The following is a 53978-nucleotide window of genomic DNA, read 5'->3' on the forward strand; positions in this document are numbered from 1 at the left end:
AGTCAAAAAGTATTTTTCACCTTTATAGCCCACAATATTGTGCGGACCGTTTAGATCGGTGTGTATTATTTCGTTTATCGCTGTTGTTTTTGCGCGGTGATTTTCGAAAGGTAAATTTGCCATTTTACTTTCAATACATGTCGCGCATTTCATTTCTTGTTTTTCAAGATGGTCTGGTAGTCCATCAAGTAACTTATCTTTTACTATTTTTTCTAGATATCTAAAGTTTACATGGCCTAACGCACGATGCCACTTTTCCTTTTTTGTTAATCTCGTTGTATTTGTGAAGGCTTCATTTGGATAATCATTGTATGTACTAATCTTGCTTGAATCTTTAGGATTTTTTACACAGCTAGTCATGTAGTATAAATCATTTATTTTATTAGCCACTGCTATAAGGTTTCTGGTTTTTTTATCAAAGATTTTGGCGTTTGAATCGCGCGCTACTATTGTGCAATTTTGTGTTATTTTTTAAAAACTTAACAGATTTTTCTTTAAACCTTCTACTAAATAGACGTTTTTTAGTTCTACTGGCTCAACATTGTTATGGTTTTTAAAGTAACTTACAATATTTCCCACTTTTGTTGCTCGCAACTTTTTTCCGTCGGGTAGGTTTACGTCGATTGGCTCTTTAAGCTCAACGCAACTTGAATAGAACTTATCGCTTTTCACTAGGTGATCTGTGCACCCGCTATCGAGTAGCCACTTTATTTCACTCTCACTTGTTTCTTCACTGTTTGCACTGAGTTTATGATGATTAACTTGAAGAGCCCACGTCTTCAAGTTTTGTTGTTGTTGCTGCTGCTCGATGCCTCTGCCTCGGCTGCCGCCTCGCTGGTATCTGGTGCCTCTGCCTCTGTGATATGCAAATTTCTCGTAATTGTTTTTGTTCGTCGGCTGTTGTGATGTATTGCCGCTGTTTCTGGTGCTGGGCCCATATCCCTGCTGTAGATTGTCGGTTTGATTTGCGAACCAACACTGTTGCTGCTTGTGTCCTTGCTTATTACATATATAGCACAGGCCTTTTGTTTTTGTTTTCGTATTGAACGTGCTGACATTCGTCTTTTGTGGATTTTCCGTGTTTGTTAGGCTTTTTTCCTTGATTTTCGATTTGACATATTCCATTGTTTGTTTTTCCGTCGGAACTATGTCAATGAAATCACCTATCGCACTATAGCTTAACGGTAGTGCCTTTATTAAATATCTTATCTGCTCTTCTTGTTGAAGAGTACCACCTGCATTTACATATTCATTGCAGGTTTTCTGGAAGTCTAAGAAGAAATCATCGACTGTTGCATAGTTTTTCATTTTAATTTCCTCGATTTTTGACCTGCAGATTATCTGCATCGGCGTTGATTTCGTTGAGTGTATTTCATCTAGTTTTTTCAGCATTGTCAATGTCGTGTCGCAGTTCTTGATAAATTCTAATTGGCTATCGGAAACTGCACTAATTAGAATGGTTTTGGCTTTTAAATCTAGTTTTTTCCATTCCGCATATTTTTCTGTTGTTTCCATTGTTCGGATTGCTGGCGCTTGACACTCGTTGTATTCTAGAATGTTCAGCAACCTGTATTTCCAGCTGTTGTAATTCCTTCCTTCGAAGATTGGTATATTTACCTCTGTGATCTTCGTTAGATTTGCCATTTTCGTAATAATAATTTTATTTATTATTTATTTATTTTTCTTTTTTTATTGAATTATTTTGCAGCCTTACGCCGCCACTGCGTTTCACTTAATTAAGCGGTCGGTTTTCTGATCCGCTGTGATCGCACTTTTATTATTGTTACCGGGAACCCGCGGTACAATTTACGGAGCACTGGTTTTACGTTTTAAACCACGTTGCACTTGTTTTATTTTTCAACCACGTTGCACTAGTTTTATATTTCAACCACGTTGCACTAGTTTTATATTTCAACCACGTTCTGCTTCCATGTTGGGAATAATGGATCGTTTAGAGGATGTTAAATTATGAACATGGTTTTCTTCATATGATTAACTTTATTATTATCATCATCATGAATAATAATGTCCAGAGTAATAGATTACATTGATTATGCGACCGTTATAATAGACCTTCGTTTATACACTAACGTCACGCCAGACACTCAAGTGAACATTTAACTGTAATTAGTATTAATTAGTATTTAGCATTGGCGGACAGCCAGTGCCGTAGTTAAACGTATTAATAATATTCTTATATTATTACTTATAATATTTAGTTATGTTTTTATATTAGACGGCTATATATCAACAATTATATTCTATATTTTGTTAGTAATGTATTGTTACAACATATTTCTTAGATATTGAAGTCATGGAAGGATCATAAAAAATACTGTATGAAGATTGAGGTGGCATTTTGGCGTAGCCTAGGGGCAGCCTTCTGTCTAGAGACGCCACTGCTGACACTACAACAGGTCATGAGGCTTGAATACAGAAGTGTGGTCAGAAATAGAAGCGAAACAATCACAAACACCCAGGCATTAAAACCACATAAATAATATTGTGACCTCACTTGGAAACGAACTCAGCGTTCTCGGATCAAAAATTAAATAGCAACATTCCAGATAAAAGATTAGTACTGAGCTACGAAGGCTGCCGAGTTGTTTCTCTCGAAACGGAATGGTCTGTTTGTGGATGTTTTAAAAATTAGATTCAAAACTTAATCAATGAACAATGATTAGGAAACAGTTTATTTAATATCGCATTTTTAAGCGTAAAGCCGCGTATTCATTTGCGAGCCGAAACTGTAACTGTTTATATCAGATATTGAAACCATCTCTAGATGCGAACTAATTATTTGTCGTCCATAGGTACTGGTTACTGTATCCTCGTCGGTCACAGTCACGACTCGTAAATTGGTACACGGCGTAAGATGTTTAAATCAGTTTGTAGCCAAATATTTTTTTTTAATTATGAAAATCAATTAATACAGTAAAAACAAATTACATACTATAATACTTAGTCACTAATGAAATTTCAAGAAAATTAAAATTATGCCACATACAGGTTTAAGGCTTTATCATAACTTATTATTAAATAATTACAAGATAAAAAGAAATTTTTATATACAACGTTTTTAAATTTTCTGTTGAATTATTATACTCAATATGTTCAAACTTGTACTTGATATGAAGAAAATAAAAAGCAAACAAACAAAATATAGAATACTGAAATGTTATTTTGATTTCCATAGTAACGCACGTATATATTAATAATTTAGTTTCTAGGACACACCAATAATAGTCTTTTACTTACGGATTTTTCTTAAATAACTTTCCATACAAAACAGAATTAACTGAAAATGAATTCAATTCAGCTTAAAGATGGCTAAAAGTATTAAAAAAATGCATTGGCATGTTCTGATATATTCTAAAAGTTTCAAATGTCTATCTAGTCGGGAAGTTAGTTAAAATCGATTGCATAATTTGTACTGGACAAACAACCACCGGACAAACAAGAAATAAAAACGTTGTAATATCAGAGTAGTAGTATAAGATTATTATAAAATATCATTAAAATTAACGCAAGGGTGGCTAAGTTGTTTCTAGTTGCGATATTTATTCGATGTTAGAAATTAATGGCAAACTAGATTCCTTGTATGTATATCTCAATTTATGTATTTTGAGAAAACACACCACATTTTTAAAAACACACCACATTGGTGTCGTTTTTACCTATTTTGTCAATTCATGTTTTTAAATAACCAATTTGCAGATATTTTTTAAAACGCAACATCGCATTGTTGTTGATAACCAGTACGAGTCATTTTATGCATTTTAAGATTACAACTTCATGTGATTTTTTTAAAATACACATCGCATTGATGTGGTCTTTCACCAGTATGTGTCATTTTATGTTTCTTCAGTTTACCGATTTCTAGAATTTTTTTAGAACACACATCGCATTAGTGTCATTTTTCACCAGTGTGTGTCATTCTATGTATTTTGATATGACTGATTTGTTTGAACGATTTAAAACAGACCGCATTTATGTGGTTTTTAGCCAGTGTGTATCATTCTATGTTTTTTGAGTTGAGCATTTGCTACGAACTTTTTAAAACACACATCGCATTGATGAGGTTTTTCAGCACCATGTGTTATTTCGTGTCTTTTGAGATGAGCATTTGACTGAAATTTTTTGAAACATACTTTGCATTGATGTGGTTTTTGAGCGTTGTGTTTCATTTTATGTCTTTTGAGATTACCAATTTCTAGAAATCTTTTAGAACACACATCGCACTGATGTGGTTTTTCCCCGGTATGTGTCATTTTATGTCTTTTGAGGTGAGTAATTTGCAGAAAGTTTTTTAAACACACATCGCATTGATGTGGTTTTTCACCAGTATGTGTCATTTTATGTTTTTTGAGATCACTATTTTTGATGAACTTTTTAAAACACACATCGCATTGATGTGGTTTTTCACCAGTATGTGTCATTTTATGATATTTGAGAACACTAATAAGCAGAAATTTTTTAAAACACACATCGCATTGATGTGGTTTTTCACCAGTATGTGTGATTTTATGTTTCTTCAGTTTACCGATTTCTAGAAATTTTTTAGAACACACATCGCATTGGTGTGGTTTTTCACCAGTATGTATCATTCTATGTTTTTTGAGATGAGCATTTGTTGTGAACTTTTTAAAACACAAATCGCATTGATGAGGTTTTTCAGTACCATGTGTTATTTCGTGTCTTTTTAAATAACCAATTAACTGAAATTTTTTGAAACATAATTTGCATTGATGTGGTTTTTGAGCAGTGTGTTTCATTTTATGTCTTTTGAGATTACCAATTTCTAGAAATTTTTTGGAACACATATCGCATTGATGTGGTTTTTCCCCGGTATGTGTCATTTTATGTTTCTTCAGTTTACCGATTTCTAGAAATTTTTTAGAACACACTTCGCATTGGTGTGGTTTTTCACCAGTATGTATCATTCTATGTATTTTGATATGACTGATTTGTCTGAATGATTTAAAACAGACATCGCATTTATGTGGTTTTTCGCCAGTGTGTATCATTTTATGTTTTTTGAGATGAGCATTTGCTATGAACTTTTTAAAACACACATCGCATTGATGAGGTTTTTCAGCACCATGTGTTATTTCGTGTCTTTTGAAATGACCAATTGACTGAAATTTTTTGAAACATACTTTGCATTGATGTGGTTTTTGAGCAGTGTGTTTCATTTTATGTCTTTTTAGATTCCCAATTTCTAAAAAATTTTTAGAACACATATCGCACTGATGTGGTTTTTTCCCGGTGTGTGTCATTTTATGTCTTTTGAGATTAGTAATTTGCAGAAATTTTTTAAAACACACATCGCATTGATGTGGTTTTTCACCAGTATGTGTCATTTTATGTATTTTGAGATCATTATTTTTGATGAACTTTTTCAAACACACATCGCATTGATGTGGTTTTTCATCAGTATGCGTAGTTTTATGTCGTTTGAGACTTCCAATCAGCTGAAATTTTTTAAAACACACATCGCATTGATGTGGTTTTTCACCAGTATGTGTCATTTTATGTATTTTGAGATCATTATTTTTGATGAATTTTTTCAAACACACATCGCATTGATGTGGTTTTTCATCAGTATGCGTAGTTTTATGTCGTTTGAGACTTCCAATCAGCTGAAATTTTTTAAAACACACATCGCACTTATGTGGTTTTTCACCAATAAATACCTTGGTTCTACCACGCTGGGAGATTTTATTCGAGCGAACATTACATTCGTATTGTTTTTCACCAGTATGTGTCTTGTATGACTGAATATGCTGAGACTTTTTGCATGAAACATAGTGACTATTCAGATGATTTACAGATTCAAACACTCCACAACAATCATTGCAAATAAAGTTACGTGGAAAATATGTAACTCTTCTCAACACAATTCGAACCTCCTTTGGCAAGCATAGTTTCTGAACTTCCTGTTTAATATTTTGTTTATTTATAGTTATCTCTGAATGCTGTATCATATTTTCCATTTTGTTGGTTGCATCTGCTATGTTGTGATTGGCCAGGCTATTGTCAACTACTGTCTCTTTTTTAAATATGTCCAGTGGTTTATAAGTGAAACATTGCCGAGAAGAAATCTACAAACAGAATAAGGTGGCATATTCAATTCAACGATATTGTACTCAGTCAAAAACAAATGCCGCCAATTCGACGCTTTTATTCTGACGGTGCTGCTTTACGATAGCGAATCATGGCACCTTATGAAGGTTCAAAGCGACCGTATACTGAGCTTCTAAAACAGTTGTTAGTAACTGATACTGGGTGTGCGGTGGGTATGACTTTAGGAGCAACGAGGAGATAAGAGGCTCTCATCATACTGAGAGTGAAGAGGCGAAATTGGACCTGGCTTGGCTACGTGTGGCGGACGCCAGAAGAAAATTTCAACCTGCTTGCCTGTTCTTAAAGCCAACTGGATTTGGCGTCTCGGAAGGCTGCTAAATACTATCTGTAGAGTCTATACGGCGAAGCTACGGGATACTGGTTTGATATGGAATGATGCAAGAAGACTGACGAGCGACAGGAATCCTTGGAGGCGCTTCGTGTTATCTATATGCTTTAACTAAGGGGCGGATATGGCCGAAGAAGTGGACGCTCGGTAATACAGCATCTATAAAATCAACCAATCCGCCACAGACCACACTCGATCTAAATCGAGCGTATCACGATGGCCTACGTTTGGTATGACGCATCAGTAGTTTTCCGCATTGGTAATGTATCTGTAGTAGATATCCAAGACCACGGTCGCCACGCTTTCAAGTGATCTTTGGCTAATTTTAATAATTTTACTCAAATACAAAGTGCTTCGGTAGAGAAAGGCACGGATAATTAAAAAAAAAGAAAAAGAATTTATAAACATATATACCAATAAATGAAGCTAATCAATACGGATAGCAAAATTTATGTGAAGAGATCTTCACGTCCGCAATTTCTTTTTTAAATTAAATATAATTGGCCTTTGTTGCGACCAGGTCAGACGGCCCGATGTTCCCAACGTTAGATCAACGTAAGCATATCTTCCCTCTAGGAGCACATCCTCGACATTTTGAGAGGATGTAGTTTGCATCCTGTAGTTCTCCGCCATATGAACAAGTCCAATCAGAGGATATAGTTTGCATCTGTAGTTCTCCGCCACCTGAACAAGTCCAAGCTCAAAGAGCTTGGCAATGAATCTACCATGGCCTATCAAAACTCACTGGTGTAGTGGTCCGAAGTCAATTTGGCTATCTCCAATCGTCATCGTATATTCGGAAAGAAGAAAGATGTGTGCCTGCCCTTGATCGAAGCATCCCACTTTCACTGCCAGGTCTTCGATGCCGCATGTGATTTGACAGTTAAATATTACAAAGATTCAGTGTTTATTTCTTAGATAGATAGAACTTACGAAAGGGTTAACTGTTAAACCGATCTGTAACACTGCGCTGACTTTTAGACATTTTCATAGTATAGTTTGGCAAAGTAACAGGTCACATAATATATCGTATTTCATACGTCATATGACATAATCAATAACAATCGTCGATTCGTGAAAGTTAAAATTGCATTATAACGCGAAATTGCGTTTACCGATTTGGCTCATGTTTGCTTATCAGGTATGCCAGTATGGAAAATTGCCGCATATGGTGTGAGACCAATATTGACGAGGCCCTAGACTTCATTACATCCACAAAATAGCACCCTTTGGTTCGGTTTACATGTTGGTGGCATCATCGGTCAATATTTCTTCAAAAATGAGGCTGGAGCTCGCGTTAGCGAATCATGTTCAATAATTTTTATTTGAAAATTTGGGTGACATTCATCCGGACGACATGATGATTTAAACAGGATGGCGCTTGTACTATCAATTTACAAGATGATTTCTTTAGATGAACCTATCAAATAATGGCCTCCAAGGTCAAGCAATATATTATAATAAGCATATTTATATATCTTTCAAATAAAAAATATCTAGAGTTAACATGTGTTATTTTATACAATTTAATGTTTCATCGGTCTTAAAAAAAACAGCCTTTATAATATTAATACTATCGACTAAAGGTACTTGATGGAATTTGAATTTAAATTCTAATGGATTCAAGCTCTGTACTATTCCATTTAAGTCGTTTTTTTGCGAACCGGGTTTCGCCTTTCGGCATCTTTAGGCGCCGTGTACACTCACCAAAGGCAAACACACACTGACAACGAACTCTCTTTACTCTAGCTTATATAATAAATCAATACAATAAAGTAGGTAAAAACTCCATTACCTACCTATCAAGTCACAGGTTACAAAAAATACAATAAACAACTTATGAATAGTTGAAGTGTCAGTAAAAAAACCTAAGTAGTAAAAACCCTATCTTATTATGGATGATGATTTAGGTATGTATAAGTGTATATTAGGTGAGTTTATATATATTATATTAGGCGAGTTTATATGTATTTTTTCAAAATATGTTATAAAAAAAAGAAGGTACCATATAAGAGTATTATTAAAGACTAATATCTCATTGGTTAGCCCCATTAATTATTTTTCTTAGAATTGACGTTTTACACCTCTTGAATGTGGTATTTTTATTGTTCAAAAGAATAATGATATATTATTATGTTTTGACGATTTATTATAATATGCTATATTATTAATAATATGCGGTATTATTATTAATAAGATAGGGTTTTTGATAGGTAGGTAATGGAGTTTTTACCCACTTTATTGTATTGATTTATTATATAAGCTAGAGTAAAGAGAGTTCGTTGTCAGTGTGTGTTTGCCTTTGGTGAGTGTACACGGCGCCTGAAGATGCCGAAAGGTGAAACCCGGGTCGCAAAAAACTAGTTAAATGGAATATTACAGAGCTTGAATCCATTAGAATTTAAAACAGCCTTTGTTATTAAACGTACCTGGTCTAATGGCTTGTATTGTAGATTAGAGCAGCCAGGTTGAGTTAATTCATCATTAATTTGGTGGATTGCATTCTCAACAAATTCTTCTTTGATAAGAACTCCCTCATCATTATTCTCATACTTAATATTGATCAGAACGTTTTCACTCTCCTGAAAATAAAATCATTATTAATAGTATCACCATTATGATCAGCAAGAGCCGAGCCAACTGCTGGAAAAGGCCCACCAAAGCTTTTTCTTCTGCAACAGTGGCAGCCAATGAATGACTGCATTCAGCAAGTGATTTCATACTATCGTAATAGATTTTTGGGTTTCCATCACGTGTTTTTCTTCATTCTTTCCTCGACAGTTCGGGCTCGTTTCAGAGGCCATTATCGAGAGAAAATCTATCTTTGAGAACTACCAAAATGTCGAGGAGAGAAGGAAGAATACGCAGTGGAAACCAAAAATCTGGTTAATACACAGATTGTCGCGACACCAATGGTTATACGGGTTCAAACCCTTGAGTTTCGTATTTTGTTTATGATTTTTTCTATCGGGTATAATATAAATCTAAGGTGTTTTCATGTAATGTATGTTCAATATATGGAATGTTACATTCTCAAAATATTGTGAATTGAGGCGTCTAATTCCAAAAAGCGATAAGTCCACATTTGGTCTTAATCGAGAAAAAAATACGCACGTATTCTTTGTATAATTTTACATAATATGTATTGATCTGAAAATTCCAAAACGCGACATAAACCTACGAAAAAAAAATTAAGTCTCGATTTAAAAAAGCCTGTGTTTCATATTATTTAAAGCTTGGTTGATTTCGCGCGTGTTTAAGTCAACTAATAAGGGAACGTTCAATATTGAAAAGGGCGTATCCCATGCTTATATCTTATTCGTTGATAAAAAAATAATACTAAAATGAGTAAGGACAATCTTTTGATTTATTTACGAATTCCATAAGTTCGCGGAATCGTGGTGAAAGTAGCAAGTATTGGGCTTTTTATTGTGCTATTGTTAGGTCACCCGCTCACGTGAATACTCAAAAAAGACGAGACTGAAACTCCAGTATCTAGATAATGTAGGTATTTCAATGGAGGCTCGCTAACGGAAAGACTGGAATCTCTCAGTTTTAAAACGTTCGCGACCGAAGTCGAAGAGACGCGATAAATGCTAGTCTCAGTCTCTGTTTCCAGTCACCAATATCAGTGGATTCGATGACAAAATATATCTTCTTACCAAAATTGGTGGTACTGAACTGAACTAAACAAGAAATAACAAGCCTAGACGTCAAAAGTTAAGACTATACTTCAGCTGGGGCACGGTCTAAAACGATCGTGACCGCGCGACGCGAAGATTGTGCAAACGACGCGTGCAGAACAAAACATAGTTTGTCATAAAAACACAACATGCGTCCATTTAGTGTTATGTTTGTTGTTCTATTTGTGATAATAATAATATATTCATTGACATGTTTTCTTTTTCAAGTAAATGGGTAACGTTTTTTAGTCATCTTTACACGATTTAAGAATTAATTCCCCCGACGCCATCACATGTTGACAGCTCGACTTTCGCTCTCCGATTGGCAGCCAGTCCGAAATTTCGTCGCACTTATAGTTGAAAATTATTTGCCGTTTCACTGGAGTATGCTCTTAAAGATGGGCGAACCGATTTTTAATTAAAAATATATGGCAGATGTTGAGAAATACTTCTTCTTCTTTTTCTTTCACGGCGCTACATCCTGGGGTGGGATTTGGCCTCCTCCACTTACTCCGGTCTCTCGCCACACTTCTCCAGTTACCGGTTCTTCCTATATGAAGCCAGTCCACTTCTACGGCGTCAGCCCATCTCCTTCTTGGACGGCCTCTGGGTCTCTTCCGTTGGGGTAGCCACTTTGTCATTATCCTTGGCGCTCTAACTTCAGACATTCTCTCCACATGTCCTGCCCATCGTAGTCTTTGGGACTTACAGTATCTTATGATTGTTTGCCTGTATAACTACAGCCTGTCAGAATATTCCCGTAAAGATATTACGGAAAAACTAAGAATGAAGTAGGTAAGACAATGGGTTTGAAAGTTTGAATCTAGGGGCGGCATGGTATATGAAAGTATGGTGAAAAAGTATGGTGAAACAGGTTGGTAATCAATTTTCGGCAAAATTTCCACGTTAACATTATATTATATGGGTACGTTAAAATGACCAAAGTAAATCCTCCGTGATGGCCTGCATTTTTTTTTTATCGCGTCGCCATTTATCATGAGTTATCGGCTGTGGTAGGCATGCTTCATTCAGTTGTATGAGGAAGCCAAATCGTTGCCTATCTTTACTTTTAATACATCTATGGTTTGTATTTATGAGATAATTAGGTTCCGGTATCGCCGTGTGCGAAGCATGTCACTGGCCAGTTTATGAGTCTTCACCAACCAGTTTGTCAGATTTTAGTTAGTGCGTGAGCGGATGGCTTTTTTATGTAGGTATACTTGTGCAATGTCAACTAGATTGTTCTATTAAATCGCTTCCAATCTTCATTCTATGATAATTATTTAAAAAAAAATGTCACATATTGAGCTCCGTGCAGTAATTAAATTCTTTATAAAATAGGGAAAAAGTGTGGAAAGTAGGTAGCCAGAATGAAATGAAATTGGTTTATTGCACTATGTTGTGGTAAAACCATGATTTACAAATGGTCACGTTTATTTAAAGAAGGTTGAGTGTCATTAGAAGTTGAATCCTGAGACTGGTACATGTCATATTGTTTTTCAATTTGTAGGTCGTAGGTCAGGAAAGGCACCCTCAAATTACAATTATTGAATTCACGAGTGCACGAATTGTACCAAGGCATACCGCGTAGAGATCAGATTTTCACGCCCTATTATTCAGTTACTCTTTATGTCTCATTTTTGCTCTATTCTTTACCCAGGACTGAGTTTAGTCGTTTGTAAAGGTGGGTGTGGGTAGTACTTTATTACAAACTTGCGGGGTAAAGGCAAGTGAGTGTATACTTTTGACTATTACTTTTACTATTATTTCATCACATTACATTATACCCAGTTTATCTTACAATTGTGCAAACGACGCGTGCAGAACAAAACATAATTTGTCATCAAAATCCATTTCTCCTAAAAAACAAAATCTGTTAATACAAACCTCTAGTGGAGACCCATATGATCCTATTAGGATCGGACATGGTATCTAGGAAAGAAGTTGATGACCGCTGTGGAAGGTCAAGTGACGTCACTACACATGAAATGGTACTAAAAAACGACGTGGTTTTTCAGTTCCAACACAAAACAGAACAGTGACAAATCAGAATATGACAAAACAGAACATGACATGACACCTCTCCATACCGCATTGTGCTACTCTAAGTTTCTGAATCTCTCTTTTACTTAGGCATCATGCTTCACACGCATATGTGATTACGGGAAGCACACACTGGTTGAACACTTTGCGCTTTAGGCACAGTGGAAGGTCACTTTTGAAGACATTATTCAGGCGGCCAACAGCACTGCAGCCTAGCTTTACTCTGCGAACAATTTCATCAAATATACATCCATCTATAAACACTTGTTGTCCCAGATAGATGTAGGTTCTCACCTGTTCGAGCTGAATGTTATTGAATATAACATTAGTAATTGTTGTTCATTTTGAAAAATAGTCGTGCTTACTTCCGTTTAGAATTCGACTTTGCATTTGTCAACAACCTAAAGAAATTATAAAGAATCTACTTAGGTACCTCTTTGAAGTGGATAATATTGCTGTAATCCTCGATATTTTCCTGTTTGACTGCCACGTCAAATCGACCTTCGCTCTTGAAGTGATTTGGGTCAATCCTTTGACATGTGCTATCGCTGATTACCTCCGCCTTTTCTTCAGGCAAAATTTCATCGATCGTTTCGGTTTTTACTTCCATTTTATGCGACATTTTACATCAAAATCTGTCACTACCTTCACAACACCGTCGCATGTCACTGGCTATGCCATAGACTAATAAACTATTGCAGTCTACCATAGACATTAAGAATTGGACAAAGTTTTGCCATTTTTTATAACCACGCAGTCTAAATAAATTATAGAATTCCTGTAAATATTATTATAGCAGCTATCAATGACATTATTAACGGACAACGCACTCAGTACAGTAGCTAGCAGGTAAGTTCGCGCATAGCGACATTCGCACATGTATAGCTAGACGTCACGCAATTTCCATTATGCGATATTACGCATCGGGAATTTATAGCTACCTATATCACCTTTATTGTAATGGCGTTAGAACAGTGTTTCTAGTGTCAATGTTCATTTGAGTGAACCCGTTCGAACCGAACCATTCGGCAGACCGACAAAAAGCAATGGGAATTTATAGCAATATAACCTTTATTGTTAATGGTGTTAGAACAGATTATGCCATTCGGCAGACACGACAAAAAAGTAAGTTTCATTTTTTTCCAGATGCTTCGTCCATATTAATGTCATTGGCAGCTATGCATTAAAAATTAATACATGTAGATGGGTTCTTTTTGCTATTTTAAAGTCGACAATTGCTCACGACGATCGTCGAATCTGGTTGGGACTTCGAATCTGCTGGTGTCATCAGCCGGAGTCAATCCACTGCTGGATGAAGGCCTCCCCAAGTGTCTCGGTCACTCTCGCTCCTGTGTCGTTCGCAGCCACGTATTTCCGCCGAACTTTATCAGTTCGTTAATCCAGCGGCTTTTAGGGCGACCGTGTGGCCTTTGGACATCTCTTGTGTTGAGGGTCCACGTCTCGCAGCCATACGTGAGCACGGGCAGCACACATTGGTTGAACAATTTGGTATTATTAACAATAAAGTATGTCAATAATATTATAGGTATTGATTGAGATATTTTATTTTACCGGATTAAAAGTATTATAACCAAAGAGATTGAATCTCTACATCTCTACAATCTCTTTGATTATAACGAAATAGGATTTTAATTTTCGATGATGGTATTATTGGATTCGTCTTTTATTATCTATGGTCGCAAACAGCTGGAGCAGTGTTGCTAACTGTACTATAATTAAAGTACAATAATATAATTTTGATTCGGCGAAAAATGTAAAATACTATAATTTTACGCCAAATATGCCAAAATACTATAATTTCAAGGGATTAAATCTAGGGGTGCAGGTTATATGAAAGTATGGTGAAAAAGTATGGTTAGGCGGGCTGGTAATCAATTTGTGGCAAAATTTCCACGTTATCATTATATTATATGGGTACGTTATAATGACCAAAGTAAATCCTCCGTGATGCCCTGCATTTTTTTTTATCGCGTCGCTATTTCTCGTAAGTTGTCAGCTATTGTTGGTCTGTTTCATTAACTTGTATGAGAAAGCTGATTTCTTGCCCCTGGTTTTATTTAATACCTCTATGGAGTCAATCGAAAAATGTTCCTGTCTATAATTATTGTTATCAGAAAAACTATAATTTTTACGCCTTTATACACTAAAATCAGCATCGAAAAAGATGGCAGCACTGAGCTGGAGAATAATAATATTATTATTATCACGCCAGCTGTCATTCTGACATCTCGTACACGTATGTTTACAGCTTTTAAAAGAAAAATGGATATAAAACGCGAGCCGGAAAATGACGATTCTAATGTAGACAGAAAACCAAGTCCCGTTTGGTTTGATGTACCATTAAAGGTGTCAAACAGCCCAGATCACCATGCTCATATAAAAGAAGAATTAGCTGATGATACACTTGTGGAGGTAAGTCATATTATAACAATAATTAGTTATATAGTTGAGAATTTACCGATAAAATGTAAAGTACAGTCGAACTCGGTTATTACGATCACGCATATAGCGAGATCTCGGATGTAACTAGGAGACATTCGTTGACATTTTAGTTTATGATTTTCACCACACAATTATTCACTTTTATAACGAGCTACTTATCGGTTATACCGAACTAAAATGTGGTCAAACTTTTCCTAAAACTGTTCATGTGTCAATCGTTTAAAAATACTTCGACCCAAAGCAATAAAACCCACCGGAATCGGATTACGTTTATGACACTAGTTAAGTGTCTAAGTACCTAACTAATTGGCGGTTTTCGCCGACAATATTGAAAAAGTATACACGCATATAGTTGAAATTGCATGTTAAAAATCCAAGGTTTGTGAAGTCACTAGGTACCTACCAGCGTTCATTACAATAAACAACTTATTTTGAAGTTTAAGAATGCCATGCTTGTTTCGGAGAAAAATTCTATTTGTGTATTTTTGTTTGAATTATGACCTTTTGTGTTATGTGACCGCTCATTTAAAAATACCTATATTCTGATATTACGAGTAACGGTTATAACGAGCAAATTCAGTCGGTCCATTGCCCACTGAAGAAGGAAGCCGATACATTACACTACTGGTCCTTCATTTCGCCACTCCCGTTGACAAGTAATGTCCTGTCATTGTCTATAGAGTGCTCATACTGACGCGTCTGTTCATTTGTCGGAGTATTCTTAGTTTTAGATTATTTTAACGTATCTTGGAAACCTTGGAGTTCATCTGATTTAGTTGTTCTGTGTTATTAATAATTGGAAGTGACGATCAAACTACATAAACTTCTTCTGTGTATAATAATTTATCATAATACACTAGGACGTTTGTCAATGTGACAGTCGATTCTAAACGATAATAACTTATAACTTGTTTATACTCTTCAGTCATTATAGAATACCAAACTCTGCTTGCAAGTACGTTATAAATAAATAGTATGGCAGTGGACCACTCGTTGCTTGTGCAAAAAGTTATGCTCAGGCTTTATTAATCTAAAGATAGTGGTGGGTATACCAAACGCGCATGTGGGAATCAGTCAGCTGTATACAAACGCAAGGTACCCAGCATAACATGTGGTTATTTTTAAAATCCATATTGAAGCAATTCATGTATTAATTTTATTCGTATTTATTAATTGTCAATAATTATCTATATACTCATATATATATTATTAAGTATTGAAGTTATACTTCTTTTAAAGCGTTTGGTAGAGAGTGAAATTGAGAGCTGCGCGTGCACACCGACTCCGACCCATCTAACAAAAATTTCCAATCTTGGGACCCACCTCTTAGCTGTCTTCCCTAGTGGCGAGTCGTGGAACTATTTAATGCTGTCTTATTAATTTGTTCTAATTGATTGTTACCAATATGAATGAAAAACTGTTGAAATAAGAAACACAACTTAAATAAAAAAAATATATTACTTAAATACCTACACCTGCAAGGTTTTTTTACAAAGTTATTTCAATGGGAAAGGATGTATTTGTTTCTTATTTTCTTCATTACAGTTTTAGCATCAACTTCAACTTTAGTTACTTTTAATCGCAGTGAGTTTGATATATCCAATTTATTTCGGTATTTGTTTTAATGTTAACCATAGCCGAAAATCCGACCTCACATAGATATGTGGTAGTAAAGAGGAGGAGGACTTTCATAGCTTCATCGAACAGGCAAGGATAATTATCAGCAACTGAGAGCCAGAATTTCGTTAACTGTTTACGAATGAAACTATTTTTCAGTGACGTATCTTCTGATAAATCAATGAGTTCTTCACTTGCTTTTGTTGACATACTAGTTGGTAAGTCGTCTTGAAATGGGTTACAAATCCAACGCAACGAATCAAACTTTTTCATCTCTTCCCTAAAATAGTCGTCAAAGTTATTTATAAACAGTGATAAATGACTGGAAATTTCAGACAGTGCGTTCATCTTAGGCTGCACTTGGTTTTCAATAATAAAAGTATTAATTTTTATATTTCATGTATACAGTGGCGAGGGCCCACTCAATATTTGCTCGCGACCCATAGTTTGGGAAACCATGCATTAGTCGGTTCCACAATACATAATTGTCGGGCGGAGAGTAAAGGTTAGGTAGGTAATTTTAAGTGACGTGTAAGTAAAATCAAAGCCATTGAAAGTCGACATGCGCATCAATTCTATACACAAGACTGCTTTCGGCCGCTAGTGCAGCTATCTAGGGCAGGCTTGTATCGAACCATTAGCACTTATTGTAACAATTACTATACGTTAGCCGTCTAAACTGTCTATCTCGCTCTAAAATTTACCACATCCAAAAGAGGTGCTGTTGAAACATAGCACTTATTGTAACAATAAATTATTACAACTAATTTATTGTAATTGTTACAATGATACGCTAGATTTAGAATAACCCTGCTGAATTTTTGAAATGCGTGTCCGGAAAGATGTACGTATGCAGCTCACCGTATCACACTTAATCGTGAAATGCCCTATCGGAAATATTATATGGCCGTATATTAAAAACCGTCCAACCTCTTTGGGTTGTATAGTACTGAGATAAAATTCCTGTCTAAATAAAACACGGTTCTTGTCGGTTTGCACTTTACAGGAAGCCAGCAGCAAACAAATTTTGAATATTGCCGATATACTGGATTATTACAACGTTTTTATAAGCTCGTGTTCTTATTTGTCCGGTGGTTGTTTATCCAGTACAAATCTTGCAATCGATTTTTAACTAATTTCCCGACCAGCTAGACCTTTGAAACTTTTAGAATATATCAGAACACGATGCCAATGCATTCTTTTAATACTTTTAGCCATCTTTAAGTAGAATTGAATTCATTTTCAGTTAATTCTGTTTTGTATAAAAAGTTATTTCGGAAGAAATCCGTAATCCAATCCACTATTATTGGTTTCTAAGTGGGTGGTCCTAGCAACTGAATTATTAATATATACGTGCGTTAGGTACTATGGAAATCAAAATGACATGGCAGTATTCTATATTTGTTTGTTTGTTTTTTATTTACTTCATATCAAGTACAAGTTTAGGCATATTGAGCATAATAATTGAACAGAAAATTTAAAAACGTTGTTTATAAAAAGTTATTTTTATCTTGTAATTATTTGTTAGTTAGATTAGGTTTTTATTCTTGAATTCGTGAATTATGCCAAAATTAGCGATGAAAATTGAATTAATGTTCATATTGAATCTAATAAAATTATAGACCGTATAGTGTACGGTCGTCTCTTTCCGATAAGAATGCTCATGGCGAACTGTGCAACGGTGAAATGTTTCACGTAAAATTTACATTTAACTGTTGAAATGTACTTCGTTACTTAACATACATAATTTTGAAAAACACTTTCTTAGAAAATATATTATAACCAATAGAAAAAATCCTTTAGAAAAAGTAAGTCACCCCGGCAGGGAATCGAACCCTGCATCTCCCGGGTTTACGTCCCATACGCGCATTACCTATATGCTACGCAGTGACATACTAATTGCGACAAATTTTAACTATTGGCCATTTTTATTACCCACTCATCAGCTCTCTTCTAAATCAAGCTACTTTGGCAATCGGTTTTTGTTTTATTAAAATCAAAGTAGATACCTATTACTTCAATTACTAACCGACGTCGTGGATTTCTCCAATATTTTTTATCATGTAACTTATTTGAACTTGCTAATAATTTATAATTAACTATTTCTTTTATTCAACGAATAATTCACAAGATTTAATGAGGCATAGTCTAAAAAGATCGTAGCTAGGCGATACGCAGAATGTGGGTCGCGGGTGCAAATGAGGAAGCCAAACGAAATATAATTTGTCATAAAAGTTCAACATGCGTCCTTTTTATGTTATGTTTATTATAATATTCGTAATAATAGTAGTATTTTCATTGCCATGTTTTCTTTTTAAGTACATATGTAAAGTTTTTTAGTCATGTTTACACGATTTCGGAATATTTTCATCCAACGCCATGAAAAAACGAATCGACGTGCAGACGCCTCGACTATCGCTCTCCGAATGACAACGCGGCCGTAATTTCCTTCTACATACAGTATTTACAATAATTTTGAAAAACACTTTCTGAAAAAATATATTATAACCATTAGAAAAAATCTTTTTGAAAACAGTAAGCCACCCCGGCAGGGAATCGAACCCTGCATCTCCCGGGTTTACGTCCCATCCGTGCATATTACCTATATGCTACGCAGTGACATACTAATCGCGACAAATTTTAACTATTGGCCACTTTTAATACCCACTCATCAGCGCTTTTCTAACATTATTGTCGGTGTAATTTTGCATGACGATAATATGAGGCGTCTAATTCCAAAAAGCGATAAGTCCACATTTTAAAAAATACGCACGTATTTTTTAATTTTATAATTTTACACAATATGTGTAATTATCTATAAATTCCAAAACGCGACAAAACCCTACGAAAAAATATATTTTAAGTCTCGATTTATTACAAAAAGCGCCAAGTCCGTGTTTCATATTATTTAAAGCTTGGTTGATTTCACGCGTGTTTAAGTCAGCCAATAAGGGAACGTTCAATATTGGAAATGGCGTCTCCCATGCTGTAGCATCCGGTAAACTCATGACAGTGCCATGGAAATATGTGCCTTATGAAGGATAAATTGAAAAGTGAGGTTCAAGTAGCGCTACGTCCAATTTATTTTCCCTTTACTTATGACATTCAAGAGTGTATCAACAAATTGCCATTTGGTTCTAATTTCGATATAGAATACAACGTAAAAAAATAATCTCATGTTATAACAAATAATTGAAGCTTGAAACATTAAAACGTTGTTTCCCGCAAATATCGAATTGTGGACTTGTCGTTTTTTGTAATTAGACGCCTCATATGTTATAAAATGTTCCAATATTATAATATATTTTATAGTTAGGCAATCAAATACCCATTTCACTAAATAAAGCCACTTCTAACATTGGGTACCTAATTTATATTTTCTTACAGAATAGCACGTTAGATATCTCAAAAATAAAAACTGAATGGAACTCAAATAGAAATGTTCCTGAAGATGGCATGCTTCCATTTAAATATGAGGAACCTATAGCTGGATGTTCCTATTCTCAATGTGGGCCAGGGCCAGTCAGTGAGGTAAATATTTTATTTCTTATCTCTATTATCTTCACATTTTATTTTGTTTCCTATAAAAAACATTCATGTCTACCTTTTTTGTGTTCATTCTATACATTTATAAGTATTCTACGTTATCAAGGAATATGCTTTCACCAATAATAGATATTAGATCATTAGAAAAAAATAGCATGTAAGAATATTTGTTTAACTTATTTTTTTAAAGATTGACATTTACCATTTTTTTCGAATATGTCCGATTCTAATAAGATCATATTGGACTCCACAGAGTAGAAGTTTGTATTGATTTTGTTTTTACAAGAAATGGATGTCAGCCACTTGCTCAACCTATTAGGTCAATCATGGCCCCCATAAGGGAAGGGCTGACAAGGCTCTAGCCTAGGGGCCCGGGCTCAGGCTCATAATCATCATCAGCATCAAGCTCAGCAAGGCACAGTGGTGAACCCGACGTTTCACGCAACCTTCTGACCAAGCAGTTGTGACATCACGTCGGGGTCAACACTGTACCTTGCTGAACTTGCCGGTAGAAGATTGCGGCAGAGGTCACGACTGTGGTGTTGGATGGGTGGGTTATCACTTTGGGAGTCGTCGATGTGTCGTTGGTTATGGTGTTGAGGATAATGATGAAGAAGTCGAAGATGTATGCAAGAGCGAGTTTTATTAGGCATAACGGTTGGTACAATAGTATGTTACAGCAGTTATGTTACAATACTAAACTTATGATAGGTACGGATCCGAGGTCCGCATCTCGGTGCAATCAGATGTTGGGCGAAACGATATAGAGACTGCGATGGTAACAGACCAGAAACGTATATTCGAGTGACATTTTGATAAATCATTATTCGTAATTTATAAAGTCAAAAGTAATACCTAAACATTTTATTCTAGTACATAATTATATTGAACGAGTCAGCGGTTTAAATACGAGTAGCTGTGAATTTTATTTATTATTACAGTCATAATATATTATGATACTATGGGAATGGATATTAGACTAATTTTCCATTGCGATACCGTATTTAATATCGCCAATCAATCTGATGACACAAGTAATGAGTTGTTTACCGGAATATGAGTTGCTCGGAATTTATTATTGCGGTCGAATAATTTGATACATTCAAAATAGATATTCGATCGATAATATACTGACAGTTACAAATCTAATCTAATGGAGGCCTCTCCAAGCTGATTCCACTTCTCTTATTCCTGTGAATTGCGTTGACACGTACTACCGCAGAACTTTATCATTTCATCGTTCTAGCGGCCTTTAGGTCTACCTTGCGTGCGCTTTGTACCTCATGGATACCACTAAACGACTAAATTTGTCCCACGATTGTCTGTTCTTCGAGCTATTGTGTCCAGCTCATTTCTATTTGAGATTTTTAGCAAACTCTAATAAATCGCAAACATTTCTCTGTTTCGTTATCCAACATATCATATTAAATCTAAATGTTTTTCTTAAAAATATTTTTTTGTCTTTATTTAGCTATGTTCCAGAGTTCATCTAAACATTCAAGATATTCCTCTGACTTGCACGGATTCCAGTAATGTTAGTGATGAAGAACATCCATTAAAAGACGTACAATTGTCAACAGATGAATTCGTCGGCTCCAAGATAAAGAATTTAGATATAATCATACACGAAAAAGACATCAAACAAGAAATAGTTTTATTTAATTCACCAAAGGTGGTTAAAATTGTTTTAACAAAAGTAAGAAGCTTTCCACGTAATTTTATTTGTAATATTTGTGATAAAGTGTTTGGTTCTATCTATGCTCAAAAGCGTCATAAAAATATTCATAATCGCTTCGTCGCTGATAGCAGTCAATGTCAATCGATCAAAGACATGAAACAATCAAATATAATTGGAATTGGAAAAAATCGTTATAAATGCGACATATGTTCATATAAATGTTCACAAATCGGTCGTCTAAAAACGCATATGATGACACATACAGGTGAAAAACCATACAGTTGCGACGTGTGTTCATATAGATGTTCGCATTCTAGTAATCTCAAAAAACATAAAATGAAACACACTGGTGAAAGGCCATATAAATGTGACGTATGTGCATATACGTGTAGGACATTGAAAGATTTAAATGATCATAAAATGACACATACTGGTGAAAAACCGTTTAAATGCAGTATTTGTTCATTTACATCTATAACAGCTCAGTATCTGAAAAAGCATCAAAGAAAACACACTGGTGAAAAACCATATAAATGCGACTTGTGTTCATTTACATTTTCGCAGATCAGTAATCTTAGAATTCATAAGATGAGACATATTGGTTTAAAACCATACGCATGCGATGTTTGTTCGTATAGTTGCACAACGTTGAATGACTTAAAAAAACATAAAATGATACACGGTGGCGAGAAACCATACAATTGCGACATTTGTTCTTATAAATGCTCGCAACGGGGGAATCTGAAACTTCATAAAATGAAACATCTGGTGAAAAACCGTATAGTTGCGACGTATGTTCATTTAAATGCTCGCAGTCCAGTGGTCTCAAAATTCACAAAATGAGACATACCGGCGAAAAACCATACAATTGTCATATATGCGCTTATGCGTGTGTAAGCTTGAAAGAATTGAATGATCATAAAATGACTCATACCGGTGAACGTCCATTTAAATGCGACATTTGTCAATATACATCTATAACAGCTCAAAATTTGAAAACACATAAAATGAATCATATTGATGAAAAACCTTTTAAATGCGAGCTTTGCTCATATAAATGCACGTCACTTGGTAATCTGAAACTGCATACAATGAGACATACTGGTGAAAAACCAAATAAATGCGACTTGTGCGATTATTCATGCATAAGATCAAAAGATTTAAAAGAACATAGAATGATACACACTGGCGAAAGACCATTTGCATGCGATGTATTTTCATTCACATCGATAACGGCAAAGCACTTAAAGAAGCACAAAATGAAACATAATGGAGAAAAACCGTTCAAATGCGATGATTGTGCTTATTCGTGCATAATGTTGAATGATCTAAAAAAACATAAAAATAAACATACTGGCGAACCAGCTTATAAATGCGATGTATGTAATTTTACGTTCATAAAGTTGAAAGATTTTAAAGAACATAAAAATACACATTCTGGTGACCATTTTAAGTTGATGATTGACACACATAACGCATAATATAAAATTATACATGTTAGATAATCAGAATAGATAAATCTATATATCTAATCTATAGATGAAATCTTAACCTAGGTCTGAGACTGCGTATGGTACGTTGTTATGTTCTCTCAATTCTTTTGTATGGTATGGAAGTATGGACGCTAAACCACGAGATGTCACCGAGACTTAAAGCTTTCGAGATGTGGCTGTATAGACGCATCCTCAAAATTCCTTGGACTGACCGGGTGACAAAATAATGTTGAAGTTCTCAATCGAACGGGGAAGGACCGAGAAGTTCTACGGAGTATCAAAACCAGGAAACTACAGTACCTCGGCCACATTATAAGAGAACAAAAATACAGCATTCCCCAACATCGCCTTGATGGTGGCCGACCTCCGCTAGGAGATGGCACAATAAGAAGAAGATGGATACATATTAATTTTTAAATTAAATTCTACACATAGGTGAATTATAAGTAAACAACTATATAGTTTGTGAGACAATATTGTTAAAAACGTTAAGATTATTTTTACCACTACAGAAGACCGTAGACGCTCAATGGCACTAGTGTATTAGTAGATGTAAAACTATCACATAAACATACAGGCTTTAAGAAAATCACATAGATGTATTGTAACCTCACCAGCAATCGATCTCTGACCCTTGGATGAGGAAAGGCAACTGCCATACGTACCTAATACTCTTTGTCTCTAGGTATATTCAACTCACATTTTTTCTAGTACTTACATAATATAATATCAGCGCATCTATTCTATATACAAGACTGCTTTCGGCGGCTATCGCTCGGAATGTATCTAAGTATTAGCACATACTTTTAACAATTAAGATAATAAGTTAGTTGTAATTGTTACAATAAGTGATATGTTTTAACAGCACCTCTCTTGGCTGTGGTAAACTTTAGAGTGAGCTAAACAGTTTTGACAGTTCAGACGGCTAACTTACCGTAATTGTTACAATAAGTGCTAATGTTTCGATACTATACCCCCTAGATAGCTGCCGTAGCGGCCGAAAGCAGTTTTATATATAGAATAGATGCGCTGAGGTGTTACCTATCAATGTTGTAGATAGGTAATATACCTATTCAATATTATAAAGTGTTACATTCTCAAATCTTGTGATTTTTTTTGTTGAATACGAAAAATCGTTTAAGTATAAAATTATTATAACTAATATAAGTATATTATAGCAGATATTTCACTCTATAGCGGAAGGTTTTTTTTACATTCACTCGCACGTGTAGGTACTACGCGTTTAAATCGCTTTAGATATATTACTCACGTCGCATAGCGACTATACCTATAGTTTATTCACTGCAATTTAGTACCTACCTAATCTGTTCATTTATATTTTCTTTGAGATTATGAATGAATAAATGTAATTAAAACAGATACCCACTGTCTTTTTTATTCAGGACAAGTTGGTATTTAAACAAATTCCTTTTCATGAAATCCTGCAGCTAAACACCATGATTCGTACTAGAACCTTAGATTATCATAACATACCTAGAGGGATTAGATGCTATACACTGAATCAAATGAGGAGTGGGACAACTGGGCGCCGTACTGTCGAATAAAATAAATTTACGTTCTCTACGATTTTATACAGAAAGTAGACGGGGAATTTGAATCAGTTTCTATCTAATAGGTAACTAGTTTTAATTCATTTTGCCCTTCACATGTTTTTTATTGCGGATTGAGGCATTATATAAAAATAAAAGAACTCTCATCTCGTTGGAACATAAATATATGCACAATTAAATCATTTACAAAGTATTAAATATTAATATAATAATATATAATAAGAACGTCTATATCCAGGGCTCAAAATGGACCGGAACGCACCGGAGCGCCGTTCCGGTTCGTGCAATCTGTAAAGTTATCGCTCCGTCTCACCTACAAAATAATTTTACCGTCTGAGGTAGATATGCCATACATATAACAAAAAATCTGACATACATACACATAAAATTTGATAAGCTTGTTAATATCCTTGGAAAATTTTCGAGTGCTCCGGTTCGTAAACTTTTCTATTTCGAGCGCTGCCATATCCACAAGGTAGGGGGGGGGTCTGACAAGACTCTAGCCTGGGGGCCCAGGCTCAGGAGAGGCCCGCCGAGGCAAGTCCACCAGATAATTTAGATGAGCACACATGGAGCGCCTAGTTTCAAAAGCCCCTAAAATGATTTTAGGTAGTTCTGAGAAAAATGGGGAAAACGATTTTAGGTAGTTTTGAGAAAAATGACAAAAATTCATATCTATTAAATCTAAACTTATGTATTTATTTTTTAATTCGTTACATTCTGAAGAGTATTTTGGCTTTACATTTAAGGGGTGTTTGAGAAGCACACCCAACCATTTTAGCGGATTTTGAAATTTACCCTAATTTTTGAGCATACGTATTGACGGTTTTTGCCGTTTTTTTAAAGTCAATCTTTGGCCATCATATAGGTAGGTAACAACATATCAATCTGAATACATTTCTTCTTCTTCTTCTTCCACGGCGCTACATCACAAATTTGCTTTAATAGTAAAAAAAATCGTCTGCTTCCTTCAATAATGTTATTATTTAAAATTATGTGGTGGAACGATAAAGATTTAAAGTTGTCTATCGATACTAGACAACTCCATGATTCAAATGGATGTATTAAAATATGAAAAAAAAACACTCAATATACCTACACATTAATTTTACCGCGTACACCATTTGGAAAACGCTATGTAGAGCGTCACACTGTCTTTGTCCTTAGTGATAGGTAGGGCGGCCCACCAAAGATCCTAGCCTAGGGGCCCGGTTCAGGATGTAGGGGCCTTGAGAACGTCTATTTATTTTAGAATTTCATTCGATTGCGTGCGGTCAGTTGTCTCGGCGCCGAATCGTCTTGGACTTGAATTCAAGAATTTAATTGACTTCAATTTATATTCAATATTTAAACACGTGTAAATGATAAAACCAAGTTTATAATATAATAATATGTGTATACAGCAAAAGTACCCTCTATAATAATTATAGTCGCCATTCTCTTGCTTTCAATTTATTTATTTTTTCACATATTGTGGACATTACAAATTATAAGTTTAAGACGTTTACAACATGACATTTAGAAACAACGAAATATAAAACAGTATTACATAAAAAAGATATACCTAGATCAGTATATCAGAGATAGATAGTATGTTATTAAACAGTAGAAATGTGTACATACATATAAATTAGATAGGTACAAGGAAGTACACCGGATGAGTTAAGCAGACCCTATTTTAAGAATTTATATAACCTATACTCATTCTCACGTAGGTGGAATATATCATCACCCGAAGCAATTTCGTTGAGCATAGTTATCGCCATCCCAATTGGCATTACCAGTGGCAGGTTGGTTCTGCACCTTGGGAGAATAAACAACTGATAGTCTCTATTTCAAAGATAGTTATCAGGGACACACAGGTCAACACTGCCCAGAATGGCAGAGTTCTTATTTATACCTCGTATAAGTCGAAAAAAATACGTAGCCAAATAAAGATTTTTTTCTAAATTGCAGACTGCAGTATGTAAGCATGCCTATGATAAAGTCAGTTGGATAAAGCCACGGATAGTATCCATTTAACCTTTATATAAGTACGGCCGTCAGGACTTCTTGAACGATTAAATGGACACATCAACCCAAACAAGATTTGGCGAATTTATCTCTAAATGAATGCTGACTTCATTAGGTTCTTGTTTTTTAGATACATTATTATAACGTTTTTAATCGTGTGGCACGGCAAAGAAACGAATCGCAATGCAACGATGCAACGTCCATAGACACAAATTATTTTATTTTTCAGTGCTGCCATCTTTTCATGGTAAGCAATCCAAGAAAATAACAGACAAAAAAAATTGTTCAAAAGAGGTAAAGATGCCCTTGACTTTGATTTAATTAAAATTAAATATCGTAAATTAGCTGTTTTTGGTCATTTTTGGTCGAAAGCCGTAACTAGGTACCTAAATAAAAAAGTGACTCAAAATTTTCTGTATTTTAAATTAACTATCTATTTCTTTTGTTCAACGAATAATTCATAAAATTAAAGAATTCATAATTCTAATTATTGAACATACCTACATAATTTTTGAAAAATACTTTACAAGATACACATTTTTTTTTATTATTATAACCAATAGAATGGTACTGTTCGGTTATTAGGAATACAGCGGAAAACACATTTTGAAAATAGCCAATAAACTGGATTATTTGTTAGGTTAACCTAACCAAACCTAACCTAACCTAACCTAATCCAACCTAACCTAAACTAGCCCAAACCAACAAATAATCCAGTATAATATCGGATATTTTTAAAATGTGTTTTCCGCTGCCTTCTTTTTAATCTCTTTAAAAAGGTAAGACACCGGGTCCTGTCGGATATGTATTTCCTCATAAGTGTTTTCAAAATTATGTATTTTCCGTATTTTTGTTTTGTTTATCTGTATTACAAAAAACCTTTGCATTTTTATTCGAAGACAATGCGTAGCTGTACCATATATTTTTTGTCAATATACTATAATATTATGGCTTCAAATTGTTTGGGTAAGTATATAATATGAATTAACAGCAAGTATTTTAATAAAAAATCTAGCAAGTATTTTATTAAAAAGGTGGGAATTATTTAATATGAACAGCAAGTAAAAAATGATTATTGGTAAGTATTAAAATAATTACAATGGAAGTATTTAAATTAAATTAGGAAATTATTTAAATAATTAATGGTAAGTATAAATATCAATTTGTCAGAAGAAAATCTATTTTGGACAGATTTTTTTTTTTATAAAAATAACTTATTTAGTAGCTTCCTTATTATGTTAAATTTAGTATGATAGTATTGTTCTTTCTATCTGGCTCTCCATGCTTCTAAGATACTATTTCATTTTAACTATCAGCTGTAACTTAACTGCACATTCCGAACCATCAGATGTAGGTAGCTGTTAGGCATACACTCTTGATCTAAGCGCACTTCAAATATATATATTATGTAACCTTACCTTGTGAGATTCAAACCCTAATCTCTACTTCATTGAGGAGTTCGCAGCAATTTCAAAGCATTCGGACTTGTATAGTGTTTATTACATATTATTTTCAATATCAGAATTAAATAATAAGACAGACTTCAGTTGTTTACAATAAATATATTTCTTATGTTCATAAATTCACAATAATAATCAATGGTAACAAACATATGACAGAATAAGACGTTTCCTTCAATTACATACAACCTATTACTAAAAACGACCGATGTCGACCAATGTGAATGATTGAAAATGATAATCTAGGATACACAATATCCCTCGAATAAACAATGGGAAACAAAAATTGAAAGGAGTGTGTAGGACAAGAACGGTTAGCTAGTAAACAAACGACCAGTGTGGCCAGGCTATTGAAAATTGAAATATAAAAAAATATTTCATCAAACGCAAATGGCGTGAACAGAATACCAATCGTTGATCAATGAATTCAAAATGTTTGAATGAATCTCACATTTTCCTTGGAATGACGAAGGTAGGGAAGTAAATTACACTTCATTTCACATAACTTACCTACCTATCTTTGTAGTAAAATCTTTTATTAAATTATTAAATCCTTGACCGTGGTTCGTTCATGGTTTAATAATATCATTGAAAATGAATCCACAATATTTATGAAAATAGTTACCTATAATTAGGTAGGTACATATAAATAAAATAATAATATTATAATAAATAGAAATATTAATTCCTCTGTTTATTTTTTAATATCGCTTATTTTGAAACGCTCGTGGGGGGATTACTATATTATTTTTTAAAAGATGTAAGATCTTATACCGGCGCTCCATTGGCACGCTAGTCAACATTCTTATCAATTAATTTGTTAATCCAAGCATTAGAAAATGAGAGATTTATCAATTATTTTATATATTTGTATTTATGAAATTCATAAAAGAAAACATAAAATTTGTGTTGTTTTTATTGTTATATTATTTTATGCAAGTCTACATAAAAATAAAACAAAATTTTAGGATTGCGGAAGACATTCCAATAATCGCAACTTTTGACTTTTGACAGCTCGACTTTTTTATTCGTTCGTTGATCAGTATCAGAGCATCGAAAAATCAGACGACTTATTGTCCTCGGACTTTTGGCTCGCCAATGGAGCGCTGGCAATAAGTTTCATGGTCTTGTTTACATTACATACTATAATAAATTGACAATATTAAATTATTATCTGATTCGGCATTTACACTAATAGTAAAAATAGTCATATACCTACATATATAAATAATTAATATACTTACCTACCTACTTAAATTAGTAATTTTAAAAGACGTTGAAAAAAACCTTTTGTGTAGTGATGAGTCCAAAACATGTGAAATCATAAAAAATCCACGAACCCTAACTAATTAATTTAGCATACAATTTTAATTGAGATAAATTTAATATCATACTATTAATTATTGTTGTACCCAAACTGAAATTCATTTTTTTTTATAAAACTAGACAATAATAGGTACCTAATAAAATGTACTTAGTTTAAAAAAAATATTAATATGATTTCTGTAATATTTGTAGTAGGTACCTACCTAGATTACCTATATTTTTGATCAATTATTAATTTAATTTTTGAGGTTTTCGCACTTCTTGTGAGAAATGTCCATCTAGCTCTTTTTTCTGCACCTGTGCGACTTCTTTGCTCAATTTAGTTGATATTCTTTTAATAATAATGTAATCATAAATAGTTTGTTCTTACCGATATTCATGAATGCATAGATTAATATACTTTATATGCGATAATGGTGACCGCGCATGAACGATTTACTATCGTACGGTCAACAATCGAGGAGTTGTAACCATCGTATTGCAATGCAACCCCGCGCATGGACGATCGAGCGAACGGCCGAGTTGAAAATCTGTGTTCAGACACAAAATTTTACACCGATTCGAACCGGCCGAGGCCTCATTGGCAATGCTTTTAAATGAGAGCCCGCGCATGACAAGTCATAGCCGGCCGAGAGTGCACTCACACAAGCATGCACAAGTGACGCGGTCGTATGGAGCGCACGCATACATCGAGCCGTTACGAGATCCACATTTGACAGTTCATCGAAGCGTACCTATTGGCTTTGCATGCGCGTACCAGTCCCATTATTTCAGTTTCTTTCTTTATAAATTAATAATATATACACCCACGTTTTAAAGCAGTTTGATAGTCTATACAAAATCTCTATATATAATATAAGCTCTACAAAATCCATTTTGACGTTTCTTATCATATCGCGCCATTTTTCGGTGCAGACGCATATCTTCAGTGCGCGCGCATTGCCTCCGATGTATATCACGCCATGCGCGCTCAAACATACTGGCCGGTAATAAATTCGATCATGCGCGAGCAAACCAACGATTGTCCGTATGCTACCGGCCAGTTATGTAATCATCCATGCGCGGTAGGCCTAAAATGCCGTGCGCCCCATTGAATGTTTTTTACTTTTCATACTATCAAAATAATAATGGATATTGGTTTTATCTATGGGCAATGTCATTTAAATAATGATTATTTATTTTTACTACTGATTTTTGAATATTATTTCTTGCTGTACCAATATTTTACCATTAAAACTGGGGGGTTTATACCGATACTTTGAAATAAATACTTACCATTCATTTAAAATTCTGACAGTTGTTATTTAAAAACTTTTCAAAATTGTCTATTAATACTTGCTTAAAAATGCACGCCTTTTTAATGTATCTGTAAGCTACTCGCCATATCGACCATTGAAGTAGAGATAGCATTTCAATTAGATTTAATGGTATATTATATTTTGTTAGTAATGTATACACCACCTTTCTCAGGGTTGGTATTGAAGTCATGAAATGATGATAAAACATACTGTATAAAAAATGGGGAGGTATTTTGGATAGGAATGTCACTGAAATCGACACTCTTGTTGGACTCTGACCAATAATAACAACTGCTATAACATAAGCGCCACGTTGGCCGAGTGGTAATGTATCCGCTTGGTAAGTCGAGGGTCTAGGGTTCAAACCCGAGGTCTGGTAAAATTTACATGTTGTATTTCATGTCTGTCTTAATACAGAGCATGGACCAAATGGGTTGAGCAAGTGGTTTACATCCATTTCTCGTAAAAAGTAATGTTATGATACCTGTTCGTGGGGCGGGCAAGATCCACAAAGGATTGTGGAGATAATTAATAATTACAATATAATATTCAATCTTATTAATAATAAAGTGTTATGTGATTATGTTATAATATTACAGTGGATTTTAATAAAAGAATAATATTATATAGTTTAACCTATTTTACTATCCAAATTTCATAATATACAGGGCTTTCAACTACATTTACAATTTTTTTTTTCAATATTGAAGATAGGTACATGAAAACATCAAAAACAAACCCGTCGCTATAATAACTCATGAGTTCTCCGCTTCTTGAGCTTCTCCGCAGCGATGCTACAAGAGATCTACGTGCTGCTTTTTTCACATGTCGCGAGACGTAGCGATGGACCTAGGTATATCGTACGACCATTGGCGGCCCTAAGCTTGAACACTTAGGGGGTCATTTTTCAATAAGTAATAATATTATTTGAACTTGGCTTTTCGTTGTATACTTAAAAAAACGTATTGCAAATTGGGTAAAAGAAGTGCTAGAAATTGTTATAGATAGGTACTTACTTACCCTTAAAAAAATGTCCATTTCACATCAAACAATCAAACACATTTAATAAAAACACCGTAGCTTTTTAGCTTCATTTTTCATATAACTGTCACTGTCAGAAAAAGTGTTGTGTACTGTTATGGAATGGCGGGATCATTTATATATATAAAACACTTTTTATATTTTTACTGATTTTATTAGAAGGTAAATTTTATGATAAATATAGCAGATGACATTTTAATCAATAATTTGTATACAATGGTTTAACACAATGAATGCAGTCAATGCGTATTACTCTTAGGTTAGATTTAAACTAAACTGCATACAAACATTGAAATTGCATATGAAAATTTCAAACAATAGGAAGCGATAACAAATAAATATAAAAAGGTTTACCAAAACAAAACACGCTCGCTCATTTTATACCTGTTTCATTTTAACACATTGAAAATTTACATCTCTTTCATTTCTGGCAATGACCTAAATGACGCCTAATACGGCGACAAAATAATATGAAGAAAAAGAAAAAGGCTGTGTGCTTCTCTTCGTCTGACATAGGAAAAATGAGAGATAAAGAGAAATATTTATAAATATTTTATCCCGACAGATTCTGAAAAGGCCCAAAGTATACACTATACAGCAACCGATCGTGATTCCTTCTGTTTAAATTTTATACACGGGGTTAGCGTGCATCCCGAGTTGACGAGTTAGCCGATAATTATAAGACATTGTACCTACATCTTAGATTATAACCTACATAGATTGTAAGATATTTATTTTTTGAGAGTCAATGACCAATTGACCTAAGGGAGCAGCCGCCAATGCGTACGACCTTGTTCTTACACAATGCCCCAACACTGGATAATCAATGTTTTTATCATTTTTTTTCAATCTCAAAATTTTATCATTTTTCTTATTAAAATTCTAAATAAAATGATGGAACATAAAACTAAAATAAACATAATCTATCTTGCAGCGTATTGTTTTAGTGGGGAATTATGAAAATATACATGCATGAACCGATAAACTGGTGTTGGTTAATTTTCAACTCCAAATCATTTAAAAACAACAATTCAGGTTTATAATATAAACATACATTTTTCTATTCTCCATATTATGTTCGATAGTTTTACCGGAAATGTAGTTTTAATTTATTCCGGTAACCGGAAATACAACAAAATAACAATATAAAAGCACTTCACAGTATGAATCTTGTCATTTATTCAAGCATAGGATATATATATATATATATACATAGCATTCATAATATGGAATTACGAATACATATTATCATATTCGATGGCCGCGGCATAAGCGTCGATCTATAGCTTCGTGGGTCCCAGGTTCGAATCCTAGTGACATCAGTTTCTCGTAAAAACTATTTCTGTTAATACAACCTCCACTCTATGGAGGCCCATATGATTTTACTAGAATCGGACATGGTCAAGAAAAATATTGCATTCAAAAAAATATTCACTAACATATTGTGTTCATTACATGTCTTTTAAGACCAATAAGTCGTGAGCAGATGCAGATATAGAAATTCATTGCATTTATAAGGTTTGTCACCAGAATGTGTAATTTTACGTACTTTAAGATGAGCAAGGTGCGATCAACTTTAAAAGCATACATTGCTTTTACAAGGTTTTTGACCGGTTTGTGTCCTTTTATTGGCTCTGCGCGAAAAAAACATTGTATTAACATTGATCAGCAATTACGCCCATGTGAAACATTATGCAAATTAAATTACGAGATATATACTCATCTTCTCAAATAACTAGATGGGCATTTCTTGCAGAGAAAAGGTCTTCAACAGAATACTTTATTGTGTGTGTTTTAAGTGAAGTCCTAAGCATCTCTATGGGCATACGGTAAATTTATAAAATTATTTACTAGTATGTGTTATTTCATGTCATTTAAGATTATTAATTTTTTAAATTTAATTTGCATTTATGAGGTTTTTCACCTGTGTGTCATTTCATGGTTTTTAAGATGACTTAGTTGAGAACATCTATATGGGCATACCTTGCATTTGTAAGGTTTTTCACCTGTGTGTGTCATTCTATGTCTTTTAAGATGACTAAGTCGCGAGCATCTATATGGGCATACCTTGCATTTGTAAGGTTTTTCACGTGTGTGTGTCATTTCATGGTTTTTAAGATGACTAAGATGCGAGCATCTATATGGGCATACTTTACATTTATGAGGTTTTTCACCTGTGTGTGTCATTTCATGGTTTTTAAGACTACTAAGTTGCGAGCATCTATATGGGCATACCTTGCATTTATGAGGTTTTTCACCTGTGTGTGTCATTAGATGTCTTTTAAGAGAACTAAGTCGCGAGCATCTATATGGGCATACTTTGCATTTATGAGGTTTTTCACCTGTGTGTGTCATTTCATGGTTTTTAAGACTACTAAGTCGCGAGCATCTATATGGGCATACTTTGCATTTGTGACGTTTTTCACCTGTGTGTGTCATTTCATGTCTTTTAAGATCACTCAGTTGCAGGTATCTATATGGGCATACCTTGCATTTGTGAGGTTTTTCACCTGGGTGTGTCATTTCATGGTTTTTAAGACTACTAAGTTGCGAGCATCTATATGGGCATTCCTTGCATTTATGAGGTTTTTCACCTGTGTGTGTCATTTTATGGTTTTTAAGATGACTTAGTTGAGAACATCTATATGGGCATACCTTGCATTTGTAAGGTTTTTCACCTGTGTGTTTCATTAGATGTCTTTTAAGAGAACTGAGTCGCGAGCATCTATATGGGCATACCTTGCATTTATGAGGTTTTACACCTGTGTCACCAACAATCCCGAACGTGTGAACCATTTTGTGACGTTGTAGAGCACTTCCACATCCAAAAACTGCGTTACAAAAGCTGCAAATCAAATTACGTGAGAAATGTACTACTCTTCTTAGAATAAGTCGAAGTTCCTTGGGAGTCTCTTGTTCTAAGATTTCTCCTTTAATGTTTTGTTCATCTATCGTCACTTCTGAATACTGTATGATTCTATCTTTGATTCCATCAGGCGAGGATTGTTGACGCCTGTCTATGTCGTAATGCTTTGTGAAAAAGCCTTTGGTAGAAACCTAGAAAAAACAAAAATAGTCGAAGTCGATATTATTTTTAATTAGATTTTAAACTGTTCCATTTTAGTTATTTTTTTCTAAGCTTATGCCTTTCAGCATCATCAGACATTATAAGTGTAGTGAGAATGAAAATTACGTTAAGAAATGGTAATAGTACCGACATAGATATTAAATACAAACAATGTTACGGAATTATCCGTAAATAGTTTTAAAAAAATTTACCTACATTTGATATTTAAAAAAAATGCACCAAACAGACTATGACACAATCGTGGTGCTACTCTTGGTGATATGTATAAATCTATTCTAGTTTCTAATGCAAAATTTTAGATTGCTGTGAATAAGATAGTTTCACTTTACTTTGTATATTTCTAATATTTCTTGATACAATAATTTAAGATCACCAGAATAACATACATACTATGAGGCAGTTTTGCACTCTGTCCGATAAAAAAAACATTGTAAGCTTCGTGTAGTAATTAGTAATTTCTGTGTCAGTTAGTTATTTGAGAGTGTGCATAGTGTAAGTGTGTTTTTGGAAAGTGTGCATAGAGTCGGAAGATGTTGAAAGGCGAAACCAATGTCACAAACAAAATTCAAATTGAGAGAGTTTGTATTCAAATTTCAATGAGCGACTTCGATCAACCGTTAAAACAATATTTTATTATACCATACTTGTGAATTCGTGAGGACACGCATACTAAGCGTCGGATAGGGACGGCGGTTATCCAAAGAGCGACACTCTCGAGAAGGAATGACTCGGTTTACATAATTTACACATATAAAATGTTATAGCATAAATATTTTTCGAATTAATAAAGTTTACCGGTTGAGCACATTTAAATTATGATCTGAGCAAAACAGCAAGTCGTATTATAGCTAAACAACTTAAAACCGGACCTGCGCAGAAGTACACTTACTTTTGTGCGCATATGGTAGGTGTACAAACGCTGTGTCCTTGTGTGAAAAGTCTATTTTACACGATACAATAGTATATTCACAGCTTACAATGATTATTTATATTATATATTATAGTTAAATTACCCAGTATTAATAATTAACCTATCATACTAATTAAGAAGTTAAAACTTTAACTAATGGCATAACAATACTCTCGGAAGCGCTTTCCAAATTCAGTTACCATAGGCAATCGGCTTTTGTATTTTATACTAAAGTAGGTAGGTATTGATTACTATAATTACTTTTTTCAATACGACTGGCTAGGAATAGTACGGAGATTTATTGAAATTTTAAACGTCAACCTTCGATAAAAATCGGCGAAAGATAAGCAAATGTTACAATATATAAAATTGAATATAGGTACCCCATGTCCTGGTGTGTAATCTGAGTGCGAACATCCAGGTTGAGGATCTTCATGAGAAAATGGTGGCATTTTATCTTCAGTGAATTCGCGCTTTATGTCAGTCTCAGCTTTGATACCAGTGACACCCGTCGCAGCGAACTGAAATAAACAACGTTTCATATAATTTGTTGTCAATATTTACATCTAACAAATTAAAATGTTTTAATCTAGGTGGAAGTAGACTGTTAAAATCCCATATAAATAATGCACACTAAACATAATCAGGCATATTATATTATATTGAGGGCTCGAAATGGATCGGAACTCCGTTCCGTCTCGCGGAAAAAATAATTTTACCGTTTGAGCTCTCATGGCCATATAACAAAAAATCAAACGAACCCATTTTTATAAAACACTTAAAATTAGATAACTGTGCTGCTTATATTTTGTTTTCAATAAAATAGATTTCAAAAAATCAAACGAACCCATTTTTATAAAACACATAAAATTAGATAACTGTGCTGCTTATATTTTGTTTTCAATAAAATAGATTTCAAAAATTTATTGAACTCTGCCTAAACTAAACCATATTATCGCTCTTAATAATAGGGGCTTTCCAAATTACTATTACTATTGCCAATCGGCTTTTTTATTTTAAATCAAAGTAGGCATTGATAACTTTAATTAAGTACTTTTTTTCCAAAAAAAGATTTCTTTCGTTTGTTATATATTTGATCAGAAGTGTTTTCAAAATTAATGAATTAAATATGTTCAATATATAAAATACCATAAAAATGTTAATATTTTATAAAGGAACGTCTCTCGACAATATGTCTGAGACGAATTCTAGTTTTTTTTTTACATATTATTCGTAACGGAGCTGATACTCTGGAGAGACTGGTAGTTTTGGGTAGCCTCCAAGGCAGATGAAGCAGAGGAAGAGCTGACTGAGGGCAGCCTTCACTCTGTCCTGATAGAAGCAGAGGATTGAGAGTTGTGGAAATTCTTGGTCGCTCAAAAGATGTTAACATTACAAGGTGGTCACTATCCTGAAGGAACATGAGGGAACGACAAAGAACTAATGGGAAACATTGAAAATGTACAGATGTATTGTGCTTTCATTTAGTGATAATAACCGTTTACACGTAAAAGTGCTGACTGTCGCCAATCTCATACAAATAGAAAGCGAGACGCGATGTTGTCGTTTTATGCTACTTTTTGACATGTCGTCAAAATCGGTTAACCTCAAAATGAGACTGCGCGGTGTATTTGTTTTTTTTCCAGCAGGTTTGCCACTGTCGCTCTACTACGCAGGCGAAGATATCAAACAAATCGCAACTGTCACGTGAAAATTCAGAAGCGAACTTTATTCATGCAAGGAATCTTGCATCTTGCACGATAATACATGTTTACATGTGCATTTTTTTTATGGCCGCGATAATACGTACTGTCAGCAATAAATCAATGTACGTGTAAACGGGGTATAAAGCTATTGTTATTAATAGTAAAAAAAACTTACCTCGAAATTGCAAATGGGATCGTCACTATTCTCTTGTTTTACACAAGTGCGGGCGTCAGGATTATTTGGATGCTTAATCATCGGTGCGTCAATCCAAGGTTTATCCTCTGCATTATACTGGTCTCCATCACAATATTCTCGCTTTACATCCATTTTTGCGAGGAAACATACGACGTACACCTTCGTATCAACGTTTTCCAAACCATAGATACTTTCGCGCAATGTTGCCACCTTCGTCTCACCGAAATTTATTTAGCGGTCTAAAAAATTTTAGTATTTCGGTAATTATTTTTATAGTGCGCGTTGCCATCTATGTTAAAAATGTACAAATGGGTTTTTTTGTTTCTCGCACAAAAAAACTGAGCTTTTGAAAAATTCCGAAGGCATTAATTTAATCCTCCACATTAAAACTGGCGTCCTTATTCTGACACTTCGAAATAAATACTTACCAATGATTAAAAATTCTGACACTTGGAATTTAAAAACTTTTAAAAATTGATTTACTTCAAAAATACACTCCTAATATTATTGGGACCGCATAATATTATAATTCCATGACAAAAAGATGGCAGCACTAACTAGCTCGATGTCCTCTAATGTCTACAGTGTTGCCAACCGTACTATAATTATAGTATTTGTACTATAATTTTGGTCCGCGTACTATGTACGATATAAAATAGGTATAGTACTCCCAAAATACTATAATTCTGAATATCGTACTATAATTTAATATAAAAGTACTATAATTTCGCATTTGCCATTTCGCAATCGAGTCAAATCGACCAATTTGGAAATCTGCGGCCCGCGGCGAAATATTTTCCCTTAGAAAAACGAGCCGACCATGAAAAATCGGGAATCTGCGGCCCGCGACGAAATATTTTCCCTAAAAAAAACGAGCCGGCCATGAAAAATCGGGAACCTGCGGCCCGCGGTGAAATATTTACACTTTCTACTAAATTCTCCGTTCTTTTTTTTCTGAGAAACAAAAATCCTATACATTTTCAACAGATGACAACGCGTACTATATTTTTTCCCCAAATACTATAATTTTGGAGGCTCTGTACTATAATTCCACTTTCAAAATATGGCAACACTGAATGTCTATGGTATATAGCCGTATTAGTCTATGGCCAGTACTGAAACACGACGCCATTGAGAAGCTTATTAAAGATTTTCGCATCTAATACACCACAAAATGGACGTAAAAACCGAGACAATCAATGAAATATTGCCTGACGAAACGGAGGAGGTGATCGGGGACGTTTCATACCAAAGGGACTTAACTCACTTCGAAGGCAAAGGTCGATTTGACGTGGCAGTCAAACAGGAAATTATTGATGACGACAGCAATATTATCCACTTCAAAGAGGTAAGTCACCGCCATCTTTACATTAATAAAGCCTGAGCATAACTTTTTGCACATGCAACTAGTGGTCCACTTCCATACTATTTATTGATAAAAAAACTTGCAAGCAGAGTTTGGTATTCTATAATGACTCAAGAGTATAAATAAGTTATTAGTTATTGTCGTTTAGAATCGACTGTCACATTGACAAACGTCCTAGTGTAGGTACCAATTATGATCAATGACATTATTAATGGACAACGCACTCAATACAGTAGCTAGCAAGTAAATTCGCACATACGACATTCGCACGTGTATAGGTAGACGTCACGCAATTTCCATAATGCGATATCACGCATCGGGAATTTACAGCAATATCACCTTTATTGTAACGGCGTTAGAACAGTGTTTCTAGTGTCAATGTTCATTTGAGTGAATCCGTTCGAACCGAACCATTCGGCAGACCGACAAAAAGCATCGGGAATTTATAGGAATATCACCTTTATTGTAATGGCGTTAGAACAGTGTTTCTAGTGTCAATGTTCATTTGAGTGAATCCGTTCGAACCGAACCATTCGGCAGACCGACAAAAAGCATCGGGAATTTATAGGAATATCACCTTTATTGTAATGGCGTTAGAACAGTGTTTCTAGTGTCAATGTTCATTTGAGTGAATCCGTTCGAACCGAACCATTCGGCAGACCGACAAAAAGCATCGGGAATTTATAGGAATATCACCTTTATTGTAATGGCGTTAGAACAGATTATGCCATTCGGCAGACCCGACAAAAAAGTGAGTGTCATTTTTCCCCAAATGCTTCGTCCATATTAATGTCATTGGTTATGATATTATTATACACAGAAGAAGTTTACTTAATTTGATCGTCACTTCCAATTATTATTAATAACACATAACCACGAAATCAGATGAACTCCAAGGTCTCCAAGATACGTTAAAATAATCTGAAACAAAAAATACTCCGACAAGTGAACACGACAGACGTGTGAGTTTGAGCACTCTCTAAACAATGACAGGTCATCCATAGAGAACGGGAGGGACGGAAAGGTAGGACCAGTCGTGAAATGTATCGGCTTTCCTCTTCAGTCGCCAATGGGTAAGTAGATCCCTTATTTGTGTAGGGTATTCATAATTTTGTTGTAAACGGAAATAAGCACGACCATTCTTCAAAATTAACAACAATATTACCTAATATTGTTATTAGTACCTATTAGCGAATACTCAATAGTATTGTTGATGATAATTTTTGTTTATCATGTCAGGTTAAAACAGTTTATTAGTAATAATTTCAAAAACTCAATACGCTTTCACCTGTTTTACACATACCGGCGCTTGTGACTGGTCGTCCGCCGTCTTTGGCTGTCAATCGCCATTGTTGAATTCAGCTATCTTTTTGTCATCGAATTATAGTACGCGGTCCAAGAAATGATAGTATTTCGGCAAAAATTATAGGACGTGTTGAAAATATAAAAATATGCTAACCGGCGAATTCCAGTAATTCCATTTTTCCAATAGACCCAGGGAACTCAGAAATAATGGGAACTGAAATACTTAACAGGTAAGGCGATAGCAGGTAACCGACTCGAGTAAGGAAGAATCCGAGTTAAACTTACACACGTGTCAAGAATACGTTGTACGTCGAATACTGAAAACTGCTCTCGGTTTATGCATTTACGCTTATTTAATGTTGGTGTATTACACACACTATTGCACGTGCATAATGCGTGCTTCATTTTCGTACGACACGCACACATTCAAAAACCCTGCATCAACATGCGGAGTTTGAATATAGCCTATCGGTATTCTATTTATTATCTGTTTTGTGATTTGACCTAACCTAATCTAACCCAATCCAACCTAACCTAACCGGCGAATTCAAATTATTCAGTTTTTCAAAATTGTGGTATTTTTGACGTATTATACTTTTTTAATAGTACGCGGACTAACATGTACTATAAAAATAGTTAGGTTGGCAACACTGCGTTCATTGACAGATGTCAGCGCGCGATGGCGGAGAACCAGTCACAAGACCCTAAATACCTACCAAAGTAGTTTCATTATCATTAAAATAAAACATTAACCAACATAATTGTGTCGATTAGATCCAGACTTGTCCAACCCACAAAACCGAGTTAGGCCATCCGCTCATGCAGAAACTAAAATCTGACGAACTGGTTCGTGATAGAACTCATAAACTGGCCAGTGACTGATGCTTCACACACTGCGCTACTGAAACCTAATAATCTCATAACCTCAAACTGTTAAATCATTGCCGTCTCAAGTAGAAAGCCTATACATTCGCAACGACAGGTCCTACTTTTTCCGCCCCTTCCATGGATAATCTGTCATTGCTTGACATTGTTCTATAAAGTGCTCATACTGACGCGTCTGTTGTGTTCACACAGTGAATTGCTTGATTTGGATAGATGAGTATTCTTTCAGATTGTTTTAACGCATCTTGGAGACCTTGGAGATCATTTGATTTCGTGGTTCTGTGTTATTAATAATTGAAAGTGACGGTCAAAGTAAGCCTTGACACAGGGAATGGTATGATTTGGATAGATGAGTTAAATGATAAATAATACACTAGCACTAATACACTTTCTACAAATGTACCTAATGCATAGATTAATGCTACATATTTTTTGTGAAATAAATATTACCAACGTTTTTTGTATGAAGGACTAGTCTGACTTTGACAGCTGATGAATAATAGGAATGTAAGTATATTATTTATAAATAACATTTATAGTTAATTTATTTGATTTGAGATTTTTTATAATTCAATTTGAAACAAGAAAGGGCGAAACAATATGTCAAGCAATCTGGGATCTGATTTTGACAGCTGAATAGGTGACCACTCGTTGGTTGTGCAAAAAGATATGCTCAGGCTTAATTAATCTAAAGATGGCGTTGCTCTGGCTGTTTATAATGATGATACTGTTACATAATAATAATAATAATGGTCTTTTCAGGAGAGTGAGAGCGTTTTGATCAATATAAAGTCTGAGAATGAGAATGATAATGAGGGAGTCGTCATCAAAGAAGAATTTGTTGACAATGCAAACCGCCAAATTAAAAATGAGTCTCCTCTGCCTGGCTGCTCGTATCCACAATACAAGCCTTTGGATCAGGTACGTTCAATTATAAAGGTTGTTTCAACTATTAAAAATAACACGTTAGCTTTTATACATTTCTTTTTATTCAAAAGATCGTTACACAACATTTGAATATGATTTCATGGCTGTTTTTTTGGCACCGGGACAACTGAACGCCACGCAATTCAAAAATAAATAGACGTTTGGTACTTATAGGTACTTGAAAAAAAATTTACTTAATATTATTATTTATTTTTAAATTATAATATTATGATATGAGGTTGGTGAGAATTTAAATATGCACACGTAAATAATGATTTAATCGTGCATTTTTTTAAGGCTATACCTCAGCTGAGGCATGGTCTAAAAAGATCGTGACTAGGCGATGCGCGGATTGTGCAAATGACGCGAATCGAACGAAATATAATTTGTCGTAAAAATTCAACATGCGTCCTTTTATGTTATGTTTATTATTATATTCGTAATAATAATAGTATATTCATTCACGTGTTTTCTTTTTTAAGTACATACGTAAAGTTTTTTAGTCATCTTTACACGATTTAAGAATATTTTCATCCGAAGCCATGACAAAACAAATCGACGTGCGGACACCTCGACTATCGCTCTCCGAATGGCAACGCGGTCGAAATTTCGTTCCACATACAATTGAAAATTATTTTCCGTTTCACTTATGTACGCTCTAAGTTTCAGCGAAAAAAGCGTTTTATATTTTTATATAAAGCGTTAGCCATGGTAATTCTTAATTCGCAATAAAAAAACATTATGTTAAGAGTAAAATGACTTAAAACTAATAAGTAGTTAATAGAAACTAATAAAAATTCCTCGTCTATGTTCTGTTTACGTGTCTGCAACAGTGCGGCGTCCAATTGTCCTGGCGTCCTGTTGTCACATTTCCGTTTTTTTCGTGCACTGCTGGCCATATATTATGAATAGCCAAAACAGTTTTGGCTTCCATTGCTTCAATTGTTGCTGAATTATCAGCATAAACCATTAAATTCACGAAGCTTCACAGGAAATAATCAAAAGGTTCAAATTTGTAATTCAATTTGTGTACATTTTTTATATTACTTACTGTTTTACCCATTAAATTGGTAATTCGAAAGTGACATTTTGAAGCCGAACTAAGCGACACTCTTAACAGCGTAAAGACAAGATAGGGCTATTATAGGTTTATTCCTGCAATGTTCAGATACAAGAAAATACTAAAATGGCTGTACTGATATTTTTTGTGAAAATAACTTCAGAAATATGGGAATTTTGCAGTCGATGGGTAGTATTTTTGTTTTTAGTACGTTGGTTAGGCCATTTTAATTCCCATTCCTCACCCACCTCCTAATCCCCAGTGTTATTGTCACCAGACAATCAATTACAATTACGGGTCATGAGAGACGGTTTTACAAATAACATTCAGTTGCATCTCGATAGCGGGCTTATAATAGCTTTCCGTCGCTTAAGTGATTGACTCAATATATACAGACTCATTCATAATCTATCATCATCATTCATACACCCTCACATAAAATCCATAAAACTGTGTCACAAAGTACGTGAGTGTACGAACCGGATGACCCAAAACAACAATACCGCGTGAGTGACAGTTGAAACCAGACCACGGAGCTATCAAACATCATCACAAAGGTCAGTGTCTGGCATTCTGTTCCATCGCCCCCACCCCTAGATCCGACCTCCTCATCTTCCCTTAACATAATTACAGTCCACTTAAAAAGCTCAACCATACGTCAGTCATTTTCGTCAAATAGGTCAGATACAGGGTATTGACATTAGATCATCAATAGGGAATACAATCATATTTTATTTATTTTAAAATTATCGAATTGAAAATACCAACTCTATTCTCATTGTAGATTCCGATCGAGCAATATTACACACCACGTCACAGTAATACATTGGACACCGTTAAAAAAGATACAGTTGACAGTAAAACAGCACAAGCAACCATTGATATCAATAATATGACGACACGCTACTCGGAACTAACTACGGATATACCAAACATCAAACAGGAAGTTCAGAAACTATGCTTGCCAAAGGTGGTTCGAATAGAGCTGAGAAGAGTTACATATTTCCCGCGTAACTTTATTTGCAATGATTGTTATGGAGTGTTTGAATCTGTCAATCATCTAAAAAGTCACTCCAATTCATGTGTGAAATATCAGCAAGTATATAAGTCATATAGTGCTGAACTAAAGGACTGCAATGTTCGTTCATATAAAATTTCACAGCGTGTTTGTCAGAAGATTGGCAAAAAACCACATCAATGCGATGTGTGCTTTAAAAAATTTCAGATACTTAGTAAACTCAAAAGACATGAAATTTCACACACTGGTGAAAAACCACATCAATGCGATGTGTGTTTTAAAAAGTTTAGAGCAAATAGTGACCTCAAAAGACATAAAATGACACACACTGTTGAAAAACCACATCAATGCGATGTGTGTTTGAAAAAATTTAATATAATTATTAATCTTAAAAGACATAAAATAACACATTCTGGTGAAAAACCACATCAATGCGATGTATGTTTTAAACAATTCACATTCCTCAGTACTCTCAAAATACATAAATTGACACATACTGGCGGAAAACCACATCAATGCGATATGTGTTTTAAAAAATATCTGCACATTAGTAATCTCAAAAGACATAAAAAAACACATAATAGTAAAAAATCATATCAATGCGATGTATGTTTTGAAAATTTTCTGCAAATTGGTGATTTAAAGACCCATCAAATGACACATACTGGTGAAAAACCACAACTGTGCGATGTGAGCTTTAAAAATAATCCGCAAATTGCCCATCTCAAAAGACATGAAATGGCAAACACTGTTCAAAAACCACGTCAATGCAAAGTATGTTTCGAAAAATTTCAGTCAATTGGTTTTCTCAAAAGACATGAAATAACACATAGTGATGAAAAACCATATCAATGTGATGTGTGTTTTAAAAATTTTATAGCAAATGGTGATCTCAAAAAACATAGAATGACACATACCGGTGAAAAACCACATCAATGCAACGTGTGTTTGAAAACATTCAGACAATTTGGTCATCTCAAAATACATAGAATGACACATACCGGTGAAAAACCACATGAATGCGATGTTTGTTTTAAAAGTTTTCTAGAAATTGGTTCACTTAAAAGACATAAAATGACACATACTAATGAAAAGCCACATCAATGCGATGTGTGTTTTAAAAAATTTCAACAAATATCCAATCTCAAAAGACACCAAATGACACATACTGGTGACCATCCACATCAATGCAATGTGTGCTTTAAAAAGTTTATTGCAAATAGTGATCTCAAAAGACATAAAATGACACATACTGGTGAAAAACCACATCAATGTGATGTATGTTTTAAAAGTTTTCATATAATTAGTACTCTCAAAAGACACAAAATAACACATTCTGGTGAAAAACCACATCAATGCGATGTATGTTTTAAACAATTCACAGTCCTCAATACTCTCAAAATACATAAATTGACACATACTGGTGAAAAATCACATCAATGCGATGTGTGTTTCACAAAATTTCTGCTAATTGGTAATCTCAGGAGACATAAAAAAACACATTCTGCTGAAAAACCTTATCAACTTACACGACATGCTGGTGAAAAATCATAAGAATGCTGTTTTTAATTTCTCCAAATTGTTCATCTGAAAACGCTAAAATGACACATGCGGGTCAAAAACGACACCAATGCAACATGAGTTTCAAAAAAAATCTGTCAATTAATCATCTCAAAAGACACGGAATAACACATGGTCGAATACGGAATAACAATGGTAAAACTACATTAATGCGATGTGTATTTTAAAAAATTCATGGCAAATGGTGATCTTAAAAAACATAAAATGACACACTGGTGAAAAACCATATCAATGTAGTGTGTGCAAAAAGTTTCTGGAAATTAGTCATCTCAAAAGACATCATAAAATGAAACATACTGGTGAAAACCACATCAATACGATGTGTGTTCTTAAACATTTAGATACATTGTTCATCTCGAAATACATAGAATGACACATACTGGTGAAAATCGACATCAATGTGATGTGTGTTTTAAAAAGTTAATTATAAAATAGTGATCTCAAAAGACATAAATTACTCATACTGGTGAACAACTAATTATCCATCCTAAAACACAAAAAATAATACTGGTCCATATCAATGCGATGTGTGTTTTAAATTTTTTCTGATAATTACTTAAATTGAGACATACATACAAGGAATCTGGCTTGCCATTAATTTCCAAAATTGACGAAATATTGCAACTCGAAACGCCACCCTCCCTATATTTTATTTTATTGTTTTTATTATAATCTAATGATAGTTCTAGCGATGAGGAAGCCTTAAACCTGTATGTTGCAATATTTTTAATTTTCTTGAAATTTTATTAGCCACTTGTTTAGTCATAGTATGTAACTTGTTTAATTGATTTTCATTACATATTTAAAAAAAAATGTTTACTTATAAACTAATTTAAACATCTTATGCCAAGTAGCCATTGACAAGTCGTAACTGTGACCATTGCTGATACAGTGACCAGTATCGACGCCAAATAATTGGTACGCAAATTGGTTGAATAGCTAAAACCTAGACTGTTACGGTTCGCTTATGAGTACCATTACGTATTGCTATAATTAAATAAACTGTTTTCTTGTTGTTATGAATTAAAGGCTTGGATTCTCTTGAGGACAAATCGTGCAACATGTTGCGGAACATGACGCGCATCATCTACGTCGATGTTTCGGGAACAATGCCGCGGAACATTTTGCTAGTACACATAGGACTCAAATCAAGTATCGCAGAAATGTCGCTCAATGAGGTTACGTCAGTCAGTGCTGCGTATATATTTTAAAGATTCCGTTCCAGAAATAAACAATCTTAACCACCAAGCCTTACGTCATGCGATAATTAAATGTTTCGGGCACCTTCGACTAATTCCTATACAATAACTTTAGTGTCGTATTCATTCATTGTCACTTTAATGATTTTTGTCTGAGGTATATTTTCACAAAATCTACTGATTTGAGTATCACGTAGTAAGGTTGGTCACTATATTTTTTTGGTTTTATATTATTATCAAATTAAGCAAATATTGTTTTACTATAAGGGCTTGTCAATAAAATATTATAAAAATATCTTGTTTTAAAATTAAAAATAGGTCATAAATTTTATTCATTTGTCTGTACTAAATAATAGTAGATACAAAATAAATAGGTTAATTTTCGATGCAGTGGTCGATAATATTATTACTTTAAAATTTAGGTTGATTCCCCTTACTTACTATAAGTACGAGGCACAAGCGAAGCGACAATGTGCAACATGTTCCACGTCACGTAGAAAAGTAGCACTATATTTCGTGCAACGTTGTGGGACAGTGCGCAACGTTGCGGCGGCACGTAGACTCAATGTTGCGACATTTGGTCCCGTAAAGTTTGTGAAACCAATTTAAAAAAAAAACCCCCACAAACAGATCACTACTTTCCGATCCTTTATCTGAAGAATGGTAATCTAATCTATGATTTGGGAACGCTGGGCTCGTTTTTAGGTAAAGTCAGAATAATATTCATGTGGTTCGCGGATACGGCCGGGCGTACAGTGCTGGCCATACACCAAACGTGAACTTATTCGTCTGTCTTTGAAGACAGCATGCCAGTCTCAGGCGATTGTTTTGAATATTTTAAAATTCGCAAGAACACTGGTCTAATAATTAGGCATTTAGCATATGATTGGTAAGTCTTAATGTTTAACTTCTTCTTCTTCTTTCACCCTGTCACGTCCCAACGTTGGGGCATAGGGCAAGAACAAGTTGGCGCGACTTCCTTCGGTCCATCGCCAACTCCTGCGCCTCCCGCCATGCCACACCTGCAGCACTTAGGTCGCTTTTGTAGCATCGCTGCAGGGTGAGGGAGGGCCGGCCACGGCGACGGAACCCTTGAGGCTGTGCCACAAGGGTACGAAGTGCCGCACTCTTTGGCGGCATCCGGAATACATGTACCAGCCACGTAAATCTTCTCTTCGTGATAATATATTTAAAAAATAGTAAGGTTTATTTTTTCTAAAAAATTCGCGGCCTCTCACTTGCCGCCATATAAAACCTCACGGCACAGATCAGGTTTTAAGCCTGGATGTTTGTGATCATTTCACTTCTATTTTTTTTATTAGTTCAAATTTTTGCTTGCTATCATGAGGGACGGTTCCAATTCCTGGCGTCCTAAAGCATTAAAATTTATATGGCTCTGTCAATTACCTACGTGGTCGCAGCCACGACATATTCTGGATCATAACTACTAACTCTAGTCAAGCCTACAGGCACCATATTTGTTCTAATGTAAATTTCGTGTTGTGAACGTCCTGAATTTTGATTTGTAATATCTACAATGTTTTGTTTTATTAAATAAATAAAAATAAATAAATTTCTTACAACACTTCTGTAATCAAGCCTCATGACCTGTCGTAGTGTTAAAAAAATATAAAATAAATAAAAAAATCTAAAATCCAATATTTCAATTTATTGTCAATAAGAAAATCATAAATGCGAATAGAAGAGCGGATAAAAACGATGAGGAATATGTACATATAATGGGAATATAACAAATGAGTTTGATTTCGTTTATTTTGTTAACTGTCAATTCATGGTGGAACTGCATTGTATTGTTGTTTTTATTTAATAAAACGCAATTTTTTTGTAGTACTTATTCCACGTTTAATTAAGAGATTAGGACCAGTTTCGTCCGCCTTAGAGGGACATTTTCAATGATGACACTATAAGAGATAATGCTGATTTGTAAAATCGAGATAGAGTTTACTTTTTTCTTGGCGGCCCCCTCCGCAAAGACAAAGGGGGCGCGAGAGACGTGTCTCCTGGTTTCGCGGGCGAAATCGTACTACTCAAGGGTGAATTTCAGACTAGCTGATTTAGTCCGGGTGTTCTATTCTTCCCCACGACGGAGGGCAATAAAACCTCAATATCGACTAAGACCATTCTAAAATCTATTATTGCCCCCTTAGCTCTAGGCGTTCAAATCACAGGGATCCGGAAAATTCGAAATGGAGGAATTATTGTCCATCCCCGGACAGAAGATGAGGCAAAACGCCTACTCACTGCCCCTGGTATTGCCGAGGCTGGCATGCGCGCTGAAATCGCCGGACGCAAGAAACCCCGAGTAATTATATTCAACTTGCCGGCGACAACAACCGAAAAAGAGCTCCAGGAAGCGATATTTAAGTCCACAAAGGACAAATCGGGCCTTTCTGAAGCCGACTGCGTTAAAGCAATCAGCCTCAGCCATAAGGCACGGAAAAGTGCCATTTTATTGCATTTGTCCCACCCATTGTAAGGCATGCCTTGGTTGCTGATGATCGTCTCTTCATGGGATGGGAATCTTACCCAGTCCAAGATTTTCTGGGGGTTATAAAATGTTCTAATTGCCACTTGTACGGACATATGGCAAAATTGTGCTCCGCCAAGGTTCCAACATGTTCTCACTGTACTGAGGTAGGTCACGATCGCGCAGACTGTCCCGGAAAGGAGATCGCTCCAAAATGTGTCGCCTGTCACCGCCATAAACGTCAAAATGATCATCCGACTCACAGTACTTCTTGCCCAGCTCGTATGTATGCGGAGGAACGAGAACGGGCAATGACAGACTATGATTTAAAATGATTTGCTTTGCTCAACTAAATGTGAGCAAGGGAAAGGTCAGTACACTGGAGTTGGAGACCTTGATGCTCAAGAAGGGCCTGGATGTAGCGCTTGTGGAAGAGCCATATCGCTGGTGCACTAAAATGGGGCTTAGTTCCGGTCGTGTCGTCAGTGCCTCCCCTTCGTCCAAAGCCTGTATATTTGTTGCTGACCTCAGTTAGGGGTACTCCACCTCTCTCACCTTTCAAATGAATATATTGCATGTGCTGAAATATCCGCCCCTGGAGGGAGTGCAGTTATAGCAATCTCAATGTATTTCAACTATACGAGTCCGAGGAAGAAATGGCCATGCTGCTAGATGCAATACTCCGCGATATCAGCGACAGAGACGTCGTCATTGGAGCCGACGCTAACTCGCAGTCTCCACTTTGGGCACCTGTTGACCATCCCACGGGTAGCGGCGAATATATTGTAAAACTGATAGCAGAGCGCGATCTCTCGATCATCAACAATGCTAACAGCCCGCCTTCTTTCGTAACGAGGCGAGGGAGTTCTCATATTGACATTACGTTGGTGTCTGGCCGAACCCTCAGTCGAGTTAGTGACTGGCGGGTGGAAGAAGACTCCTCCATTAGCGATCACAGATTGTTAACATTTACGCTTGCTATGTGCTCCACACCACTTGATGTATCTGTCGCATCCCCAGGACTTGCACGACGATTTCGTTCGAAACATGGGGACTGGGAAAATTTTGAAAGTGTCATCACTAGAAAACTAGATAGAGCCTCCAGGAAACCTCTTCCCAATGCTCACGCTTCCGCTTCACGACTGTCTGACATCATTATTAATGCTGCAGAATCCTCTTTGGGTCGTTGCAAGCCCAAACCTCCAGGACTACCAGCCTGGTGGACAGAACACATCTCTGATCTCCGAGCACTCAACGAAAAAGCTAGGCGGTCACTCCAATCTGCGCACCGCTCCAGACTACCACCGCACACCACTGAACTGCTGGCTTCAGCACACAGATGTACCAGACGTAAATACAAGGACGCAATTCTCCAAGCAAAAAAGGATCACTGGCGCGACTTTGTCACTACTGAGGGTGGTTCGGATCCCTGGGGTCCACCGTATCGCGCGATTAAGATTGGACTTCGCCCAACCAAGATCGTCAGTGGCATTGAGAGACCTCTAGGTCGTGGATTCACCAGTACGCAGCTTGAAACAGCCACGATTCTACTTGATGCCCTCATACCACAGGATGATCCTTCCACGGATGATACGATTCTTCACCAGGCCCGTATTGTGGCAGCACTCCCATACCAAGTCACCTCTTCGCCATTGCCATCCGAGCATGAAATCGGTGGCATTTTTCAAAGCCTTTAGGCTGGGAAAGCACCTGGCTATGATTTTATTGACAATTTGATGGCCAAGCACGTTTGGGCTGTTGCAGCGCCAGAAATAACGTCTCTTTTCTCCGAATGCTTTTCCAGTGGTATTTTTCCGGATTGCTGGAAAAAAGGAATACTTAGGATAATCCCTAAAGCTGGCAGCCGCCCTCCCTCTGACCCTAAGGCCTACCGCCCTCTGACACTCTTGCCTACATTCAGCAAGGTGCTAGAGCGTCTTATGTGCACACGACTTGAGACTCACCTCGCAGAGACTGCACCACTCTCCCCGAACCAATTTGGCTTCAGGCCGGGTAAATCCACTGAGGATGCGATTCGAAAAGTTTTCAACTACACTGAAACAGCAACAAGTAAATACGTACTAGGCATTCTTTTAGACATAGCGGGTGCTTTCGACAGTGCCTCCTGGCCATTAATATTGTGTAAACTTCGATTAAAACGCGTTCCGAGAGACATATATGTACTAATCCAAAATTATTTCAGCGACAGATCTATATTATATGATACCGGCAATACAATAATATCTAGGAAATCCACAATGGGGTGTCCCCAGGGATCAGTTCTTGGACCCCTTCTATGGAATATCCTTTTTGATGACCTTCTGTCGATCCCGCTTCCAAACGACTGCAGTATTATTGCCTATGCGGATGACGCGCTTCTTCTTGTGAGTGCGAACAGCCGTAATGGCCTTGAGATAGCTGCTAACGAGGCTTTGGAAACCATTATGACCTGGGGTTTTACTAACAAACTCACTTTTGCTCCGCATAAAACAGAATCCATCCTTCTCAAGGGAGCAACCAACCTGACTTCAAGGTCGCCCACCATCCGTATGGGTAGTACATTCAAAATGTATGGGTAGTACTTTTTTAAGTCAAAGATAAGGTTATATATCTCGGCATTTTACTGGATGACAAATTATCATTTCTGCACCACGCCAAAACATCGGTGGCTAAAGCCAAAGCAGCTTACCATCGGGTCTCTTGGCTTACTGGAAGTAATTGGGGTCTTAAGTTCAGACCTCTTAAAATAGCTTACGATGCAATCTTTATGAGTATCGCCGGATATGCCGCCAGCACGTGGTATCATAGATGTAAGTTATTGTCCATCCGAAAAACTCTTCTCAGCGGACAACGCTCAGCATTGCTTGCCTTCACTAAGGCTTATAAGACGACTTCTACCGACGCGTTGCCTGTCCTTGCTGGAGTGCTTCCGTTAGACCTGCACATTCAAATCCGTGGTGACACGACTGCCTTGCTCGGAGGTCTGGGGGCGGAGGTTGGCGGTATCTTTATATCGCCGCCTTTAGGACTTGGATCCATGAGCCGGTGCGCTCGAAAACTTATTGTACGTGACCTGGCGTATGACACGGCGCTGCGTGCGTGGCAGGGGCGATGGACCACTTCTTCCAAGGGCAGACAAACGCATTTGTTTTTTCCTAATATAAAGTGGCGCATGTAGATAACCAGATTGACTCCAGACCATTGGACTTCTCAGTTCTTAACCGGACACGGTGGTTTTGCCTCCAAGCTCTGTCAGCTTGGCCTAATAGAATCTCCGACTTGCTTATGTGGCGAATTGCATGATGCCGATCACATCCTCTGGGAGTGTCCCCATATGTCGGTTGAAAGGGAAGAGCTTCTCAAGTCGGTCCGACTATCAGTTGGACCGGTCGGCCATTGCGACTTGGTATCTACAAGGGAAAATTTCTCAGCTTTTAAAAAGTTTGCGGCATTATATGGCGAGCGAGAAGGTCTTTTCTCATCGAGAATTGACCGTAATACATTATATGGAAGTAGGGATCACGCACACTCTAGTGCACGCCAACCAAGGTCTTGGGAAGTTGCTCCTGGGACACTTTCGGCACAAATTTGAACAGCGCCTATCGTTCGTTACGCCATGGTATACGCCTGCATAACGGGTGTGGAGACGTGGCGGGTGGTGGAGGGAAAAGCAAGACTAGCTGATTTTTCAAAAAGGGTCTTCCCGCTCGTAAGATGCGGAGAGGGGCTGGCGGGTACTTCCTACATTTCGGACAAATGTAAACTGCCGTCGCCTCGGCCATTTCAATCTATCAAATTTTATGCTTTCTCCGTCGGGGTCGGGTGTATTTTTACCGAGAAGGGCAAACAGGTAGTTTGGGGACGTTGCGGGGTTGTGTGCGAAATATTTTATAATATTTATCGGGGGTCGAAAACTTGCGGGGCATATAGTGATTTTACGGGACGGTACCTAGCCGTTGTTTTATGTAAGGTTTCTGATATGGGATTGGCGACGTCTCTTCGCGAGGAGTTGTATTCGTTATCAATACCTACCTACAATATAACAGATAGATAGGGATGATGGTCCGAAGTAGGTCCTAAGTTCTCTAGCAAGATACAGTGTGGAGTAAGTTTACAAGTGAGACATTCGTTCGATCGTTCTAGTCTTTATATTTAACCCAACGCGGTTAAAATAATCGCCTATACAAAATTAGTAGGTAATTAATAATGTTACTGGGGTGAAAAGGTGCATATGTGGAAGAAGTAATTTGACTGTGTGTTAATTTAGTGTGAGGTTTAGTTGTCAAATACGGTTTCATGTCAACTGATTGATGCCCACCATAGATTTCGATCTGCTAGAGCCAGGTTAACAGCTGTTATTATCCTATACCCTTTAAAAATACTACAGTTTTGTTATAATAATTATGTAGATACTTTACCAATTTGATAAACCACTTGCGTAGGTACCTACGTATTTTAATTGTAGTCTCTTTGTTCGTTAAATATATCAATCAATAATAGGGATGGTGTTTGTACGTACCTATATTATACGTAATATGATTA

At 35.7% G+C, this 53978-nt stretch overlaps 2 protein-coding genes and 2 long non-coding RNA genes across 4 annotated transcripts; 2 read left to right on the forward strand and 2 right to left on the reverse strand.

Annotated features, from left to right (window-relative positions):
* Positions 1 to 3602: 3602 nt before the first annotated feature.
* On the reverse strand, positions 3603 to 12890 carry LOC147077558 (uncharacterized). Its single transcript, XM_085940874.1, has 3 exons — positions 12635 to 12890; positions 8905 to 9057; positions 3603 to 6104 (listed from the first exon to the last, which is right to left on the reverse strand). The coding sequence occupies exons 1-3, from the start codon at positions 12821 to 12823 to the stop codon at positions 4002 to 4004; spliced, it is 2445 nt and encodes an 814-aa protein (XP_085797000.1). The 5' UTR covers positions 12824 to 12890; the 3' UTR covers positions 3603 to 4001.
* A 1583-nt stretch (positions 12891 to 14473) lies between these two features.
* On the forward strand, positions 14474 to 24323 carry LOC147077559 (uncharacterized). The gene is made up of 4 exons (XM_085941118.1): positions 14474 to 14634; positions 19669 to 19812; positions 21299 to 22129; positions 22321 to 24323. The coding sequence occupies exons 1-4, from the start codon at positions 14485 to 14487 to the stop codon at positions 22984 to 22986; spliced, it is 1791 nt and encodes a 596-aa protein (XP_085797244.1). The 5' UTR covers positions 14474 to 14484; the 3' UTR covers positions 22987 to 24323.
* Positions 24324 to 33329: 9006 nt separating this feature from the next.
* Positions 33330 to 37780, reverse strand: LOC147077560 (uncharacterized). Its single transcript, XR_015069486.1, has 3 exons — positions 37587 to 37780; positions 36089 to 36226; positions 33330 to 34764 (listed from the first exon to the last, which is right to left on the reverse strand). It is a non-coding gene; the product is annotated as an uncharacterized LOC147077560 (long non-coding RNA).
* A 938-nt stretch (positions 37781 to 38718) lies between these two features.
* LOC147077561 (uncharacterized) lies at positions 38719 to 47125 on the forward strand. Its single transcript, XR_015069485.1, has 3 exons — positions 38719 to 38955; positions 41926 to 42084; positions 43935 to 47125. It is a non-coding gene; the product is annotated as an uncharacterized LOC147077561 (long non-coding RNA).
* Positions 47126 to 53978: the final 6853 nt, after the last annotated feature.

The sequence above is a fragment of the Rhyacophila brunnea genome, unplaced genomic scaffold, assembly GCF_057557595.1.
Source record: "Rhyacophila brunnea isolate RB1 unplaced genomic scaffold, BYU_Rbru_1.0 scaffold_13, whole genome shotgun sequence".
NCBI classification, from domain to species: domain Eukaryota; kingdom Metazoa; phylum Arthropoda; class Insecta; order Trichoptera; family Rhyacophilidae; genus Rhyacophila; species Rhyacophila brunnea.

Coding starts and splice junctions, on each gene's coding strand:
- LOC147077558 (XM_085940874.1), bottom strand. CDS start 12,823: ATGTCGCATAAAATGGAAGTAAAAACCGAAACGATCGATGAAATTTTG. Junction 9,058..12,634: donor ATATTATCCACTTCAAAGAG/GTACCTAAGTAG, acceptor TTTTATTTTCAG/GAGAGTGAAAACGTTCTGAT. Junction 6,105..8,904: donor AATACAAGCCATTAGACCAG/GTACGTTTAATA, acceptor TTCTGTTTGTAG/ATTTCTTCTCGGCAATGTTT.
- LOC147077559 (XM_085941118.1), top strand. CDS start 14,485: ATGGATATAAAACGCGAGCCGGAAAATGACGATTCTAATGTAGACAGA. Junction 14,635..19,668: donor CTGATGATACACTTGTGGAG/GTAAGTCATATT, acceptor ATTTTCTTACAG/AATAGCACGTTAGATATCTC. Junction 19,813..21,298: donor GGCCAGGGCCAGTCAGTGAG/GTAAATATTTTA, acceptor GTCTTTATTTAG/CTATGTTCCAGAGTTCATCT.